The sequence below is a fragment of the Bactrocera oleae genome, chromosome 6 (assembly GCF_042242935.1).
Source record: "Bactrocera oleae isolate idBacOlea1 chromosome 6, idBacOlea1, whole genome shotgun sequence".
NCBI lineage: Eukaryota > Metazoa > Arthropoda > Insecta > Diptera > Tephritidae > Bactrocera > Bactrocera oleae.
This window is the reverse complement of record NC_091540.1, coordinates 23,196,578-23,268,666: the sequence shown is the minus strand read 5'-3', so window position 1 is coordinate 23,268,666 and position 72,089 is coordinate 23,196,578. Positions and strand designations below refer to the sequence as shown.

General features: G+C 35.3%; 2 protein-coding genes across 2 annotated transcripts; one reads left to right on the top strand and one right to left on the bottom strand.

Moving 5' to 3' along the window:
• Window positions 1-37,552: 37,552 nt before the first annotated feature.
• Window positions 37,553-38,250, bottom strand: LOC138857879 (uncharacterized). Its single transcript, XM_070111918.1, has one exon. It carries the CDS (start codon window positions 38,242-38,244, stop codon window positions 37,642-37,644), a length of 603 nt encoding a protein of 200 aa, XP_069968019.1. The 5' UTR covers window positions 38,245-38,250; the 3' UTR covers window positions 37,553-37,641.
• A 17,548-nt stretch (window positions 38,251-55,798) lies between these two features.
• Window positions 55,799-57,676, top strand: LOC138857854 (uncharacterized). Its single transcript, XM_070111796.1, has one exon. The coding sequence runs from the start codon at window positions 56,572-56,574 to the stop codon at window positions 57,187-57,189; it is 618 nt and encodes a 205-aa protein (XP_069967897.1). The 5' UTR covers window positions 55,799-56,571; the 3' UTR covers window positions 57,190-57,676.
• Window positions 57,677-72,089: the final 14,413 nt, after the last annotated feature.

Below are 72,089 nucleotides of genomic sequence, written 5' to 3'. Positions count from 1 at the left end.
GGACTTTGAACCAAAATATATGAACCAGTAATTTTTCCGAAATGCACTGGTTGCATGAACATGGTAAAACGGCAGTAACCTGAAAGTCTAAATTTGGCGCAAATTAGTAAATTGCTGAATTTCAGCAAATGTGTTACCTTTTGGAAGTAAAAAGTACACAACTATTAGCAAAATGGACTTTGAACGAAATTCTATGAACGAGTAATTTTTCCGAAATGCACTGGTTGGATAAACATGGTAAAACGGCAGTAACCTTAAAATCTAAACGTGGCGCAAATTGGTAAATTGATGAATTTCAGCAAATGTGTTACCTTTCGGAAGTAAATTGTACACAACTATCAGCAAAATGGACTTTGAACAAAATTCTATGAACGAGAAATTTATCCGGAATTCACTGGTAGTATGAACATGGTGAAATGGCAGTAACCTTAAAATCTACATTTGGCGCAAATTGGTAAATCGATGAATTTCAGCAAATGTGTTACCCATCGGAAGTAAAATGTACACAACTATCAGCAAAATGGACTTTGAACCAAATTATATGAACGAGTAATTTTTCCGAAATGCACTGGTTGGATGAACATGGTAAAACGGCAGTAACCTTAAAATCTAAATTTGGCGCAAATTGGTAAATTGATGCATTTCAGCAAATTTGTTACTTTTCGGAAGTAAAATGTACACAACTATCAGCAAAATGGACTTTTAACCAAATTATATGAACGAGTAATTTATCCGAAATGCACTGGTTGTATGAACATGTTAAAATGCCAGTAACCTGAAAATCTAAATTTGGCGCAAATTGGTAAATTGCTGAATTTCAGCAAATGTGTTACCTTTCGGAAGTAAAATGTACACAACTATCAGCAAAATGGACTTTGAACCAAATTCTATGAACGAGTAATTTATCCGAAATACACTGGTAGTATGAACATGGTAAAATGCCAGTAACCTGAAAATCTAAATTTGGCGCAAATTGGTAAATTGCTGAATTTCAGCAAATTTGTTACTTTTCGGAAGTAAAATGTACACAACTATCAGCAAAATGGACTTTGAACCAAATTATATGAACGAGTAATTTTTCCGAAATGCACTGGTTGGATGAACATGGTAAAACGGCACTAACCTTAAAATCTAAATTTGGCGCAAATTGGTAAATTGATGCATTTCAGCAAATTTGTTAATTTTCGGAAGTAAACTGTAAACAACTATCAGCAAAATGGACTTTGAACCAAATTCTATGAACGAGAAATTTATCCGAAATGCACTGGTTGGATGAACATGATAAAACGGCACTAACCTTAAAATCTACATTTGGCGCAAATTGGTAAATTGATGCATTTCAGCAAATTTGTTACTTTTCGGAAGTAAAATGTACACAACTATCAGCAAAATGGACTTTTAACCAAATTATATGAACGAGTAATTTATCCGAAATGCACTGGTTGTATGAACATGGTAAAATGCCAGTAACCTGAAAATCTAAATTTGGCGCAAATTGGTAAATTGCTGAATTTCAGCAAATGTGTTACCTTTCGGAAGTAAAATGTACACAACTATTAGCAAAATGGACTTTGAACCAAATTCTATGAACGAGAAATTTATCCGAAATGCACTGGTTGGATGAACATGATAAAACGGCACTAACCTTAAAATCTACATTTGGCGCAAATTGGTAAATTGATGCATTTCAGCAAATTTGTTAATTTTCGGAAGTAAAATGTACACAACTATCAGCAAAATGGACTTTGAACCAAATTATATGAACGAGTAATTTATCCGAAATGCACTGGTTGTATGAACATGGTAAAATGCCAGTAACCTGAAAATCTAAATTTGGCGCAAATTGGTAAATTGCTGAATTTCAGCAAATGTGTTACCTTTCGGAAGTAAACTGTAAACAACTATCAGCAAAATGGACTTTGAACGAAATTCTATGAACGAGTAATTTATCCGAAATGCCCTGGTTGTATGAACATGGTGTAATGGCAGTAACCTTAAAATCTACATTTGGCGCAAATTGGTAAATTGATGAATTTCAGCAAATTTGTTACTTTTCGGAAGTAAAATGTAGACAACTATCAGCAAAATGGACTTTGAACCAAATTCTATGAACGAGAAATTTATCCGAAATGCCCTGGTTGTATGAACATGGTGAAATGGCAGTAACCTTAAAATCTACATTTGGCGCAAATTGGTAAATTGATGAATTTCAGCAAATTTGTTACTTTTCGGTAGTAAAATGTAGACAGCTATCAGCAAAATGGACTTTGAACCAAATTCTATGAACGAGAAATTTATCCGAAATGCCCTGGTTGTATGAACATGGTAAAATGCCAGTAACCTAAAAATCTAAATTTGGCGCAAATTGGTAAATTGCTGAATTTCAGCAAATGTTTTACTTTTTGGAAGTAAAAAGTACACAACTATTAGCAAAATGGACTTTGAACGAAATTCTATGAACGAGTAATTTTTCCGAAATGCACTGGTTGGATGAACATGGTAAAACGGAAGTAACCTTAAAATCTACATTTGGCGCATATTGGTAAATTGATGAATTTCAGCAAATGTGTTACTTTCGGAAGTAAAATGTAGACAACTATAAGCAAAATGGACTTTGAACCAAATTATATGAACGAGTAATTTATCCGAAATGCACTGGTTGTATGAACATGGTAAAATGCCAGTAACCTGAAAATCTAAATTTGGCGCAAATTAGTAAATTGCTGAATTTCAGCAAATGTGTTACCTTTTGGAAGTAAAAAGTACACAACTATCAGCAAAATGGACTTTGAACCAAATTCTATGAACGAGTAATTTTTCCGAAATGCACTGGTTGGATAAACATGGTAAAACGGCAGTAACCTTAAAATCTAAATGTGGCGCAAATTGGTAAATTGATGAATTTCAGCAAATGTGTTACCTTTCGGAAGTAAATTGTACACAACTATCAGCAAAATGGACTTTGAACAAAATTCTATGAACGAGAAATTTATCCGGAATACACTGGTAGTATGAACATGGTGAAATGGCAGTAACCTTAAAATCTACATTTGGCGCAAATTGGTAAATTGATGAATTTCAGCAAATGTGTTACCCATCGGAAGTAAAATGTACACAACTATCAGCAAAATGGACTTTGAACCAAATTATATGAACGAGTAATTTTTCCGAAATGCACTGGTTGGATGAACATGGTAAAACGGCAGTAACCTTAAAATCTAAATTTGGCGCAAATTGGTAAATTGATGCATTTCAGCAAATTTGTTACTTTTCGGAAGTAAAATGTACACAACTATCAGCAAAATGGACTTTTAACCAAATTATATGAACGAGTAATTTATCCGAAATGCACTGGTTGTATGAACATGGTAAAATGCCAGTAACCTGAAAATCTAAATTTGGCGCAAATTGGTAAATTGCTGAATTTCAGCAAATGTGTTACCTTTCGGAAGTAAAATGTACACAACTATCAGCAAAATGGACTTTGAACCAAATTCTATGAACGAGTAATTTATCCGAAATACACTGGTAGTATGAACATGGTAAAATGCCAGTAACCTGAAAATCTAAATTTGGCGCAAATTGGTAAATTGCTGAATTTCAGCAAATTTGTTACTTTTCGGAAGTAAAATGTACACAACTATCAGCAAAATGGACTTTGAACGAAATCCTATGAACGAGAAATTTATCCGAAATGCACTGGTTGTATGAACATGGTAAAACGGCAGTAACCTTAAAATCTACATTTGGCGCAAATTGGTAAATTGATGAATTTCAGCAAATGTGTTACCCATCGGAAGTAAAATGTAGACAACTATCAGCAAAATGGACTCTGAACCAAATTCTATGAACGAGAAATTTATCCGAAATGCCCTGGTTGTATGAACATGGTGAAATGGCAGTAACCTTAAAATCTACATTTGGCGCCAATTGGTAAATTGATGAATTCAGCAAATTTGTTACTTTTCGGAAGTAAAATGTACACAACTATCAGCAAAATGGACTTTGAATGAAATTCTATGAACGGGTAATTTTTCCGAAATGCACTGGTTGGATGAACATGGTAAAACGGCAGTAACCTTAAAATCTACATTTGGCGCAAATTGGTAACTTGATGAATTTCATCAAATTTGTTACCTTTCGGAAGTAAAATGTAGACAACTATAAGCAAAACGGACTTTGAACCAAATTATATGAACGAGTAATTTTTCCGAAATGCACTGGTTGTATGAACATGGTGAAATGGCAGTAACCTTAAAATCTACATTTGGAGCAAATTGGTAAATTGATGAATTTCAGCAAATTTGTTACTTTTCGGAAGTAAAATGTAGACAACTATCAGCAAAATGGACTTTGAACCAAATTCTATGAACGAGAAATTTTTCCGAAATGCCTTGGTTGTATGAACATGGTGAAATGGCAGTAACCTTAAAATCTACATTTGGCGCAAATTGGTAAATTGATGAATTTCAGCAAATTTGTTACTTTTCGGAAGTAAAATGTAGACAACTATCAGCAAAATGGACTTTGAACCAAATTCTATGAACGAGAAATTTTTTCGAAATGCCCTGGTTGTATGAACATGGTAAAATGCCAGTAACCTGAAAATCTAAATTTGGCGCAAATTAGTAAATTGCTGAATTTCAGCAAATGTGTTACCTTTTGGAAGTAAAAAGTACACAACTATTAGCAAAATGGACTTTGAACGAAATTCTATGAACGAGTAATTTTTCCGAAATGCACTGGTTGGATAAACATGGTAAAACGGCAGTAACCTTAAAATCTAAATGTGGCGCAAATTGGTAAATTGATGAATTTCAGCAAATGTGTTACCTTTCGGAAGTAAATTGTACACAACTATCAGCAAAATGGACTTCGAACAAAATTCTATGAACGAGTAATTTTTCCGAAATGCACTGGTTGGATGAACATGGTAAAACGGCAGTAACCTTAAAATCTAAATTTGGCGCAAATTGGTAAATTGCTGAATTTCAGCAAATTTGTTACTTTTCGGAAATAAAATGTACACAACTATCAGCAAAATGGACTTTGAACCAAATTATATGAACGAGTAATTTATCCGAAATGCACTGGTTGTATGAACATGGTAAAATGCCAGTAACCGGAAAATCTAAATTTGGCGCAAATTGGTAAATTGCTGAATTTCAGCAAATGTGTTACCTTTCGGAAGTAAAATGTACACAACTATCAGCAAAATGGACTTTGAACCAAATTCTATGAACGAGTAATTTATCCGAAATACACTGGTAGTATGAACATGGTAAAATGCCAGTAACCTGAAAATCTAAATTTGGCGCAAATTGGTAAATTGCTGAATTTCAGCAAATTTGTTACTTTTCGGAAGTAAAATGTACACAACTATCAGCAAAATGGACTTTGAACCAAATTATATGAACGAGAAATTTATCCGAAATACACTGGTAGTATGAACATGGTGAAACGGCAGTAACCTTAAAATCTAAATTTGGCGCAAATTGGTAAATTGCTGAGTTTCAGCAAATGTGTTACCTTTTGTAAGTAAAAAGTACACAACTATTAGCAAAATGGACTTTGAACGAAATTCTATGAACGAGTAATTTTTCCGAAATGCACTGGTTGGATGAACATGGTAAAACGGCAGTAACCTTAAAATCTACATTTGGCGCAAATTGGTAACTTGATGAATTTCATCAAATTTGTTACTTTTCGGAAGTAAAATGTACACAACTATCAGCAAAATGGACTTTGAACCAAATTATATGAACGAGTAATTTATCCGAAATGCACTCGTTGTATGAACATGGTAAAATGCCAGTAACCTGAAAATCTAAATTTGGCGCAAATTGGTAAATTGCTGAATTTCAGCAAATGTGTTACCTTTCGGAAGTAAAATGTACACACCTATCAGCAAAATGGACTTTGAACCAAATTCTATGAACGAGAAAGTTATCCGAAATACACTGGTAATATGAACATGTTGAAATGGCAGTAACCTTAAAATCTACATTTGGCGCCAATTGGTAAATTGATGAATTCAGCAAATTTGTTACTTTTCGGAAGTAAAATGTACACAACTATCAGCAAAATGGACTTTGAATGAAATTCTATGAACGGGTAATTTTTCCGAAATGCACTGGTTGGATGAACATGGTAAAACGGCAGTAACCTTAAAATCTACATTTGGCGCAAATTGGTAACTTGATGAATTTCATCAAATTTGTTACCTTTCGGAAGTAAAATGTAGACAACTATAAGCAAAACGGACTTTGAACCAAATTATATGAACGAGTAATTTTTCCGAAATGCACTGGTTGTATGAACATGGTGAAATGGCAGTAACCTTAAAATCTACATTTGGAGCAAATTGGTAAATTGATGAATTTCAGCAAATTTGTTACTTTTCGGAAGTAAAATGTAGACAACTATCAGCAAAATGGACTTTGAACCAAATTCTATGAACGAGAAATTTATCCGAAATGCCCTGGTTGTATGAACATGGTGAAATGGCAGTAACCTTAAAATCTACATTTGGCGCAAATTGGTAAATTGATGAATTTCAGCAAATTTGTTACTTTTCGGAAGTAAAATGTAGACAACTATCAGCAAAATGGACTTTGAACCAAATTCTATGAACGAGAAATTTTTTCGAAATGCCCTGGTTGTATGAACATGGTAAAATGCCAGTAACCTGAAAATCTAAATTTGGCGCAAATTAGTAAATTGCTGAATTTCAGCAAATGTGTTACCTTTTGGAAGTAAAAAGTACACAAGTATTAGCAAAATGGACTTTGAACGAAATTCTATGAACAAGTAATTTTTCCGAAATGCACTGGTTGGATAAACATGGTAAAACGGCAGTAACCTTAAAATCTAAATGTGGCGCAAATTGGTAAATTGATGAATTTCAGCAAATGTGTTACCTTTCGGAAGTAAATTGTACACAACTATCAGCAAAATGGACTTCGAACAAAATTCTATGAACGAGTAATTTTTCCGAAATGCACTGGTTGGATGAACATGGTAAAACGGCAGTAACCTTAAAATCTAAATTTGGCGCAAATTGGTAAATTGCTGAATTTCAGCAAATGTGTTACCTTTTGTAAGTAAAAAGTACACAACTATTAGCAAAATGGACTTCGAACAAAATTCTATGAACGAGTAATTTTTCCGAAATGCACTGGTTGGATGAACATGGTGAAACGGCAGTAACCTTAAAATCTAAATTTGGCGCAAATTGGTAAATTGCTGAGTTTCAGCAAATGTGTTACCTTTTGTAAGTAAAAAGTACACAACTATTAGCAAAATGGACTTTGAACGAAATTCTATGAACGAGTAATTTTTCCGAAATGCACTGGTTGGATGAACATGGTAAAACGGCAGTAACCTTAAAATCTACATTCGGCGCAAATTGGTAACTTGATGAATTTCATCAAATTTGTTACTTTTCGGAAGTAAAATGTACACAACTATCAGCAAAATGGACTTTGAACCAAATTATATGAACGAGTAATTTATCCGAAATGCACTCGTTGTATGAACATGGTAAAATGCCAGTAACCTGAAAATCTAAATTTGGCTCAAATTGGTAAATTGCTGAATTTCAGCAAATGTGTTACCTTTCGGAAGTAAAATGTACACACCTATCAGCAAAATGGACTTTGAACCAAATTCTATGAACGAGAAAGTTATCCGAAATACACTGGTAATATGAACATGTTGAAATGGCAGTAACCTTAAAATCTACATTTGGCGCCAATTGGTAAATTGATGAATTCAGCAAATTTGTTACTTTTCGGAAGTAAAATGTACACAACTATCAGCAAAATGGACTTTGAATGAAATTCTATGAACGGGTAATTTTTCCGAAATGCACTGGTTGGATGAACATGGTAAAACGGCAGTAACCTTAAAATCTACATTTGGCGCAAATTGGTAACTTGATGAATTTCATCAAATTTGTTACCTTTCGGAAGTAAAATGTAGACAACTATCAGCAAAATGGACTCTGAACCAAATTCTATGAACGAGAAATTTATCCGAAATGCCCTGGTTGTATGAACATGGTGAAATGGCAGTAACCTTAAAATCTACATTTGGCGCAAATTGGTAAATTGATGAATTTAAGCAAATGTGTTACCCATCGGAAGTAAAATGTACACAACTATCAGCAAAATGGACTTTGAACCAAAATATATGAACCAGTAATTTTTCCGAAATGCACTCGTTGTATGAACATGGTAAAACGGCAGTAACCTTAAAATCTAAATGTGGCGCAAATTGGTAAATTGATGAATTTCAGCAAATGTGTTACCTTTCGGAAGTAAATTGTACACAACTATCAGCAAAATGGACTTCGAACAAAATTCTATGAACGAGTAATTTTTCCGAAATGCACTGGTTGGATGAACATGGTAAAACGGCAGTAACCTTAAAATCTAAATTTGGCGCAAATTGGTAAATTGCTGAATTTCAGCAAATGTGTTACCTTTTGTAAGTAAAAAGTACACAACTATTAGCAAAATGGACTTCGAACAAAATTCTATGAACGAGTAATTTTTCCGAAATGCACTGGTTGGATGAACATGGTGAAACGGCAGTAACCTTAAAATCTAAATTTGGCGCAAATTGGTAAATTGCTGAGTTTCAGCAAATGTGTTACCTTTTGTAAGTAAAAAGTACACAACTATCAGCAAAATGGACTTCGAACAAAATTCTATGAACGAGTAATTTTTCCGAAATGCACTGGTTGGATGAACATGGTAAAACGGCAGTAACCTTAAAATCTAAATTTGGCGCAAATTGGTAAATTGCTGAATTTCAGCAAATGTGTTACCTTTTGTAAGTAAAAAGTACACAACTATTAGCAAAATGGACTTCGAACAAAATTCTATGAACGAGTAATTTTTCCGAAATGCACTGGTTGGATGAACATGGTGAAACGGCAGTAACCTTAAAATCTAAATTTGGCGCAAATTGGTAAATTGCTGAGTTTCAGCAAATGTGTTACCTTTTGTAAGTAAAAAGTACACAACTATTAGCAAAATGGACTTTGAACCAAATTATATGAACGAGTAATTTTTCCGAAATGCACTGGTTGGATGAACATGGTAAAACGGCAGTAACCTTAAAATCTAAATTTGGCGCAAATTGGTAAATTGATGCATTTCAGCAAATTTGTTACTTTTCGGAAGTAAAATGTACACAACTATCAGCAAAATGGACTTTTAACCAAATTATATGAACGAGTAATTTATCCGAAATGCACTGGTTGTATGAACATGGTAAAATGCCAGTAACCTGAAAATCTAAATTTGGCGCAAATTGGTAAATTGCTGAATTTCAGCAAATGTGTTACCTTTCGGAAGTAAAATGTACACACCTATCAGCAAAATGGACTTTGAACCAAATTCTATGAACGAGAAAGTTATCCGAAATACACTGGTAATATGAACATGTTGAAATGGCAGTAACCTTAAAATCTACATTTGGCGCCAATTGGTAAATTGATGAATTCAGCAAATTTGTTACTTTTCGGAAATAAAATGTACACAACTATCAGCAAAATGGACTTTGAACCAAATTATATGAACGAGTAATTTATCCGAAATGCACTGGTTGTATGAACATGGTAAAATGCCAGTAACCGGAAAATCTAAATTTGGCGCAAATTGGTAAATTGCTGAATTTCAGCAAATGTGTTACCTTTCGGAAGTAAAATGTAGACAACTATAAGCAAAACGGACTTTGAACCAAATTATATGAACGAGTAATTTTTCCGAAATGCACTGGTTGTATGAACATGGTAAAATGCCAGTAACCTGAAAATCTAAATTTGGCGCAAATTGGTAAATTGCTGAATTTCAGCAAATGTGTTACCTTTCGGAAGTAAAATGTACACAACTATCAGCAAAATGGACTTTGAACCAAATTCTATGAACGAGAAATTTATCCGAACTGCACTGGTTGTATGAACATGGTAAAACGGCAGTAACCTTAAAATCTACATTTGGCGCAAATTGGTAAATTGATGAATTTAAGCAAATGTGTTACCCATCGGAAGTAAAATGTACACAACTATCAGCAAAATGGACTTTGAACCAAAATATATGAACCAGTAATTTTTCCGAAATGCACTGGTTGCATGAACATGGTAAAACGGCAGTAACCTGAAAGTCTAAATTTGGCGCAAATTAGTAAATTGCTGAATTTCAGCAAATGTGTTACCTTTTGGAAGTAAAAAGTACACAACTATTAGCAAAATGGACTTTGAACGAAATTCTATGAACGAGTAATTTTTCCGAAATGCACTGGTTGGATAAACATGGTAAAACGGCAGTAACCTTAAAATCTAAACGTGGCGCAAATTGGTAAATTGATGAATTTCAGCAAATGTGTTACCTTTCGGAAGTAAATTGTACACAACTATCAGCAAAATGGACTTTGAACAAAATTCTATGAACGAGAAATTTATCCGGAATTCACTGGTAGTATGAACATGGTGAAATGGCAGTAACCTTAAAATCTACATTTGGCGCAAATTGGTAAATCGATGAATTTCAGCAAATGTGTTACCCATCGGAAGTAAAATGTACACAACTATCAGCAAAATGGACTTTGAACCAAATTATATGAACGAGTAATTTTTCCGAAATGCACTGGTTGGATGAACATGGTAAAACGGCAGTAACCTTAAAATCTAAATTTGGCGCAAATTGGTAAATTGATGCATTTCAGCAAATTTGTTACTTTTCGGAAGTAAAATGTACACAACTATCAGCAAAATGGACTTTTAACCAAATTATATGAACGAGTAATTTATCCGAAATGCACTGGTTGTATGAACATGTTAAAATGCCAGTAACCTGAAAATCTAAATTTGGCGCAAATTGGTAAATTGCTGAATTTCAGCAAATGTGTTACCTTTCGGAAGTAAAATGTACACAACTATCAGCAAAATGGACTTTGAACCAAATTCTATGAACGAGTAATTTATCCGAAATACACTGGTAGTATGAACATGGTAAAATGCCAGTAACCTGAAAATCTAAATTTGGCGCAAATTGGTAAATTGCTGAATTTCAGCAAATTTGTTACTTTTCGGAAGTAAAATGTACACAACTATCAGCAAAATGGACTTTGAACCAAATTATATGAACGAGTAATTTTTCCGAAATGCACTGGTTGGATGAACATGGTAAAACGGCACTAACCTTAAAATCTAAATTTGGCGCAAATTGGTAAATTGATGCATTTCAGCAAATTTGTTAATTTTCGGAAGTAAACTGTAAACAACTATCAGCAAAATGGACTTTGAACCAAATTCTATGAACGAGAAATTTATCCGAAATGCACTGGTTGGATGAACATGATAAAACGGCACTAACCTTAAAATCTACATTTGGCGCAAATTGGTAAATTGATGCATTTCAGCAAATTTGTTACTTTTCGGAAGTAAAATGTACACAACTATCAGCAAAATGGACTTTTAACCAAATTATATGAACGAGTAATTTATCCGAAATGCACTGGTTGTATGAACATGGTAAAATGCCAGTAACCTGAAAATCTAAATTTGGCGCAAATTGGTAAATTGCTGAATTTCAGCAAATGTGTTACCTTTCGGAAGTAAAATGTACACAACTATTAGCAAAATGGACTTTGAACCAAATTCTATGAACGAGAAATTTATCCGAAATGCACTGGTTGGATGAACATGATAAAACGGCACTAACCTTAAAATCTACATTTGGCGCAAATTGGTAAATTGATGCATTTCAGCAAATTTGTTAATTTTCGGAAGTAAAATGTACACAACTATCAGCAAAATGGACTTTGAACCAAATTATATGAACGAGTAATTTATCCGAAATGCACTGGTTGTATGAACATGGTAAAATGCCAGTAACCTGAAAATCTAAATTTGGCGCAAATTGGTAAATTGCTGAATTTCAGCAAATGTGTTACCTTTCGGAAGTAAACTGTAAACAACTATCAGCAAAATGGACTTTGAACGAAATTCTATGAACGAGTAATTTATCCGAAATGCCCTGGTTGTATGAACATGGTGTAATGGCAGTAACCTTAAAATCTACATTTGGCGCAAATTGGTAAATTGATGAATTTCAGCAAATTTGTTACTTTTCGGAAGTAAAATGTAGACAACTATCAGCAAAATGGACTTTGAACCAAATTCTATGAACGAGAAATTTATCCGAAATGCCCTGGTTGTATGAACATGGTGAAATGGCAGTAACCTTAAAATCTACATTTGGCGCAAATTGGTAAATTGATGAATTTCAGCAAATTTGTTACTTTTCGGTAGTAAAATGTAGACAGCTATCAGCAAAATGGACTTTGAACCAAATTCTATGAACGAGAAATTTATCCGAAATGCCCTGGTTGTATGAACATGGTAAAATGCCAGTAACCTTAAAATCTAAATTTGGCGCAAATTGGTAAATTGCTGAATTTCAGCAAATGTTTTACTTTTTGGAAGTAAAAAGTACACAACTATTAGCAAAATGGACTTTGAACGAAATTCTATGAACGAGTAATTTTTCCGAAATGCACTGGTTGGATGAACATGGTAAAACGGAAGTAACCTTAAAATCTACATTTGGCGCATATTGGTAAATTGATGAATTTCAGCAAATGTGTTACTTTCGGAAGTAAAATGTAGACAACTATAAGCAAAATGGACTTTGAACCAAATTATATGAACGAGTAATTTATCCGAAATGCACTGGTTGTATGAACATGGTAAAATGCCAGTAACCTGAAAATCTAAATTTGGCGCAAATTGGTAAATTGCTGAATTTCAGCAAATGTGTTACCTTTTGGAAGTAAAAAGTACACAACTATCAGCAAAATGGACTTTGAACCAAATTCTATGAACGAGTAATTTTTCCGAAATGCACTGGTTGGATAAACATGGTAAAACGGCAGTAACCTTAAAATCTAAATGTGGCGCAAATTGGTAAATTGATGAATTTCAGCAAATGTGTTACCTTTCGGAAGTAAATTGTACACAACTATCAGCAAAATGGACTTTGAACAAAATTCTATGAACGAGAAATTTATCCGGAATACACTGGTAGTATGAACATGGTGAAATGGCAGTAACCTTAAAATCTACATTTGGCGCAAATTGGTAAATTGATGAATTTCAGCAAATGTGTTACCCATCGGAAGTAAAATGTACACAACTATCAGCAAAATGGACTTTGAACCAAATTATATGAACGAGTAATTTTTCCGAAATGCACTGGTTGGATGAACATGGTAAAACGGCAGTAACCTTAAAATCTAAATTTGGCGCAAATTGGTAAATTGATGCATTTCAGCAAATTTGTTACTTTTCGGAAGTAAAATGTACACAACTATCAGCAAAATGGACTTTTAACCAAATTATATGAACGAGTAATTTATCCGAAATGCACTGGTTGTATGAACATGGTAAAATGCCAGTAACCTGAAAATCTAAATTTGGCGCAAATTGGTAAATTGCTGAATTTCAGCAAATGTGTTACCTTTCGGAAGTAAAATGTACACAACTATCAGCAAAATGGACTTTGAACCAAATTCTATGAACGAGTAATTTATCCGAAATACACTGGTAGTATGAACATGGTAAAATGCCAGTAACCTGAAAATCTAAATTTGGCGCAAATTGGTAAATTGCTGAATTTCAGCAAATTTGTTACTTTTCGGAAGTAAAATGTACACAACTATCAGCAAAATGGACTTTGAACGAAATCCTATGAACGAGAAATTTATCCGAAATGCACTGGTTGTATGAACATGGTAAAACGGCAGTAACCTTAAAATCTACATTTGGCGCAAATTGGTAAATTGATGAATTTCAGCAAATGTGTTACCCATCGGAAGTAAAATGTAGACAACTATCAGCAAAATGGACTCTGAACCAAATTCTATGAACGAGAAATTTATCCGAAATGCCCTGGTTGTATGAACATGGTGAAATGGCAGTAACCTTAAAATCTACATTTGGCGCCAATTGGTAAATTGATGAATTCAGCAAATTTGTTACTTTTCGGAAGTAAAATGTACACAACTATCAGCAAAATGGACTTTGAATGAAATTCTATGAACGGGTAATTTTTCCGAAATGCACTGGTTGGATGAACATGGTAAAACGGCAGTAACCTTAAAATCTACATTTGGCGCAAATTGGTAACTTGATGAATTTCATCAAATTTGTTACCTTTCGGAAGTAAAATGTAGACAACTATAAGCAAAACGGACTTTGAACCAAATTATATGAACGAGTAATTTTTCCGAAATGCACTGGTTGTATGAACATGGTGAAATGGCAGTAACCTTAAAATCTACATTTGGAGCAAATTGGTAAATTGATGAATTTCAGCAAATTTGTTACTTTTCGGAAGTAAAATGTAGACAACTATCAGCAAAATGGACTTTGAACCAAATTCTATGAACGAGAAATTTTTCCGAAATGCCTTGGTTGTATGAACATGGTGAAATGGCAGTAACCTTAAAATCTACATTTGGCGCAAATTGGTAAATTGATGAATTTCAGCAAATTTGTTACTTTTCGGAAGTAAAATGTAGACAACTATCAGCAAAATGGACTTTGAACCAAATTCTATGAACGAGAAATTTTTTCGAAATGCCCTGGTTGTATGAACATGGTAAAATGCCAGTAACCTGAAAATCTAAATTTGGCGCAAATTAGTAAATTGCTGAATTTCAGCAAATGTGTTACCTTTTGGAAGTAAAAAGTACACAACTATTAGCAAAATGGACTTTGAACGAAATTCTATGAACGAGTAATTTTTCCGAAATGCACTGGTTGGATAAACATGGTAAAACGGCAGTAACCTTAAAATCTAAATGTGGCGCAAATTGGTAAATTGATGAATTTCAGCAAATGTGTTACCTTTCGGAAGTAAATTGTACACAACTATCAGCAAAATGGACTTCGAACAAAATTCTATGAACGAGTAATTTTTCCGAAATGCACTGGTTGGATGAACATGGTAAAACGGCAGTAACCTTAAAATCTAAATTTGGCGCAAATTGGTAAATTGCTGAATTTCAGCAAATTTGTTACTTTTCGGAAATAAAATGTACACAACTATCAGCAAAATGGACTTTGAACCAAATTATATGAACGAGTAATTTATCCGAAATGCACTGGTTGTATGAACATGGTAAAATGCCAGTAACCGGAAAATCTAAATTTGGCGCAAATTGGTAAATTGCTGAATTTCAGCAAATGTGTTACCTTTCGGAAGTAAAATGTACACAACTATCAGCAAAATGGACTTTGAACCAAATTCTATGAACGAGTAATTTATCCGAAATACACTGGTAGTATGAACATGGTAAAATGCCAGTAACCTGAAAATCTAAATTTGGCGCAAATTGGTAAATTGCTGAATTTCAGCAAATTTGTTACTTTTCGGAAGTAAAATGTACACAACTATCAGCAAAATGGACTTTGAACCAAATTATATGAACGAGAAATTTATCCGAAATACACTGGTAGTATGAACATGGTGAAACGGCAGTAACCTTAAAATCTAAATTTGGCGCAAATTGGTAAATTGCTGAGTTTCAGCAAATGTGTTACCTTTTGTAAGTAAAAAGTACACAACTATTAGCAAAATGGACTTTGAACGAAATTCTATGAACGAGTAATTTTTCCGAAATGCACTGGTTGGATGAACATGGTAAAACGGCAGTAACCTTAAAATCTACATTTGGCGCAAATTGGTAACTTGATGAATTTCATCAAATTTGTTACTTTTCGGAAGTAAAATGTACACAACTATCAGCAAAATGGACTTTGAACCAAATTATATGAACGAGTAATTTATCCGAAATGCACTCGTTGTATGAACATGGTAAAATGCCAGTAACCTGAAAATCTAAATTTGGCGCAAATTGGTAAATTGCTGAATTTCAGCAAATGTGTTACCTTTCGGAAGTAAAATGTACACACCTATCAGCAAAATGGACTTTGAACCAAATTCTATGAACGAGAAAGTTATCCGAAATACACTGGTAATATGAACATGTTGAAATGGCAGTAACCTTAAAATCTACATTTGGCGCCAATTGGTAAATTGATGAATTCAGCAAATTTGTTACTTTTCGGAAGTAAAATGTACACAACTATCAGCAAAATGGACTTTGAATGAAATTCTATGAACGGGTAATTTTTCCGAAATGCACTGGTTGGATGAACATGGTAAAACGGCAGTAACCTTAAAATCTACATTTGGCGCAAATTGGTAACTTGATGAATTTCATCAAATTTGTTACCTTTCGGAAGTAAAATGTAGACAACTATAAGCAAAACGGACTTTGAACCAAATTATATGAACGAGTAATTTTTCCGAAATGCACTGGTTGTATGAACATGGTGAAATGGCAGTAACCTTAAAATCTACATTTGGAGCAAATTGGTAAATTGATGAATTTCAGCAAATTTGTTACTTTTCGGAAGTAAAATGTAGACAACTATCAGCAAAATGGACTTTGAACCAAATTCTATGAACGAGAAATTTATCCGAAATGCCCTGGTTGTATGAACATGGTGAAATGGCAGTAACCTTAAAATCTACATTTGGCGCAAATTGGTAAATTGATGAATTTCAGCAAATTTGTTACTTTTCGGAAGTAAAATGTAGACAACTATCAGCAAAATGGACTTTGAACCAAATTCTATGAACGAGAAATTTTTTCGAAATGCCCTGGTTGTATGAACATGGTAAAATGCCAGTAACCTGAAAATCTAAATTTGGCGCAAATTAGTAAATTGCTGAATTTCAGCAAATGTGTTACCTTTTGGAAGTAAAAAGTACACAAGTATTAGCAAAATGGACTTTGAACGAAATTCTATGAACAAGTAATTTTTCCGAAATGCACTGGTTGGATAAACATGGTAAAACGGCAGTAACCTTAAAATCTAAATGTGGCGCAAATTGGTAAATTGATGAATTTCAGCAAATGTGTTACCTTTCGGAAGTAAATTGTACACAACTATCAGCAAAATGGACTTCGAACAAAATTCTATGAACGAGTAATTTTTCCGAAATGCACTGGTTGGATGAACATGGTAAAACGGCAGTAACCTTAAAATCTAAATTTGGCGCAAATTGGTAAATTGCTGAATTTCAGCAAATGTGTTACCTTTTGTAAGTAAAAAGTACACAACTATTAGCAAAATGGACTTCGAACAAAATTCTATGAACGAGTAATTTTTCCGAAATGCACTGGTTGGATGAACATGGTGAAACGGCAGTAACCTTAAAATCTAAATTTGGCGCAAATTGGTAAATTGCTGAGTTTCAGCAAATGTGTTACCTTTTGTAAGTAAAAAGTACACAACTATTAGCAAAATGGACTTTGAACGAAATTCTATGAACGAGTAATTTTTCCGAAATGCACTGGTTGGATGAACATGGTAAAACGGCAGTAACCTTAAAATCTACATTTGGCGCAAATTGGTAACTTGATGAATTTCATCAAATTTGTTACTTTTCGGAAGTAAAATGTACACAACTATCAGCAAAATGGACTTTGAACCAAATTATATGAACGAGTAATTTATCCGAAATGCACTCGTTGTATGAACATGGTAAAATGCCAGTAACCTGAAAATCTAAATTTGGCGCAAATTGGTAAATTGCTGAATTTCAGCAAATGTGTTACCTTTCGGAAGTAAAATGTACACACCTATCAGCAAAATGGACTTTGAACCAAATTCTATGAACGAGAAAGTTATCCGAAATACACTGGTAATATGAACATGTTGAAATGGCAGTAACCTTAAAATCTACATTTGGCGCCAATTGGTAAATTGATGAATTCAGCAAATTTGTTACTTTTCGGAAGTAAAATGTACACAACTATCAGCAAAATGGACTTTGAATGAAATTCTATGAACGGGTAATTTTTCCGAAATGCACTGGTTGGATGAACATGGTAAAACGGCAGTAACCTTAAAATCTACATTTGGCGCAAATTGGTAACTTGATGAATTTCATCAAATTTGTTACCTTTCGGAAGTAAAATGTAGACAACTATCAGCAAAATGGACTCTGAACCAAATTCTATGAACGAGAAATTTATCCGAAATGCCCTGGTTGTATGAACATGGTGAAATGGCAGTAACCTTAAAATCTACATTTGGCGCCAATTGGTAAATTGATGAATTCAGCAAATTTGTTACTTTTCGGAAGTAAAATGTACACAACTATCAGCAAAATGGACTTTGAATGAAATTCTATGAACGGGTAATTTTTCCGAAATGCACTGGTTGGATGAACATGGTAAAACGGCAGTAACCTTAAAATCTACATTTGGCGCAAATTGGTAACTTGATGAATTTCATCAAATTTGTTACCTTTCGGAAGTAAAATGTAGACAACTATAAGCAAAACGGACTTTGAACCAAATTATATGAACGAGTAATTTTTCCGAAATGCACTGGTTGTATGAACATGGTGAAATGGCAGTAACCTTAAAATCTACATTTGGAGCAAATTGGTAAATTGATGAATTTCAGCAAATTTGTTACTTTTCGGAAGTAAAATGTAGACAACTATCAGCAAAATGGACTTTGAACCAAATTCTATGAACGAGAAATTTTTCCGAAATGCCTTGGTTGTATGAACATGGTGAAATGGCAGTAACCTTAAAATCTACATTTGGCGCAAATTGGTAAATTGATGAATTTCAGCAAATTTGTTACTTTTCGGAAGTAAAATGTAGACAACTATCAGCAAAATGGACTTTGAACCAAATTCTATGAACGAGAAATTTTTTCGAAATGCCCTGGTTGTATGAACATGGTAAAATGCCAGTAACCTGAAAATCTAAATTTGGCGCAAATTAGTAAATTGCTGAATTTCAGCAAATGTGTTACCTTTTGGAAGTAAAAAGTACACAACTATTAGCAAAATGGACTTTGAACGAAATTCTATGAACGAGTAATTTTTCCGAAATGCACTGGTTGGATAAACATGGTAAAACGGCAGTAACCTTAAAATCTAAATGTGGCGCAAATTGGTAAATTGATGAATTTCAGCAAATGTGTTACCTTTCGGAAGAAAATTGTACACAACTATCAGCAAAATGGACTTCGAACAAAATTCTATGAACGAGTAATTTTTCCGAAATGCACTGGTTGGATGAACATGGTAAAACGGCAGTAACCTTAAAATCTAAATTTGGCGCAAATTGGTAAATTGCTGAATTTCAGCAAATTTGTTACTTTTCGGAAATAAAATGTACACAACTATCAGCAAAATGGACTTTGAACCAAATTATATGAACGAGTAATTTATCCGAAATGCACTGGTTGTATGAACATGGTAAAATGCCAGTAACCGGAAAATCTAAATTTGGCGCAAATTGGTAAATTGCTGAATTTCAGCAAATGTGTTACCTTTCGAAAGTAAAATGTACACAACTATCAGCAAAATGGACTTTGAACCAAATTCTATGAACGAGTAATTTATCCGAAATACACTGGTAGTATGAACATGGTAAAATGCCAGTAACCTGAAAATCTAAATTTGGCGCAAATTGGTAAATTGCTGAATTTCAGCAAATTTGTTACTTTTCGGAAGTAAAATGTACACAACTATCAGCAAAATGGACTTTGAACCAAATTATATGAACGAGAAATTTATCCGAAATACACTGGTAGTATGAACATGGTGAAACGGCAGTAACCTTAAAATCTAAACTTGGCGCAAATTGGTAAATTGCTGAGTTTCAGCAAATGTGTTACCTTTTGTAAGTAAAAAGTACACAACTATTAGCAAAATGGACTTTGAACGAAATTCTATGAACGAGTAATTTTTCCGAAATGCACTGGTTGGATGAACATGGTAAAACGGCAGTAACCTTAAAATCTACATTTGGCGCAAATTGGTAACTTGATGAATTTCATCAAATTTGTTACTTTTCGGAAGTAAAATGTACACAACTATCAGCAAAATGGACTTTGAACCAAATTATATGAACGAGTAATTTATCCGAAATGCACTCGTTGTATGAACATGGTAAAATGCCAGTAACCTGAAAATCTAAATTTGGCGCAAATTGGTAAATTGCTGAATTTCAGCAAATGTGTTACCTTTCGGAAGTAAAATGTACACACCTATCAGCAAAATGGACTTTGAACCAAATTCTATGAACGAGAAAGTTATCCGAAATACACTGGTAATATGAACATGTTGAAATGGCAGTAACCTTAAAATCTACATTTGGCGCCAATTGGTAAATTGATGAATTCAGCAAATTTGTTACTTTTCGGAAGTAAAATGTACACAACTATCAGCAAAATGGACTTTGAATGAAATTCTATGAACGGGTAATTTTTCCGAAATGCACTGGTTGGATGAACATGGTAAAACGGCAGTAACCTTAAAATCTACATTTGGCGCAAATTGGTAACTTGATGAATTTCATCAAATTTGTTACCTTTCGGAAGTAAAATGTAGACAACTATAAGCAAAACGGACTTTGAACCAAATTATATGAACGAGTAATTTTTCCGAAATGCACTGGTTGTATGAACATGGTGAAATGGCAGTAACCTTAAAATCTACATTTGGAGCAAATTGGTAAATTGATGAATTTCAGCAAATTTGTTACTTTTCGGAAGTAAAATGTAGACAACTATCAGCAAAATGGACTTTGAACCAAATTCTATGAACGAGAAATTTATCCGAAATGCCCTGGTTGTATGAACATGGTGAAATGGCAGTAACCTTAAAATCTACATTTGGCGCAAATTGGTAAATTGATGAATTTCAGCAAATTTGTTACTTTTCGGAAGTAAAATGTAGACAACTATCAGCAAAATGGACTTTGAACCAAATTCTATGAACGAGAAATTTTTTCGAAATGCCCTGGTTGTATGAACATGGTAAAATGCCAGTAACCTGAAAATCTAAATTTGGCGCAAATTAGTAAATTGCTGAATTTCAGCAAATGTGTTACCTTTTGGAAGTAAAAAGTACACAAGTATTAGCAAAATGGACTTTGAACGAAATTCTATGAACAAGTAATTTTTCCGAAATGCACTGGTTGGATAAACATGGTAAAACGGCAGTAACCTTAAAATCTAAATGTGGCGCAAATTGGTAAATTGATGAATTTCAGCAAATGTGTTACCTTTCGGAAGTAAATTGTACACAACTATCAGCAAAATGGACTTCGAACAAAATTCTATGAACGAGTAATTTTTCCGAAATGCACTGGTTGGATGAACATGGTAAAACGGCAGTAACCTTAAAATCTAAATTTGGCGCAAATTGGTAAATTGCTGAATTTCAGCAAATGTGTTACCTTTTGTAAGTAAAAAGTACACAACTATTAGCAAAATGGACTTCGAACAAAATTCTATGAACGAGTAATTTTTCCGAAATGCACTGGTTGGATGAACATGGTGAAACGGCAGTAACCTTAAAATCTAAATTTGGCGCAAATTGGTAAATTGCTGAGTTTCAGCAAATGTGTTACCTTTTGTAAGTAAAAAGTACACAACTATTAGCAAAATGGACTTTGAACGAAATTCTATGAACGAGTAATTTTTCCGAAATGCACTGGTTGGATGAACATGGTAAAACGGCAGTAACCTTAAAATCTACATTTGGCGCAAATTGGTAACTTGATGAATTTCATCAAATTTGTTACTTTTCGGAAGTAAAATGTACACAACTATCAGCAAAATGGACTTTGAACCAAATTATATGAACGAGTAATTTATCCGAAATGCACTCGTTGTATGAACATGGTAAAATGCCAGTAACCTGAAAATCTAAATTTGGCGCAAATTGGTAAATTGCTGAATTTCAGCAAATGTGTTACCTTTCGGAAGTAAAATGTACACACCTATCAGCAAAATGGACTTTGAACCAAATTCTATGAACGAGAAAGTTATCCGAAATACACTGGTAATATGAACATGTTGAAATGGCAGTAACCTTAAAATCTACATTTGGCGCCAATTGGTAAATTGATGAATTCAGCAAATTTGTTACTTTTCGGAAGTAAAATGTACACAACTATCAGCAAAATGGACTTTGAATGAAATTCTATGAACGGGTAATTTTTCCGAAATGCACTGGTTGGATGAACATGGTAAAACGGCAGTAACCTTAAAATCTACATTTGGCGCAAATTGGTAACTTGATGAATTTCATCAAATTTGTTACCTTTCGGAAGTAAAATGTAGACAACTATAAGCAAAACGGACTTTGAACCAAATTATATGAACGAGTAATTTTTCCGAAATGCACTGGTTGTATGAACATGGTGAAATGGCAGTAACCTTAAAATCTACATTTGGAGCAAATTGGTAAATTGATGAATTTCAGCAAATTTGTTACTTTTCGGAAGTAAAATGTAGACAACTATCAGCAAAATGGACTTTGAACCAAATTCTATGAACGAGAAATTTATCCGAAATGCCCTGGTTGTATGAACATGGTGAAATGGCAGTAACCTTAAAATCTACATTTGGCGCAAATTGGTAAATTGATGAATTTCAGCAAATTTGTTACTTTTCGGAAGTAAAATGTAGACAACTATCAGCAAAATGGACTTTGAACCAAATTCTATGAACGAGAAATTTTTTCGAAATGCCCTGGTTGTATGAACATGGTAAAATGCCAGTAACCTGAAAATCTAAATTTGGCGCAAATTAGTAAATTGCTGAATTTCAGCAAATGTGTTACCTTTTGGAAGTAAAAAGTACACAAGTATTAGCAAAATGGACTTTGAACGAAATTCTATGAACGAGTAATTTTTCCGAAATGCACTGGTTGGATAAACATGGTAAAACGGCAGTAACCTTAAAATCTAAATGTGGCGCAAATTGGTAAATTGATGAATTTCAGCAAATGTGTTACCTTTCGGAAGTAAATTGTACACAACTATCAGCAAAATGGACTTCGAACAAAATTCTATGAACGAGTAATTTTTCCAAAATGCACTGGTTGGATGAACATGGTAAAACGGCAGTAACCTTAAAATCTAAATTTGGCGCAAATTGGTAAATTGCTGAATTTCAGCAAATTTGTTACTTTTCGGAAATAAAATGTACACAACTATCAGCAAAATGGACTTTGAACCAAATTATATGAACGAGTAATTTATCCGAAATGCACTGGTTGTATGAACATGGTAAAATGCCAGTAACCGGAAAATCTAAATTTGGCGCAAATTGGTAAATTGCTGAATTTCAGCAAATGTGTTACTTTTCGGAAGTAAAATGTACACACCTATCAGAAAAATGGACTTTGAACCAAATTCTATGAACGAGAAAGTTATCCGAAATACACTGGTAATATGAACATGTTGAAATGGCAGTAACCTTAAAATCTACATTTGGCGCCAATTGGTAAATTGATGAATTCAGCAAATTTGTTACTTTTCGGAAGTAAAATGTACACAACTATCAGCAAAATGGACTTTGAATGAAATTCTATGAACGGGTAATTTTTCCGAAATGCACTGGTTGGATGAACATGGTAAAACGGCAGTAACCTTAAAATCTACATTTGGCGCAAATTGGTAACTTGATGAATTTCATCAAATTTGTTACCTTTCGGAAGTAAAATGTAGACAACTATAAGCAAAACGGACTTTGAACCAAATTATATGAACGAGTAATTTTTCCGAAATGCACTGGTTGTATGAACATGGTAAAATGCCAGTAACCTGAAAATCTAAATTTGGCGCAAATTGGTAAATTGCTGAATTTCAGCAAATGTGTTACCTTTCGGAAGTAAAATGTACACAACTATCAGCAAAATGGACTTTGAACCAAATTCTATGAACGAGAAATTTATCCGAACTGCACTGGTTGTATGAACATGGTAAAACGGCAGTAACCTTAAAATCTACATTTGGCGCAAATTGGTAAATTGATGAATTTAAGCAAATGTGTTACCCATCGGAAGTAAAATGTACACAACTATCAGCAAAATGGACTTTGAACCAAAATATATGAACCAGTAATTTTTCCGAAATGCACTGGTTGCATGAACATGGTAAAACGGCAGTAACCTGAAAGTCTAAATTTGGCGCAAATTATAATTGCTGAATTTCAGCAAATGTGTTACCTTTTGGAAGTAAAAAGTACACAACTATTAGCAAAATGGACTTTGAACGAAATTCTATGAACGAGTAATTTTTCCGAAATGCACTGGTTGGATAAACATGGTAAAACGGCAGTAACCTTAAAATCTAAACGTGGCGCAAATTGGTAAATTGATGAATTTCAGCAAATGTGTTACCTTTCGGAAGTAAATTGTACACAACTATCAGCAAAATGGACTTTGAACAAAATTCTATGAACGAGAAATTTATCCGGAATTCACTGGTAGTATGAACATGGTGAAATGGCAGTAACCTTAAAATCTACATTTGGCGCAAATTGGTAAATCGATGAATTTCAGCAAATGTGTTACCCATCGGAAGTAAAATGTACACAACTATCAGCAAAATGGACTTTGAACCAAATTATATGAACGAGTAATTTTTCCGAAATGCACTGGTTGGATGAACATGGTAAAACGGCAGTAACCTTAAAATCTAAATTTGGCGCAAATTGGTAAATTGATGCATTTCAGCAAATTTGTTACTTTTCGGAAGTAAAATGTACACAACTATCAGCAAAATGGACTTTTAACCAAATTATATGAACGAGTAATTTATCCGAAATGCACTGGTTGTATGAACATGTTAAAATGCCAGTAACCTGAAAATCTAAATTTGGCGCAAATTGGTAAATTGCTGAATTTCAGCAAATGTGTTACCTTTCGGAAGTAAAATGTACACAACTATCAGCAAAATGGACTTTGAACCAAATCCTATGAACGAGTAATTTATCCGAAATACACTGGTAGTATGAACATGGTAAAATGCCAGTAACCTGAAAATCTAAATTTGGCGCAAATTGGTAAATTGCTGAATTTCAGCAAATTTGTTACTTTTCGGAAGTAAAATGTACACAACTATCAGCAAAATGGACTTTGAACCAAATTATATGAACGAGTAATTTTTCCGAAATGCACTGGTTGGATGAACATGGTAAAACGGCACTAACCTTAAAATCTAAATTTGGCGCAAATTGGTAAATTGATGCATTTCAGCAAATTTGTTAATTTTCGGAAGTAAACTGTAAACAACTATCAGCAAAATGGACTTTGAACCAAATTCTATGAACGAGAAATTTATCCGAAATGCACTGGTTGGATGAACATGATAAAACGGCACTAACCTTAAAATCTACATTTGGCGCAAATTGGTAAATTGATGCATTTCAGCAAATTTGTTACTTTTCGGAAGTAAAATGTACACAACTATCAGCAAAATGGACTTTTAACCAAATTATATGAACGAGTAATTTATCCGAAATGCACTGGTTGTATGAACATGGTAAAATGCCAGTAACCTGAAAATCTAAATTTGGCGCAAATTGGTAAATTGCTGAATTTCAGCAAATGTGTTACCTTTCGGAAGTAAAATGTACATTAGCAAAATGGACTTTGAACCAAATTCTATGAACGAGAAATTTATCCGAAATGCACTGGTTGGATGAACATGATAAAACGGCACTAACCTTAAAATCTACATTTGGCGCAAATTGGTAAATTGATGCATTTCAGCAAATTTGTTAATTTTCGGAAGTAAAATGTACACAACTATCAGCAAAATGGACTTTGAACCAAATTATATGAACGAGTAATTTATCCGAAATGCACTGGTTGTATGAACATGGTAAAATGCCAGTAACCTGAAAATCTAAATTTGGCGCAAATTGGTAAATTGCTGAATTTCAGCAAATGTGTTACTTTTCGGAAGTAAACTGTAAACAACTATCAGCAAAATGGACTTTGAACCAAATTCTATGAACGAGTAATTTATCCGAAATGCCCTGGTTGTATGAACATGGTGTAATGGCAGTAACCTTAAAATCTACATTTGGCGCAAATTGGTAAATTGATGAATTTCAGCAAATTTGTTACTTTTCGGAAGTAAAATGTAGACAACTATCAGCAAAATGGACTTTGAACCAAATTCTATGAACGAGAAATTTATCCGAAATGCCCTGGTTGTATGAACATGGTGAAATGGCAGTAACCTTAAAATCTACATTTGGCGCAAATTGGTAAATTGATGAATTTCAGCAAATTTGTTACTTTTCGGTAGTAAAATGTAGACAACTATCAGCAAAATGGACTTTGAACCAAATTCTATGAACGAGAAATTTATCCGAAATGCCCTGGTTGTATGAACATGGTAAAATGCCAGTAACCTTAAAATCTAAATTTGGCGCAAATTGGTAAATTGCTGAATTTCAGCAAATGTTTTACTTTTTGGAAGTAAAAAGTACACAACTATTAGCAAAATGGACTTTGAACGAAATTCTATGAACGAGTAATTTTTCCGAAATGCACTGGTTGGATGAACATGGTAAAACGGAAGTAACCTTAAAATCTACATTTGGCGCATATTGGTAAATTGATGAATTTCAGCAAATGTGTTACTTTCGGAAGTAAAATGTAGACAACTATAAGCAAAATGGACTTTGAACCAAATTATATGAACGAGTAATTTATCCGAAATGCACTGGTTGTATGAACATGGTAAAATGCCAGTAACCTGAAAATCTAAATTTGGCGCAAATTAGTAAATTGCTGAATTTCAGCAAATGTGTTACCTTTTGGAAGTAAAAAGTACACAACTATTAGCAAAATGGACTTTGAACGAAATTCTATGAACGAGTAATTTTTCCGAAATGCACTGGTTGGATAAACATGGTAAAACGGCAGTAACCTTAAAATCTAAATGTGGCGCAAATTGGTAAATTGATGAATTTCAGCAAATGTGTTACCTTTCGGAAGTAAATTGTACACAACTATCAGCAAAATGGACTTTGAACAAAATTCTATGAACGAGAAATTTATCCGGAATACACTGGTAGTATGAACATGGTGAAATGGCAGTAACCTTAAAATCTACATTTGGCGCAAATTGGTAAATTGATGAATTTCAGCAAATGTGTTACCCATCGGAAGTAAAATGTACACAACTATCAGCAAAATGGACTTTGAACCAAATTATATGAACGAGTAATTTTTCCGAAATGCACTGGTTGGATGAACATGGTAAAACGGCAGTAACCTTAAAATCTAAATTTGGCGCAAATTGGTAAATTGATGCATTTCAGCAAATTTGTTACTTTTCGGAAGTAAAATGTACACAACTATCAGCAAAATGGACTTTTAACCAAATTATATGAACGAGTAATTTATCCGAAATGCACTGGTTGTATGAACATGGTAAAATGCCAGTAACCTGAAAATCTAAATTTGGCGCAAATTGGTAAATTGCTGAATTTCAGCAAATGTGTTACCTTTCGGAAGTAAAATGTACACAACTATCAGCAAAATGGACTTTGAACCAAATTCTATGAACGAGTAATTTATCCGAAATACACTGGTAGTATGAACATGGTGAAATGGCAGTAACCTTAAAATCTACATTTGGCGCAAATTGGTAAATTGATGAATTTCAGCAAATGTGTTACCCATCGGAAGTAAAATGTACACAACTATCAGCAAAATGGACTTTGAACCAAATTATATGAACGAGTAATTTTTCCGAAATACACTGGTTGGATGAACATGATAAAACGGCACTAACCTTAAAATCTACATTTGGCGCAAATTGGTAAATTGATGCATTTCAGCAAATTTGTTAATTTTCGGAAGTAAAATGTACACAACTATCAGCAAAATGGACTTTGAACCAAATTATATGAACGAGTAATTTATCCGAAATGCACTGGTTGTATGAACATGGTAAAATGCCAGTAACCTGAAAATCTAAATTTGGCGCAAATTGGTAAATTGCTGAATTTCAGCAAATGTGTTACCTTTCGGAAGTAAACTGTAAACAACTATCAGCAAAATGGACTTTGAACCAAATTCTATGAACGAGTAATTTATCCGAAATGCCCTGGTTGTATGAACATGGTGTAATGGCAGTAACCTTAAAATCTACATTTGGCGCAAATTGGTAAATTGATGAATTTCAGCAAATTTGTTACTTTTCGGAAGTAAAATGTAGACAACTATCAGCAAAATGGACTTTGAACCAAATTCTATGAACGAGAAATTTATCCGAAATGCCCTGGTTGTATGAACATGGTGAAATGGCAGTAACCTTAAAATCTACATTTGGCGCAAATTGGTAAATTGATGAATTTCAGCAAATTTGTTACTTTTCGGTAGTAAAATGTAGACAACTATCAGCAAAATGGACTTTGAACCAAATTCTATGAACGAGAAATTTATCCGAAATGCCCTGGTTGTATGAACATGGTAAAATGCCAGAAACCTTAAAATCTAAATTTGGCGCAAATTGGTAAATTGCTGAATTTCAGCAAATGTTTTACTTTTTGGAAGTAAAAAGTACACAACTATTAGCAAAATGGACTTTGAACGAAATTCTATGAACGAGTAATTTTTCCGAAATGCACTGGTTGGATGAACATGGTAAAACGGAAGTAACCTTAAAATCTACATTTGGCGCATATTGGTAAATTGATGAATTTCAGCAAATGTGTTACTTTCGGAAGTAAAATGTAGACAACTATAAGCAAAATGGACTTTGAACCAAATTATATGAACGAGTAATTTATCCGAAATGCACTGTTTGTATGAACATGGTAAAATGCCAGTAACCTGAAAATCTAAATTTGGCGCAAATTAGTAAATTGCTGAATTTCAGCAAATGTGTTACCTTTTGGAAGTAAAAAGTACACAACTATTAGCAAAATGGACTTTGAACGAAATTCTATGAACGAGTAATTTTTCCGAAATACACTGGTTGGATAAACATGGTAAAACGGCAGTAACCTTAAAATCTAAATGTGGCGCAAATTGGTAAATTGATGAATTTCAGCAAATGTGTTACCTTTCGGAAGTAAATTGTACACAACTATCAGCAAAATGGACTTTGAACAAAATTCTATGAACGAGAAATTTATCCGGAATACACTGGTAGTATGAACATGGTGAAATGGCAGTAACCTTAAAATCTACATTTGGCGCAAATTGGTAAATTGATGAATTTCAGCAAATGTGTTACCCATCGGAAGTAAAATGTACACAACTATCAGCAAAATGGACTTTGAACCAAATTATATGAACGAGTAATTTTTCCGAAATGCACTGGTTGGATGAACATGGTAAAACGGCAGTAACCTTAAAATCTAAATTCGGCGCAAATTGGTAAATTGATGCATTTCAGCAAATTTGTTACTTTTCGGAAGTAAAATGTACACAACTATCAGCAAAATGGACTTTTAACCAAATTATATGAACGAGTAATTTATCCGAAATGCACTGGTTGTATGAACATGGTAAAATGCCAGTAACCTGAAAATCTAAATTTGGCGCAAATTGGTAAATTGCTGAATTTCAGCAAATGTGTTACCTTTCGGAAGTAAAATGTACACAACTATCAGCAAAATGGACTTTGAACCAAATTCTATGAACGAGTAATTTATCCGAAATACACTGGTAGTATGAACATGGTAAAATGCCAGTAACCTGAAAATCTAAATTTGGCGCAAATTGGTAAATTGCTGAATTTCAGCAAATTTGTTACTTTTCGGAAGTAAAATGTACACAACTATCAGCAAAATGGACTTTGAACGAAATCCTATGAACGAGAAATTTATCCGAAATGCACTGGTTGTATGAACATGGTAAAACGGCAGTAACCTTAAAATCTACATTTGGCGCAAATTGGTAAATTGATGAATTTCAGCAAATGTGTTACCCATCGGAAGTAAAATGTACACAACTATTAGCAAAATGGACTTTGAACCAAATTCTATGAACGAGAAATTTATCCGAAATGCACTGGTTGGATGAACATGATAAAACGGCACTAACCTTAAAATCTACATTTGGCGCAAATTGGTAAATTGATGCATTTCAGCAAATTTGTTACTTTTCGGAAGTAAAATGTACACAACTATCAGCAAAATGGACTTTGAACCAAACTTTATGAACGAGTAATTTATCCGAAATGCACTGGTTGTATGAACATGGTAAAACGGCAGTAACCTTAAAATCTAAATTTGGCGCAAATTGATGCATTTCAGCAAATTCGTTACTTTTCGGAGGTAAAATGTACACAACTATCAGCAAAATGGAATTTGAACCAAATTCTATGAACGAGTAATTTTTCCGAAATGCCCTGGTTGTATGAACATGGTGAAATGGCAGTAACCTTAAAATCTAAATTTGGCGCAAATTGGTAAATTGCTGAATTTCAGCAAATGTGTTACCTTTCGGAAGTAAACTGTAAACAACTATCAGCAAAATGGACTTTGAACCAAATTCTATGAACGAGTAATTTATCCGAAATGCACTGGTTGGATGAACATGGTAAAACGGCAGTAACCTTAAAATCTAAATTTGGCGCAAATTGGTAAATTGCTGAATTTCAGCAAATTTGTTAATTTTCGGAAGTAAAATGTACACAACTATCAGCAAAATGGACTTTGAACCAAATTATATGAACGAGTAATTTATCCGAAATGCACTGGTTGTATGAACATGGTAAAACGGCAGTAACCTTAAAATCTAAATTTGGCGCAAATTGATGCATTTCAGCAAATTCGTTACTTTTCGGAGGTAAAATGTACACAACTATCAGCAAAATGGAATTTGAACGAAATTCTATGAACGAGTAATTTTTCCGAAATGCCCTGGTTGTATGAACATGGTGAAATGGCAGTAACCTTAAAATCTACATTTGGCGCAAATTGGTAAATTGCTGAATTTCAGCAAATTTGTTACTTTTCGGAAGTAAAATGTACACAACTATCAGCAAAATGGACTTTGAACGAAATCCTATGAACGAGAAATTTATCCGAAATGCACTGGTTGTATGAACATGGTAAAACGGCAGTAACCTTAAAATCTACATTTGGCGCAAATTGGTAAATTGATGAATTTCAGCAAATGTGTTGCCCATCGGAAGTAAAATGTACCCAACTATTAGCAAAATGGACTTTGAACCAAATTCTATGAACGAGTAATTTATCCGAAATGCACTGGTTGGATGAACATGGTAAAACGGCAGTAACCTTAAAATCTACATTTGGCGCAAATTGGTAACTTGATGCATTTCAGCAAATTTGTTACTTTTCGGAAGTAAAATGTACACAACTATCAGCAAAATGGACTTTGAACCAAATTATATGAACGAGTAATTTATCCGAAATGCACTGGTTGTATGAACATGGTAAAATGCCAGTAACCTGAAAATCTAAATTTGGCGCAAATTGGTAAATTGCTGAATTTCAGCAAAGGTGTTACCTTTCGGAAGTAAACTGTAAACAACTATCAGCAAAATGGACTTTGAACCAAATTCTATGAACGAGTAATTTATCCGAAATGCACTGGTTGGATGAACATGGTAAAACGGCAGTAACCTTAAAATCTAAATTTGGCGCAAATTGATGCATTTCAGCAAATTCGTTACTTTTCGGAGGTAAAATGTACACAACTATCAGCAAAATGGAATTTGAACGAAATTCTATGAACGAGTAATTTTTCCGAAATGCCCTGGTTGTATGAACATGGTGAAATGGCAGTAACCTTAAAATCTACATTTGGCGCAAATTGGTAAATTGATGAATTTCAGCAAATTTGTTACTTTTCGGAAGTAAAATGTAGACAACTATCAGCAAAATGGACTTTGAACCAAATTCTATGAACGAGAAATTTATCCGAAATGCCCTGGTTGTATGAACATGGTGAAATGGCAGTAACCTTAAAATCTACATTTGGCGCAAATTGGTAAATTGATGAATTTCAGCAAATTTGTTACTTTTCGGAAGTAAAATGTAGACAACTATCAGCAAAATGGACTTTGAACCAAATTCTATGAACGAGAAATTTATCCGAAATGCCCTGGTTGTATGAACATGGTAAAATGCCAGTAACCTGAAAACCTAAATTTGGCGCAAATTAGTAAATTGCTGAATTTCAGCAAATGTGTTACCTTTTGGAAGTAAAAAGTACACAACTATTAGCAAAATGGACTTTGAACGAAATTCTATGAACGAGTAATTTTTCCGAAATGCACTGGTTGGATAAACATGGTAAAACGGCAGTAACCTTAAAATCTAAATGTGGCGCAAATTGGTAAATTGATGAATTTCAGCAAATGTGTTACCTTTCGGAAGTAAAATGTACACAACTATCAGCAAAATGGACTTTGAACCAAATTATATGAACGAGTAATTTATCCGAAATGCACTAGTTGTATGAACATGGTAAAATGCCAGTAACCTGAAAATCTAAATTTGGCGCAAATTGGTAAATTGCTGAATTTCAGCAAATTTGTTACTTTTCGGAAGTAAAAAGTACACAACTATCAGCAAAATGGACTTCGAACAAAATTCTATGAACGGGTAATTTTTCCGAAATGCACTGGTTGGATGAACATGGTAAAACGGCAGTAACCTTAAAATCTACTTTTGGCTCAAATTGGTAAATTGATGAATTTCAGCAAATTTGTTACTTTTCGGAAGTAAAATGTACACAACTATCAGCAAAATGGACTTCGAACAAAATTCTATGAACGAGTAATTTTTCCGAAATGCACTGGTTGGATGAACATGGTAAAACGGCAGTAACCTTAAAAGCTAAATTTGTCGCAAATTGGTAAATTGATGCATTTCAGCAAATTTGTTACTTTTCGGAAGTAAAATGTACACAACTATCAGCAAAATGGACTTTGAACCAAATTCTATGAACGAGTAATTTATCCGAAATGCACTGGTTGTATGAACATGGTAAAATGCCAGTAACCTGAAAATCTAAATATGGCGCAAATTGGTAAATTGCTGAATTTCAGCAAATTTGTTACTTTTCGGAAGTAAAAAGTACACAACTATCAGCAAAATGGACTTCGAACAAAATTCTATGAACGGGTAATTTTTCCGAAATGCACTGGTTGGATGAACATGGTAAAACGGCAGTAACCTTAAAATCTACATTTGGCGCAAATTGGTAACTTGATGAATTTCATCAAATTTGTTACCTTTCGGAAGTAAAATGTAGACAACTATAAGCAAAACGGACTTTGAACCAAATTATATGAACGAGTAATTTTTCCGAAATGCACTGGTTGTATGAACATGGTAAAATGCCAGTAACCTGAAAATCTAAATTTGGCGCAAATTGGTAAATTGCTGAATTTCAGCAAATGTGTTACCTTTCGGAAGTAAAATGTACACAACTATCAGCAAAATGGACTTTGAACCAAATTCTATGAACGAGAAATTTATCCGAACTGCACTGGTTGTATGAACATGGTAAAACGGCAGTAACCTTAAAATCTACATTTGGCGCAAATTGGTAAATTGATGAATTTCAGCAAATGTGTTACCCATCGGAAGTAAAATGTACACAACTATCAGCAAAATGGACTTTGAACCAAAATATATGAACCAGTAATTTTTCCGAAATGCACTGGTTGCATGAACATGGTAAAACGGCAGTAACCTTAAAATCTAAATTTTGCGCAAATTGGTAAATTGACGCATTTCAGCAAATTTGTTACTTTTCGGAAGTAAAATGTACACAACTATCAGCAAAATGGACTTTGAACCAAATTATATGAACGAGTAATTTATCCGAAATGCACTGGTTATATGAACATGGTAAAATGCCAGTAACCTGAAAATCTAAATTTGGCGCAAATTGGTAAATTGCTGAATTTCAGCAAATGTGTTACCTTTCGGAAGTAAACTGTAAACAACTATCAGCAAAATGGACTTTGAACCAAATTCTATGAACGAGTAATTTATCCGAATTACACTTGTAGTATGAACATGGTAAAACGGCAGTAACCTTAAAATCTACATTTGGCGCAAATTGGTAAATTGATGAATTTCAGCAAATGTGTTACCCATCGGAAGTAAAATGTACCCAACTATTAGCAAAATGGACTTTGAACCAAATTCTATGAACGAGTAATTTATCCGAAATGCACTGGTTGTATGAACATGGTGAAATGGCAGTAACCTTAAAATCTACATTTGGCGCAAATTGGTAAATTGATGAATTTCAGCAAATTTGTTACTTTTCGGAAGTAAAATGTAGACAACTATCAGCAAAATGGACTTTGAACCAAATTCTATGAACGAGAAATTTATCCGAAATGCCCTGGTTGTATGAACATGGTAAAATGCCAGTAACCTTAAAATCTAAATTTGGCGCAAATTGGTAAATTGCTGAATTTCAGCAAATGATTTACCTTTTGGAAGTAAAAAGTACACAACTATTAGCAAAATGGACTTTGAACGAAATTCTATGAACGAGTAGTTTTTCCGAAATGCACTGGTTGGATGAACATGGTAAAACGGCAGTAACCTTAAAATCTACATTTGGCGCTTATTGGTAAATTGATGAATTTCAGCAAATGTGTTACTTTCGGAAGTAAAATGTAGACAACTATAAGCAAAATGGACTTTGAACCAAATTTTATGAACGAGTAATTTATCCGAAATGCACTGGTTGTATGAACATGGTAAAATGGCAGTAACCTGAAAATCTAAATTTGGCGCAAATTAGTAAATTGCAGAATTTCAGCAAATGTGTTACCTTTTGGAAGTAAAAAGTACACAACTATTAGCAAAATGGACTTTGAACGAAATTCTATGAACGAGTAATTTTTCCGAAATGCACTGGTTGGATAAACATGGTAAAACGGCAGTAACCTTAAAATCTAAATGTGGCGCAAATTGGTAAATTGATGAATTTCAGCAAATGTGTTACCTTTCGGAAGTAAATTGTACACAACTATCAGCAAAATGGACTTTGAACAAAATTCTATGAACGAGAAATTTATCCGGAATACACTGGTAGTATGAACATGGTGAAATGACAGTAACCTTAAAATCTACATTTGGCGCAAATTGGTAAATTGATGAATTTCAGCAAATGTGTTACCCATCGGAAGTAAAATGTACACAACTATCAGCAAAATGGACTTTGAACCAAACTTTATGAACGAGTAATTTATCCGAAATGCACTGGTTGTATGAACATGGTAAAATGCCAGTAACCTGAAAATCTAAATTTGGCGCAAATTGGTAAATTGCTGAATTTCAGCAAATGTGTTACCTTTCGGAAGTAAAATATACACAACTATCAGCAAAATGGACTTTGAACCAAATTCTATGAACGAGTAATTTATCCGAAATACACTGGTAGTATGAACATGGTAAAATGCCAGTAACCTGAAAATCTAAATTTGGCGCAAATTGGTAAATTGCTGAATTTCAGCAAATGTGTTACTTTTCGGAAGTAAAATGTACACAACTATCAGCAAAATGGACTTTGAACCAAATTATATGAACGAGAAATTTATCCGAAATACACTGGTAGTATGAACATGGTGAAACGGCAGTAACCTTAAAATCTAAATTTGGCGCAAATTGGTAAATTGCTGAATTTCAGCAAATGTGTTACCTTTTGTAAATAAAGAGTACACAACTATTAGCAAAATGGACTTTGAACGAAATTCTATGAACGAGTAATTTTTCCGAAATGCACTGGTTGTATGAACATGGTAAAATGCCAGTAACCTGAAAATCTAAATTTGGCGCAAATTGGTAAATTGCTGAATTTCAGCAAATGTGTTACCTTTCGGAAGTAAAATGTACACACCTATCAGCAAAATGGACTTTGAACCAAATTCTATGAACGAGAAATTTATCCGAAATACACTGGTAATATGAACATGTTGAAATGGCAGTAACCTTAAAATCTACATTTGGCGCAAATTGGTAAATTGATGAATTCAGCAAATTTGTTACTTTTCGGAAGTAAAATGTATACAACTATCAGCAAAATGGACTTTGAACGAAATTCTATAAACGAGTAATTTTTCCGAAATGCACTGGTTGGATGAACATGGTAAAACGGCAGTAACCTTAAAATCTACATTTGGCGCAAATTGGTAAATTGATGAATTTCATCAAATTTGTTACCTTTCGGAAGTAAAATGTAGACAACTATAAGCAAAACGGACTTTGAACCGAATTATATGAACGAGTAATTTTTCCGAAATGCACTGGTTGTATGAACATGGTAAAATGCCAGTAACCTGAAAATCTAAATTTGGCGCAAATTGGTAAATTGCTGAATTTCAGCAAATGTGTTACCTTTCGGAAGTAAAATGTACACAACTATCAGCAAAATGGACTTTGAACCAAATTCTATGAACGAGAAATTTATCCGAACTGCACTGGTTGTATGAACATGGTAAAACGGCAGTAACCTTAAAATCTACATTTGGCGCAAATTGGTAAATTGATGAATTTCAGCAAATGTGTTACCCATCGGAAGTAAAATGTACACAACTATCAGCAAAATGGACTTTGAACCAAAATATATGAACCAGTAATTTTTCCGAAATGCACTGGTTGCATGAACATGGTAAAACGGCAGTAACCTTAAAATCTAAATTTTGCGCAAATTGGTAAATTGATGCATTTCAGCAAATTTGTTACTTTTCGGAAGTAAAATGTACACAACTATCAGCAAAATGGACTTTGAACCAAATTATATGAACGAGTAATTTATCCGAAATGCACTGGTTGTATGAACATGGTAAAATGCCAGTAACCTGAAAATCTAAATATGGCGCAAATTGGTAAATTGCTGAATTTCAGCAAATGTGTTACCTTTCGGAAGTAAAATGTAGACAACTATCAGCAAAATGGACTTTGAACCAAATTCTATGAACGAGAAATTTATCCGAAATACACTGGTAGTATGAACATGGTGAAATTGCAGTAACCTTAAAATCTACATTTGGCGCAAATTGGTAAATTGATGCATTTCAGCAAATTTGTTACTTTTCGGAAGTAAAATGTGCACAACTATCGGCAAAATGGACTTTGAACCAAATTCTATGAACAAGTAATTTTTTCGAAATGCACTGGTGTGATGAACATGGTAAAACGGCAATAACCTTAAAATCTACTTTTGGCTCAAATTGGTAAATTGATGAATTTCAGCAAATTTGTTACTTTTCGGAAGTAAAATGTACACAACTATCAGCAAAATGGACTTTGAACCAAATTCTATGAACGAGAAATTTATCCGAAATGCACTGGTTGTATGAACATGGTGAAATGGCAGTAACCTTAAAATCTACATAAATAGTTCGATTACGCACTCACCTTTTTTCACTTGTTGGCACTGTTCCGTAACAAAAAAACCAAACGGACACGGTCACGGCTTATGTCGAAAATATACGGGCGCAAAAAAGGGGGCGGAAAAGTGGCACGTCTTGTTCGCTTGAAATGCTAACGAAAAAGGAAAGATTTTGTCCTCTGTTAGCCCCTTCTTAGTGTTGAGTTGTGTAGTGTTGTGGTGTGATGTGATGGGTATGTGTGAGTGGTCTGAGTGGTGTGATGTCTGTTGTGGATCGTGTTGATGTGGTGTGTTGGCGCGCAGTGGCGTGTATGGAGGGGGGAGGCGTAACTCATCTAGCCATCCCGGCCCCCCTAGGCGAATTCTAGCCTAGCAATCGCTGTAGTTGCTGCAGCGTAGCAACAACACTGCTGAGGCCAGTGGAGCGGCGGTATGTTGGCCTGGGCTGCCGACGCCGCGTTGACGCCTCCTGTCGCCTCGGTCTGGATGGAGGTGGAGCTGCCTGTCTTCGGTTGTGCTCCGGATGGCTGCTCTGCTGCGATCTGCGGCTTGGGGCGAGTTGTCGCCCGACGGCCCGCTTTGGGGTGCGATGCAGCATAGTATGGTGCTGTCTATGGCACAGTTGGCAGAGCGTAACCGACGTACACTCCGGAGTCGTGTGGACCGTAGACAAACAGTTGAGGCAGTGCCCGTGCGCTTGGGCAACCTGCTGACGTTGTAGTGGCTGCATGCTTCGGAAAATGCTGCAGTGTTGCAGCCGGTGTGTGCGTCGACACAGTGGGCATCGGCTGCGTTGCGGCACCGTTGCCGGTGCTGATGAAGGTGTCAGTGGTCGCGCGCCATTACGGGGAGCGGTTGCAGGAACGATTGCCGCTGCGGTTCGTGGTGTTGGAGTTGCCCCAGGGCGTGGCACATTGATGGCGGACCTCACAGCTGGCGTTGGTGTTGCTGCCATATCTACTTCCATATTGATCTGTATGAAGAAGTTGGAATGATTATACATTTGTTGCATGTAAATTTATGGCGAATGTGCCACGGTATGTGTCAGGAATGGATCGTCACTTTGATCGATCATTGCGGTTAGAATGGTTGGTTTATAACAGTTTTGTCATTTGCGGGTTTATTGGTTATTTATACGACTAATTCATTTGCGTCGCGGTAATATCGGCGGATTGGTTGTTATTTGCGATTTTGTCATTAGATACGGTTGGCAGAAAACATAATTTCACGAGCGGTCTTGTCAGCGTTCCGCTTTGAGTACGGAGATCAACTACTCGTATATGACCGTCGGAACCGTAATATAGTTTTTCTATGCGGCCAAGCCGCCATTCTGTGGGGGGTAGACTATCATCGTGTATGATAACACAGTCTCCAAGCTTTGGTGCCTTTTCTGGAGTTTTCCATCGGTACCTTTTATGAAGGTCCTTGATGTACTCTTCCTTCCATCGGCGGCTGAAATCATGATGGAGAATTTTGATTCTTTCCCATCGATTTAATAGGGATAGCGACCCCACGCCTGGCTCAGGTATGGCCAGAATGGGTGCTCCTTTAAGAAAATGCCCTGGAGTTAGGGCTGTGAAGTCGGAGGGATCTTGCGAGAGTGTTGTGAGTGGCCGTGAATTGAGAACGGCTTCAATTCGGGTTAATAAGGTAGTGAATTCTTCATAATTCAATTTATAATTTCCAGCTACTTTTTTGAAGTGGGATTTGAAGCTTTTTACAGCTGATTCCCATAAACCACCCATATGAGGAGCGCTTGGGGGGGTAAACTGCCAATTAATGCCTTGGGGAGCATACTTCTGAACAATTTCAGGTGATACTTGTTTAATAAAATCCACAAACTGTTTTTCAGTGGCTCTTTGAGCTCCAATGAAGGTTTTGCCGTTATCGCTCATTAGTTTTGAGGGGAAGCCGAGCAAATGCCGCGAGAAAAGCCTCCTTAGTCAGATTTGTACATAGCTCGAGGTGCACTGCTTTTGTCGTGAAACAGACAAAGATAGCCACATAGCCTTTCATTATGGTGGGCGACCTTAGCATGGACGCCTTTATTTGAAAAGGCCAAGCAAAATCGACACCTGTGACTGTGAAAGGCAGAGTGAAGTTACAGCGTTCCGGAGGAAGTGCTGCCATAATCTGCGTTCGCAACTTCTGCTTATGCCGAGTGCAGATCTTGCACATGAAAATGCATTTTTTTATTTGGGGCTTAAGTCGGGGAATATAGAACTCTTGGCGGACTATATGTTGCATTAGGCGATGTTCTGCGTGGAGCATAAGTAAGTGGATATAATTGAGGAGTAAAGTGGCAAGTCGAGATTTCTCTGGTATGATTAGAGGATGGCGTTCATTATACGTGAGGCTTGAATTGGCAAGCCGACCATTCGCAGGAAGCAGACCTTTCGTGTCTAGGAATGGGTTAAGAACTAAGAGTGAACTCCTTTTGTCAATGGGTTTTGATTCTCTTAATAGTGTTATATCGCGGCTGAAGTAGCGCGTTTGAGTTGATGCGATTAGAGCGACCTTTGCCTTTTGCAATTCCAGGTGCGTCAATGTATCGCATTGGGGGTACTCTGAGGGAACTCCCTTAACTTTAATTTTAAGTCGCTCTATGAACTTTAACATATAGGCGATTACTCTGAGGGCTCGGGAGAACGATGAAAATCGCTCAAGGATGTCAGTATCCTCCACTACTGTGTGAAAGGAGTCGATCTTTCGACTTTCGGGGGCTATTATATTGCGCATGGGCGATTGTGGCCAAGAATCGGGAGATTCTGTTAACCATCGGGGGCCATTCCACCAGAGGGTGGTGGTGGCGAGATGCAGGGGTTTGCATCCTCTTGTACCTAGATCAGCAGGATTGTCAGCACTGGCTAGATGTCGCCAAGTGGCTGATCCCACTAGGTCAAGTATTTGAGACGTTCGAATAGCAATGTACGTCTTCCATGCATGTGGTGGTTTTTCCAACCAGGCTAGAACAATTTCAGAATCGGACCAGAGACACAATCTATGTTTCTTCATGTTTAAATGGGTCTGCGCCATGGAAGCTAATTTTGCGAGTAGTAGCGCGCCACAGAGCTCAAGTCGAGGTAGACTTAGCGTTTTTAAAGGAGCCACCTTTGCTTTTGCTACTAATAAGTGGCTTGTGGTCGCGGTATCGCTTTGTGTGCGCACATAGATAGTGGCACAGTATACCTTCTCCGAGGCATCACAGAAGCCGTGTATTTCGACTTTGTGTTCGGGGAAATAGTTTACCCATCGAGGGATTTGTATCTGGGAAATGTCTTCCAGATTGTTTGCAAACTGGGACCATTTTTCTAAGCGAAGAGGTTTCACTTGTTCGTCGCAGTCGGTTCCGTCTAGCCATAATTCTTGTATCAAGATTTTCGCTTGTATCATAATTGGCGAAAGCCATCCTGCGGGGTCGAAAAGTTTTGCCACAGAGGATAAAACTTAGCGTTTTGTTATGGCGGATAATGCTGATATTGACTCTGTAGTGTATGAAAACTGGTCAGATATCGCGTTCCATTGGATCCCCAGAGTTTTTGTTGTACTTTCCTTTTCGAATTTAAGGAAATTAGTGTCCAAGAGATTTTCTTTAGGTATGTCCTTTAAGATATTAGGGTGGTTCGCCGTTATCTTTTTTAACGGAAACCCTGCGGTTTTGAGGGCTTGTGTCACTTGTGCTAGTGACTCGTATGCTTGTTGAAGACTGTGACTTCCAGACAGAATATCGTCTACATACGTTTGTGTTTTTAACACCTGGGTTGCCAGAGGAAACTCTGACTTGGTGTTTTCTGCCAATTCGTGCAGTGTTCGAATGGCTAAATATGGGGCACAGTTGACGCCAAAGGTAACTGTTTTCAATTTATAGTCGCGTAGTGGACTATTGGGAGATTTTCGGAAAATAATTCGCTGAAAATCTTGATCGTCTTTATGTACGACTATTTGTCTATACATTTTTTCGACGTCTCCGTTAAATACGTATTTGAATATACGCCAATTTAAAATTAGTAGCATTAAATCTGGTTGGAGCGTGGGTCCCGTAAATAGAATATCATTTAGGGAATTCCCCGAGCTAGTAGATCTTGATGCATTAAAAACAACTCTTACTTTAGTTGTTTTTTTGTCTGGCTTTACTACTGCGTGATGAGGCAAGTAAAATGAGTAATATTTGCCATTTGTGATTTTTTCGCATGGGCTTACTTCCTCCATTTGGTCTAAATGGAGATATTCTTCTAACACGCCATCGTATTCTGGCTTAAGCTCACCTTTTTTAAGTAAGTTTTTTTCCATACTTAAAAACTGCTGTATTGCAGAGGTGCGAGAGTGACCTAGGGCGAGTGTGTTAGGAAATTGTTGTTTTAGTGGTAGTCGTACGACATACCGACCATTATCTGATCTAGTAGTTGTGGCTTTGTAAAAGTCTTCACAATACTGATCTTCAGGGGTTGTGATTGATATGGGAGGGAGTTCTTCTAACTCCCAAAATTTTTTCAATTGTGAATTGAGGTATTCGTTTGAGATTTCCTCAATCTGAGTGGTCATGGTGGTAACTGGTTCCGAAACTAGTCCACTTGGGACCCACCCAAAAATAGTATTTTGTGCCAATAGTGTATTCGAAATTTTCTCAATACCTTCGAGTATTATCTGTGGTATGAAATCGCTGCCTAATAGAAGGTCTATTTGAGCGGGAGTGTTGCAGTTGGGATCTGCTAGCTTTAGGTGTGAAACCTTTTGCCAATGCTTGCTATTTATGTGATAGCTTGGAAGCATATTTGTAAGTTGCGGTAAGACTATAGCTTCTGCTTGTATGTGCTTATCCGCTTGGGGGGAAATTAGGGTAATGGGGCAGATTTTATTAGAGTTTTGAACTACTCTTCCGCCCATTCCTGTAATTTCAAAGTTGGCTTGTTTTGTTGGCAGTTGTAGCCTATTTTGAGCCCTAGACGCTATGAAAGATCGTTGTGATCCTTGGTCTATTAAGGCCCTAAGTTTAAACAGCTCTCCTCGGTGTTCGATGGAGACGACTGCTGTGGGTAGTAGTACCCTACTTTGGTTTTCGCTGTGTAGCGTTTGGGTTTTTAATGCCTTTGAGCAGCATGGTGCTTCTTGGCAATTATCGGGATTTCGCACTTCGGGATTTGCTGTTGCAACTAAACCCGTGGCTCTTTTTGTATTTGCGTTGTTTGGGGGTGAGCTGGAGAATGTGCTGTAATGCAGCATTGAATGATGGCGTTTATGACAATAAACGCAATTAAATTTGCTTTCGCACTCTTTAAGTGTATGTGCATGTGATAGGCAATTTGTACAAAGCCTTTTCGTTTTTATAAAATTGTTTCGATCGAAAATATTCATCTTTTTGAATCTCTCGCAAGATTTGAGCTTATGCCCCCCTGTACATAGTTCGCATGACATTTGCTTGTACTGTTCGGATGTGAACGTTTGATTTCTTAAAAAACTTCTGTTTAAATTGTTGCTGCTACTGGCTTGGGGTCTGTGGAAGCTTCTATTTAGGTCGTGTTGAACGGTTTTCGTACTGACCATTTTTTTATCTACCCTTTCTGCTATTTCGTATTGGGTTATTAAAAAGTCTTTCATCTGTTGCCACGTTGGGCATTTTTTTCGAGATGAGAGCGATTGCTCCCACAAAAGTACCGATTTTTCTGGTAAAGCGGCGGTGCATATATTTACCAGTATTGGGTCCCAGCTGTCTGTGGGAATATTTTGTGTCGATAAAACCGACAAACAATTTGAAACAGTGGATTGAAGTTTGATAAATTCTTCACTAGTTTCCCTTTGAATTTTTGGCAAGTTCATTAATATCGATATTTGTTTATCGACCAATATTCTTTCGTTTTCGAATCTTGATTTAAGAGCTTCCCAAGCCAGATTGAAATTATCGTCATTTAGTGCGAACTGTTTGACTATGACGCCTGCTTGACCTTTTGTTTTGTATCGGAGGTGATACAATTTTTGCGCATTTTTTAATTTTGGGTGGTTTATGTAAACGGCAGTAAACATGTCTCGGAAGGACGGCCATTGTTCATAACCACCATAAAAGATTTCTGTGTCACATGCGGGCACCTTGAGATGGATGCCCGAACTTGCCTCTTGGCATTGTACTTGTGGCAGCTCTACTCGCTGATTTGGAGTAGGCGCAATTGCTTTTATTAGCTTAAGTTGATCGAAAATCATTGCTTTAGTTTCTTCGAATTGGTCTAAGCAGTTTTCGTATTTTGCGTAAGCCGAAGATTTGAAATTTTCCGGTAGATCTGAGTCGTCAGATTCTACAATTGCGTCATATGCAGCTTGGAGACGTGACCAAAAATTGTCAAGATTGTCTTTTTTGATTTCTAATACCGATTCAGAATTGTCTTGAATCGGAGAAGAAGAAAATCGAGTGCAGTATCTTATTAATCTGTCACTCTCAGCAAAGAATTTACTGTATGTTATGTCTTTCCCCCTTTTTTGCTTTGTAGCACCTTGCTTTGAGCGTGTAGCTTCTGCAGGTGTACATGGACTTCTTTCGTCAGAAATCATTTTTGTAACTTTTAGCAACTGAGTTGTTTTAGAATCTTTCGAGTCTGAGCTCATTTAAGAGATGTGCCGAAATAAAATAAAATATTTTCACTGTAAGAAATATTTGTATTTGAAACCTCTTTTAAGAAAATAAGGTTTATTGTTGTTTTTTGAAAATATTAACAAATTAATAACTTTTTTAAACTCGTATGAGTACCTAACTCTTTTATGATAATAAGAGTTTTTATTTAATGAAATGAAGATATTACGCGTATTTCGTGGTTTATCGTTTTTTTTTTTCCTTTAATATTATTTAATTGATTAATATTAAACGCAAATGTTTTTTATTATTACTTTTATTTGTAAGTATTATGTGTCCGTAATTCCTATAGGCAATACCTATAAGCGGATCAGCTGATACATATGTACTTGACGTTATGCGCAATTGAGAGCTCGTCTTAGAGATCAATGCACTTTGTACATATGTACATATGTATTTATGTAATATAATATATTATGTTTAAATATTTTTGCGCAATCCTGCTTGTTTTTGTTGGTCAAAGAACAAGGGGTATTGCGAATATGTGCCAATGTGGACTTAGAATATTATATGTATGTATATATGCAATCCTACTTGTTTTTGTTTAACAAGAACAAGGGGTATTGCGGAATATTTGCCAATGTGGACTTTGAAGCGAAGTATTAACGTATTTTTGTATACCTGAGCGTGTATATATGTACGCAGTGCGAAAGGACTGCGAAAAGGAAAAAATATACCGCAGGTATTCTTGTAAATGTATGTATATCACGTAATATATTTGTGCGGAATATAGTTATTCAAACAAAATTTATGTATATATGTATGTATATAAATTTTTAGTGATATATGTATGTATATATTTATATATGTTGAATATGATATGTATATGTATGTTAAAATTTATTTTGTACGTTTTCGCTTTTGTTGGTTGTTTTTTTTTTTTTTTTGCTTTTGATTTGCCTTTGCTTATTTTACGCAATCCTGCTTATACTTGAATAAGTATAAGGGGTATTGCTGAAAATTGGTGCAAGTAAATACTTGAATTGTTTAGTTTTAGAGATATTTTTGTGTATTTGAACACAACTGTAAGCAGTTAGGCAATCAAAAGTTCGTTGGATATATATTTTTTACCAAACTGTTTTATCTGTAAGCGGTATTTCGGTTTTTACCGGAAAATAAACCGAAATATAGAAACAGTTTGGTAACCGCTCTTTTTTGTTATTGCCTTTATTAAGACGGATTTTTGTAAAAAATAAACCGCAAAGGCATAAATTTAAACATACATATAATTAGTGGATATATACATATACTAAATGGAATCGATACGACTCACTTTGGGTTTTCCGCCAAGGGTTTTGGGGATAATATTTTATATATGTGCCTGTGTGTGTGCCTTTCGTTGGTTTTTCCCACTCCTTTGCTGCTTAGCTGCGGTGGGTGACTTTGGTGAGCTGGTGTGGTTGTTGTTGCTAGCTGGTATGGTTTTTTATTTATTTAGTTCGCGCCCGTTCTGTCTTTTTATGTAAGTATTTTTGTTGTTTTTTGTTGAAACTCGCTCCCGTACTTAATTTGTTAATATTTCGCGCACGTTGTTGGTTTTACTGGTTTTTTTTTTTTTTGTTATGTATATATGTATGTTTGTGTCCCTTCACTTCACCTCACTTCTCTCTTGTGTATATATATATATATGGTATTTTTTTTTGTCACTCTTTTGTTGTCTGTATATATATATATGTTTGTGTCACTGCACTGCACAGCACTATATGTGTTTGTTTCTTTTTTTTTTTTTTTTTTTTTTTTTTTTATATCGTGTGTATAGAAACGTTTACCCACTTTTGTTTTTTTTTTTTTTTTTTTTTTTCTCACAGCACTTTTTTTTGTTTCTCACATTAATTATATAATATTTATTTTTTTTTTTCGAATTTATGATTTTTTTTTTTTTTCACTCCATAGTGCCGCTCACTATGGCTCGAAGGACCAATAAATAGTTCGATTACGCACTCACCTTTTTTCACTTGTTGGCACTGTTCCGTAACAAAAAAACCAAACGGACACGGTCACGGCTGATGTCGAAAATATACGGGCGCAAAAAAGGGGGCGGAAAAGTGGCACGTCTTGTTCGCTTGAAATGCTAACGAAAAAGGAAAGATTTTGTCCTCTGTTAGCCCCTTTTTAGTTTTGAGTTGTGTAGTGTTGTGGTGTGATGTGATGTGTATGTGTGGGTGGTCTGAGTGGTGTGATGTCGGTTGTGGATCGTGTTGATGTGGTGTATTGGCGCGCAGTGGCGTGTATGGAGGGGGGAGGCGTAACTCATCTAGCCACTGAAAATCTAAATTTGGCGCAAATTAGTAAATTGCTGAATTTCAGCAAATGTGTTACCTTTTGGAAGTAAAAAGTACACAACTATTAGCAAAATGGACTTTGAACGAAATTCTATGAACGAGTAATTTTTCCGAAATGCACTGGTTGGATAAACATGGTAAAACGGCAGTAACCTTAAAATCTAAACGTGGCGCAAAATGGTAAATTGATGAATTTCAGCAAATGTGTTACCTTTCGGAAGTAAATTGTACACAACTATCAGCAAAATGGACTTTGAACAAAATTCTATGAACGAGAAATTTATCCGAAATACACTGGTAGTATGAACATGGTGAAATGGCAGTAACCTTAAAATCTACATTTGGCGCAAATTGGTAAATTGATGAATTTCAGCAAATGTGTTACCCATCGGAAGTAAAATGTACACAACTATCAGCAAAATGGACTTTGAACCAAATTATATGAACGAGTAATTTTTCCGAAATGCACTGGTTGGATGAACATGGTAAAACGGCAGTAACCTTAAAATCTAAATTTGGCGCAAATTGGTAAATTGATGCATTTCAGCAAATTTGTTACTTTTCGGAAGTAAAATGTACACAACTATCAGCAAAATGGACTTTGAACGAAATCCTATGAACGAGAAATTTATCCGAAATGCACTGGTTGTATGAACATGGTAAAACGGCAGTAACCTTAAAATCTACATTTGGCGCAAATTGGTAAATTGATGAATTTCAGCAAAGGTGTTACCCATCGGAAGTAAAATGTACACAACTATTAGCAAAATGGACTTTGAACCAAATTCTATGAACGAGTAATTTATCCGAAATGCACTGGTTGGATGAACATGGTAAAACGGCAGTAACCTTAAAATCTACATTTGGCGCAAATTGGTAAATTGATGCATTTCAACAAATTTGTTACCTTTCGTAAGTAAATTGTACACAACTATCAGCAAAATGGACTTTGAACAAAATTCTATGAACGAGAAATTTATCCGAAATACACTGGTAGTATGAACATGGTGAAATGGCAGTAACCTTAAAATCTACATTTGGCGCAAATTGGTAAATTGCTGAATTTCAGCAAATGTGTTACCCATCGGAAGTAAAATGTACACAACTATCAGCAAAATGGACTTTGAACCAAATTATATGAACGAGTAATTTTTCCGACATGCACTGGTTGGATGAACATGGTAAAACGGCAGTAACCTTAAAATCTAAATTTGGCGCAAATTGGTAAATTGATGTATTTCAGCAAATTTGTTACTTTTCGGAAGTAAAATGTACACAACTATCAGCAAAATGGACTTTGAACGAAATTATATGAACGAGTAATTTATCCGAAATGCACTGGTTGTATGAACATGGTAAAATGCCAGTAACCTGAAAATCTAAATTTGGCGCAAATTGGTAAATTGCTGAATTTCAGCAAATGTGTTACCTTTCGGAAGTAAAATGTACACAACTATCAGCAAAATGGACTTTGAACCAAATTCTATGAACGAGTAATTTATCCGAAATACACTGGTAGTATGAACATGGTAAAATGCCAGTAACCTTAAAATCTACTTTTGGCGCAAATTGGTAAATTGCTGAATTTCAGCAAATTTGTTACTTTTCGGAAGTAAAATGTACACAACTATCAGCAAAATGGACTTTGAACAAAATCCTATGAACGAGAAATTTATCCGAAATGCACTGGTTGTATGAACATGGTAAAACGGCAGTAACCTTAAAATCTACATTTGGCGCAAATTGGTAAATTGCTGAATTTCAGCAAATTTGTTACTTTTCGGAAGTAAAATGTACACAACTATTAGCAAAATGGACTTTGAACCAAATTCTATGAACGAGTAATTTATCCGAAATGCACTGGTTGTATGAACATGGTGAAACGGCAGTAACCTTAAAATCTAAATTTGGCGCAAATTGATGCATTTCAGCAAATTCGTTACTTTTCGGAGGTAAAATGTACACAACTATCAGCAAAATGGAATTTGAACGAAATTCTATGAACGAGTAATTTTTCCGAAATGCCCTGGTTGTATGAACATGGTGAAATGGCAGTAACCTTAAAATCTACATTTGGCGCAAATTGGTAAATTGCTGAATTTCAGCAAATTTGTTACTTTTCGGAAGTAAAATGTACACAACTATCAGCAAAATGGACTTTGAACGAAATCCTATAAACGAGAAATTTATCCGAAATGCACTGGTTGTATGAACATGGTAAAACGGCAGTAACCTTAAAATATACATTTGGCGCAAATTGGTAAATTGATGCATTTCAGCAAATTTGTTACTTTTCGGAAGTAAAATGTACACAACTATCAGTGGCTAAATGAGTTAAGCTTCCCGCCCCGAAAAACACAACACACCACTCACAAGACAACACTGGCACACATCCCACACCTGGAAACATCAAAACACCTATACACCACACAACACATACAAATGCATTACACTATTGGAAGCAGCCGCATACACACACACAGTAGGATCTCTACACAACAAAACAGTACAAAAATATCTGTCCGCGAAGCGGAAAAATTCTTTCTCTCAGCGATTGTCGTCGAAAAAACACCGGACTTGTCTTTGGCGCGTAACCGCATTTTCTTCATTTTTTTTTATATTCTTTTAATTACCTCTCCACTGGTATGCGACCAGGGAGTGATTGCGTGAAGATAATCTCGTCATAATTATTAATAAATAAACAGTTTTGTAAACATTTCCAAACCGGAAAAATATACAATTTTTTATTTTACATACGCTGAATTATATAGTGGCAAGTAAGTGGTGAACTTAACATTGGTCCTTCGAGCCATTCCGAATGGCACTATAGTGAAAAAAAAAATTTTAGTAAAAATAAGGGTGGAAAACCTTAAAAAATTGGTGGTGTTAACATTGGTGGTGATTGGTGGTGACAAACAACTAAAATAAAAAATAAAATATATATATGAAAAGTGCTTAAAAGTGATTTACATATGTATATATAAACGGAGAAGCCAACAACAAAGTGTACTGAAAAAAAAAAAAAGAAACAAAAAAAAAAAAAAAGAAAAAAAAAAAGTGCAGTGACCACAACAGCAAAAATATATATATATATATACATATGCTTTGGTGCAAAAAAAAGTGCAGTGACCACAACAACAAAAAATTTATATATATACACATATGCTTTTGGTGCATAATATAACAGTGCAGTGACAAAAAAAAAAAAAAAAAACGGGCGCGGAAAAACAAAATACAATAAAATAAAAACGGGCGCGAATTAAAACCCATATATATGTATATATACATATTAACATATCAAACGGGCGCGAAAGTAATTCAACAAAAACCAAGCAAAAACCCCAAGGAACAACCCAGGAAAGGATTGGATACACCTACAGGCATCCACATACAAGATACACATACAAGATACAGGCTATAGTCCCCAAAATCCCTTGACGGATATTCAAGTGAGTTGTATCGATTCCATTTTGTACCTCATTACTGCAGGGTATATGTATATTTATTACGGTTTACAAAAACGGTTGCCAAACTGTTGAATTTGCGGTATTTCGGGTTTTACCGAAAAAATTCCATACATATAATATACATATATATATTCTATATATATATATATAATATTTATATATATATATAAATAAATATATACACATTTATATATAAATATATACATATTTATTGCCTAGAAAAGCTTACCTTCGTGTATTTAACACAAAATATACCAAATCCCAAACACTATATATGATATATACATATATATGAAATTAAAGTACTCCACTTGCAAAAATATCCGGCAATACCCCTTATGCTTGATCAAGTAATAAGCAGGATTGCCTAAAACAAGTAAGCAAAGGCAAATAAAAAACACAAAAAAAAAACACATATACATATACCCACATAGCAACATATAACGAATAAAAAGAGATATAAGAACAATATTCTCAAAAAACAAAAAAAAATTAAAGAATTTCTTACCTGTATGCCACATCTCTAATTACATACATATTTACATATTTTGCACAATATATACCAAAATTTTTAGCACTTATAATTTTGAGCTCTTGCAAATATGTACATATTATGTATATATGTAATATTATTAACATATTATATTTAACTACAAGAAATAGAAGAGAGAGAAAGGCAAAGAAAATAAAAAATTAAATTTTTAAACATATAAAATATACGTACATTATTTTACTCTTTTACATACGTACATATTTACATTCATATACCGAGAGTGCATATTTACGAATCGTAGTGCACATAGGATAACTTTGTTGCTAATTACGTTTATGCGCTCTTTCGTAACGGAGAAACAACGTCCGCTCGTTTACATATATACTCATAAAAGTACGGGACATATTATTATACCCTACTAGGGTACCACTAAAAGTTAAAGAACTTAAAAAAGCGCATTCGAAAAAAAAAAAAAAACATTTTAAACGGTTCGGTAAAGAAAAAACGAATTCTTAAAAAAAAAAAAAAAATTATTATTTATAATTCTATAAATAAATAAATAACAATAATAAAAAATTGTGAACAATATTATATACATTGCTTCTATACAATTTAATTTATTATATTCCAAAGTCCAATTTGGCACATACTCGGCAATACCCCTTGTTGTTTGGCAAACAAAAACAAGCAGGATTGCGTACAAATACAATTCTATAATATTATTCAATATAATTTTTCTTATTAATATAAAAGAGATTACGCGTTACAATTACGAATTTCGCTTAAATTTAATCAGTTTACACTGAGAGAAATCATTTTATTAATTGAACTTTTTTAAATGAACGCAGATTCTAAAGATTCTAAATCTACACAACTACTAAAAGTACCAAAAATGATTTCGGACGAAAAAAGTCCATGTACACCTGCAGAAGCTACACGCTCAAAGCAAGGTGCTACAAAACAAAAAAGGGGGAAAGACATTACATACAGTAAATTCTTTGCTGAGAGTGACAGATTAATAAGATACTGCACTCGATTTTCTTCTTCTCCGATTCAAGACAATTCTGAATCGGTATTAGAAATCAAAAAAGACAATCTTGACAATTTTTGGTCACGTCTCCAAGCTGCATATGACGCAATTGTAGAATCTGACGACTCAGATCTACCGGAAAATTTCAAATCTTCGGCTTACGCAAAATACGAAAACTGCTTAGACCAATTCGAAGAAACTAAAGCAATGATTTTCGATCAACTTAAGCTAATAAAAGCAATTGCGCCTACTCCAAATCAGCGAGTAGAGCTGCCACAAGTACAATGCCAAGAGGCAAGTTCGGGCATCCATCTCAAGGTGCCCGCATGTGACACAGAAATCTTTCATGGTGGTTATGAACAATGGCCGTCCTTCCGAGACATGTTTACTGCCGTTTACATAAACCACCCAAAATTAAAAAATGCGCAAAAATTGTATCACCTCCGATACAAAACAAAAGGTCAAGCAGGCGTCATAGTCAAACAGTTCGCACTAAATGACGATAATTTCAATCTGGCTTGGGAAGCTCTTAAATCTAGATATGAAAATGAAAGAATATTGGTCGATAAGCAAGTAACGATACTAATGAACTTGCCTAAGATTCAAAAGGAAACAAGTGAAGAGTTTCTAAAACTGCAATCCACTGTTTCTAACTGCTTGTCGGTTCTATCGACACAAAATATTTCCACAGACAGCTGGGACCCAATACTGGTAAATATATGCACCGCCGCTTTACCAGAAAAATCGTTACTTTTGTGGGAGCAATCGCTCTCATCTCGAAAAAAATGCCCAACGTGGCAACAGATGAAAGACTTTTTAATAACCCAATACGAAATCGCAGAAAGGGTAGATAAAAAAATGGTCAGAACGAAAACCGTGCAACACGACCTAAATAGAAGCTTCCACAGACCCATCCGAACAGTACAAACAAACGTCATGCGAACTATGTACAGGGGGGCATAAGCTCAAATCTTGCGAGAGATTCAAAAAATTGAATATTATCGACCGGAACAATTTTGTAAAAACAAAGAGACTTTGTACAAACTGCTTGTCACATGCGCATACACTTAAAGAGTGCGAAAGCAAATTTAATTGCGTTTATTGCCATAAACGACATCATTCTATGCTTCATTATAACAATTTTTCCAGCTCACCCCCAAACAGCGCAAATATGAAAAGAGCCACGGGTTTAGTTGCAACAGCAAATCCCGAAGTGCGAAATCCCGATAATTGCCAAGAAGCACCATGCTGCTCAAAGGCATTAAAAACTCAAACGCTACACAGCGAAAACCAAAGTAGGGTACTACTACCAACAGCAGTCGTCTCCATCGAACACCGAGGAGAACTGTTTAAACTTAGGGCCTTAATAGACCAAGGATCACAACGATCTTTCATAGCGTCTAGGGCTCAAAATAGGCTACAACTGCCAACAAAACAAGCCAACTTTGAAATTACAGGAATGGGCGGAAGAGTAGTTCAAAACTCTAATAAAATCTGCCCCATTACCCTAATTTCCCCCCAAGCGGATAAGCACATACAAGCAGAAGCTATAGTCTTACCGCAACTTACAAATATGCTTCCAAGCTATCACATAAATAGCAAGCATTGGCAAAAGGTTTCACACCTAAAGCTAGCAGATCCCAACTGCAACACTCCCGCTCAAATAGACCTTCTATTAGGAAGCGATCTCATACCACAGATTATACTCGAAGGTATTGAGAAAATTTCAAATACACTTCTGGCACAAAATACTATTTTTGGGTGGATCCTAAGTGGACTAGTTTCGGAACCAGTTACCACCATGACCACTCAGGTTGAGGAAATCTCAAACGAATACCTCAATTCACAATTAAAGAAATTTTGGGAGTTAGAAGAACTCCCCCCCATATCAATCGCAACCCCTGAAGATCAGTATTGTGAAGACTTTTACAAAGCCACAACTACTAGATCAGATAATGGTCGGTATGTCGTACGACTACCACTAAAACAACAATTTCCCAACACAATCGCCTTAGGTCACTCTCGCACCTCTGCTATACAGCAGTTTTTAAGTATGGAAAAAAACTTACTTAAAAAAGGTGAGCTTAAGCCAGAATACGATGGCGTGTTGGAAGAATACCTCCATTTAGACCACATGGAGGAAGTAAGCCCATGCGAAAAAATCGTAAATGGCAAATATTATTCATTTTACTTGCCTCATCACGCAGTAGTAAAGCCAGACAAAAAAACAACTAAAGTAAGAGTTGTCTTTAATGCATCAAGATCCACCAGCTCGGGGAATTCCCTAAATGATATTCTATTTACGGGACCCACGCTCCAACCAGATTTAATGCTTCTAATTTTAAATTGGCGTATATTCAAATACGTATTTAACGGAGACGTCGAAAAAATGTATAGACAAATAGTCGTACATAAAGACGATCAAGATTTTCAGCGAATTATTTTCCGAAAATCTCCCAATAGTCCACTACGCGACTATAAACTTAAAACAGTTACCTTTGGCGTCAACTGTGCTCCATATTTAGCCATTTGAACACTCCACGAACTGGCAGAAAACACAAAGTCAGAATTTCCTCTGGCAACCAAAGTGTTAAAAACACAAACATATGTAGACGATATCTTGTCTGGAAGTCACAGTCTTCCACAAGCATACGAGTCACTCTCACAAGTGGTAAAAGCCCTCAAAACCGCAGGGTTTCCGTTGAAAAAGATAACGGCGAATCACCCTAATATATTAAAAAATATACCGCATGAAAATTTGTTAGATACTAATTTCCTTAAATTCGAAAAGGAAAGTACAACAAAAACCCTGGGGATCCAATGGAATGCGATATCTGACCAGTTTTCATACACGACAGAGTCAATATCTGCATTATCCGCCATAACAAAGCGACAAATTCTATCCTCTGTGGCAAAACTTTTCGACCCCGCAGGATGGCTTTCGCCAATTATGATACAAGCCAAAATCCTAATACAAGAATTATGGTTAGATGGAACCGACTGGGACGAACAAGTAAAACCACTTCGTTTAGAAAAGTGGTCCCAGTTTGCGAGCAATCTAAATGATATCTCACAGATACAAATCCCACGATGGGTAAATTATGCCCCAGAGCACAAAGTCGAACTACACGGCTTCTGTGACGCTTCTGAAAAGGCATATTGCGCAACTATATATGTTCGCACACAAAGCGACACTGCGACCACATGCCACTTACTAGTAGCAAAAGCAAAAGTGCCTCCTTTAAAAACAATAAGTCTACCACGACTTGAATTATGTGGAGCGCTATTACTAGCCAAACTAGTGTCCATCGTACAAACGCATTTAAACATGGCACAATATAAATTATATCTATGGTCCGATTCCGAAATCGTATTAGCATGGTTAGAAAAACCACCACATGCATGGAAGACGTATATTTCGAACCGAACGTCTCAAATACTTGACCTAGTAGGATCAGCCACTTGGCGACATGTAGCCAGTGCTGACAATCCTGCTGATCTAGGGACAAGAGGGTGCAAACCCCTGCACCTTGTCACCACCACCCTCTGGTGGAATGGCCCCCGATGGTTAACAGAATCTCCTGATTCTTGGCCACAATCGCCCATGCGCAATATAATAGCCCCAGAAAGTCGAAAAATCGACTCCTTTCACGCAACATCGCAGGATAATGACATCCTTGAGCGATTTTCCTCGTATCCCCGAGCCCTCAGGGTAATCGCTTACATGCTCAAGTTCATAGAGCGACTCAAAATTAAACTTAAGGGAGTAACTTCATTACACTCCCAATGCGATACAGTGACGCACCTAGACTTACAAAAAGCAAAGGTCGCTCTTATCGCATCTACGCAAGCGCGTTATTTCAGCCGAGAAATATTATTACTAAGAGAATCGAAGCCGATAGATAAAAAGAGCTCACTCTTAGTCTTAAATCCATTCATTGATACGAAAGGAGTACTCCGTGCGAATGGTCGGCTTGCCAATTCCAGCCTGACGTATAACGAACGTCATCCCATAGTTATCCCAGAGAAATCGCAACTTGCCACCTTATACCTTCACTATGTCCACGCGCTTTTGCTACACGCAGAACATCGCCTCATGCAACAAATAGTCCGTCAAGAGTTTTATATTCCAAGACTCAAGCCCAAAATAAAGAAATGCATTTTCATGTGCAAGATCTGCACTATGCATAAGCAGAAGATGCGAACGCAGATTATGGCAGCACTTCCACCGGAACGCTGTAACTTCGCTCTGCCTTTCACCATTACAGGTGTCGACTTTGCTGGGCCTTTTCAGATAAAGGCATCCATGTTAAGGTCTCCCACCCTCATGAAAGGCTATGTGGCTGTCTTTGTCTGTTTTACGACAAAAGCAGTACACCTCGAGCTATGTACGAATCTGACAAAGGAGGCTTTTCTCGCGGCATTTGCTCGCTTCGTCGGACGACGCGGTTTTCCGTCAAAACTCATGAGCGACAATGGCAAGACATTTATAGGAGCTCAAAGAGCCACAGAAAAACAGTTCGTGGACTTTGTTAGGCAAGTCTCACCTGAAATTGTACAAAAATACGCTCACCAAGGTATTAACTGGCAGTTTATCCCTCCAAGCGCTCTTCATATGGGTGGTTTATGGGAATCAGCTGTAAAAAGCTTCAAATCCCACTTTAAAAAAGTAGCTGGAAACTACAAATTTAATTATGAAGAATTTACAACATTATTAATTCGCATTGAAGCCGTTCTCAATTCACGGCCACTAACGGCACTCTCGCAAGATCCCTCAGATCTCACAGCCCTAACTCCAGGGCACTTTCTAAAAGGAGCACCCATTCTGGCCATACCTGAGCCAGGCGTGGAGTCGCTATCCTTACAAAATAGATGGGAAAGAATTAAAATTCTCCATCATGATTTCAGCCGCCGATGGAAGGAGGAGTATATAAAGGACCTTCATAAAAGGTACCGCTGGAAAACTCCCGAAAAGGCGCCAAAGCTTGGAGATTTTGTCTTAATCCATGACGATTGTCTTCCCCCTACAGAATGGCGACTTGGTTGCATAGAGAAGCTGCATCATGGTTCCGACGGTCATATACGAGTAGTTGACCTCCGTACTCGAAACGGAACGCTAACCAGACCGCTCGTTAAACTATGCTTCCTGCCAATCTCAAATAATAGCGAAAACGCATGTAGTAAACCATCCGTTCAATAATACCTACAAGAAAAAAAAAATCGAAATATCCGTCTAAATAAAAAACCGCAAATATAATATGACAAATTACCATCATATACTAATAAAATAATGGGTAGACTAGTACGATCACCAAACCAAATAAAGTTGGTCACATATAGAAATATATCCATACTCTATACCACTGAATCGTATCTAAACACGCCTTTTTCTCCATACAGATAGATATGGATACAGAGATGCATTCCACCCCAACGCCAACAATGCGATCGGCCATCACGGTGCCTCGCCTTGGGATTATGCCAACCGCGGCGCCCCGAACACCAGCCGCAACTGCACCGTCAACCACCGCTCGTACTAGTATTCGAGCCTCCGCAGCCGTTCCGTCTCCACCAGAGGCGCCCCATAGCATCCGATGCCCCCTTTGTTGCCGTTCACACAAGTTGCAGCACTGTGGGCTCTTCAAGGGCATGTCGCCGACACAACGCCAGCAGGTTGCCCAGGCGCATGGGCATTGCAACAATTGTCTGGCGCATACACACACGACGCAGGAATGCGACTCCGGTGCTTTGTGCCAAATGTGTGGCAGGCAGCATCACACGTTGCTTCACCGTACTCCGAGGCGAGAGGTCAATCGGCAGCCTGCCCCACGAATCCGCGGTGCAAACCGACCGCAGCAAACCAATCGTGTGGCACGTCGCCGAAGAACGGCACCCCGATCGGAGTCCCGTCCATGGCGTCAGCACAACGTACCACCGACTAGGCGTAGGTCGCACTATCGTCGCACGTCCGGACTCAGCAACGTTGTGGCAACGTTGCAACAGCTACAGCGACTGCTAGGCTGAACATTCGCCTAGGGGGGCCGGGATGGCTAAATGAGTTAAGCTTCCCGCCCCGAAAAACACAACACACCACTCACAAGACAACACTGGCACACATCCCACACCTGGAAACATCAAAACACCTATACACCACACAACACATACAAATGCATTACACTATTGGAAGCAGCCGCATACACACACACAGTAGGATCTCTACACAACAAAACAGTACAAAAATATCTGTCCGCGAAGCGGAAAAATTCTTTCTCTCAGCGATTGTCGTCGAAAAAACACCGGACTTGTCTTTGGCGCGTAACCGCATTTTCTTCATTTTTTTTTATATTCTTTTAATTACCTCTCCACTGGTATGCGACCAGGGAGTGATTGCGTGAAGATAATCTCGTCATAATTATTAATAAATAAACAGTTTTGTAAACATTTCCAAACCGGAAAAATATACAATTTTTTAATTTACATACGCGGAATTATAAAGTGGCAAGTAAGTGGTGAACTTAACAATCAGCAAAATGGAATTTGAACGAAATTCTATGAACGAGTAATTTTTCCGAAATGCCCTGGTTGTATGAACATGGTGAAATGGCAGTAACCTTAAAATCTACATTTAGCGCAAATTGGTAAATTGCTGAATTTCAGCAAATTTGTTACTTTTCGGAAGTAAAATGTACACAACTATCAGCAAAATGGACTTTGAACGAAATCCTATAAACGAGAAATTTATCCGAAATGCACTGGTTGTATGAACATGGTAAAACGGCAGTAACCTTAAAATATACATTTGGCGCAAATTGGTAAATTGATGAATTTCAGCAAATGTGTTACCCATCGGAAGTAAAATGTACACAACTATTAGCAAAATGGACTTTGAACCAAATTCTATGAACGAGTAATTTATCCGAAATGCACTGGTTGGATGAACATGGTAAAACGGCAGTAACCTTAAAATCTACATTTGGCGCAAATTGGTAAATTGATGCATTTCAGCAAATTTGTTACTTTTCGGAAGTAAAATGTACACAACTATCAGCAAAATGGACTTTGAACCAAATTATATGAACGAGTAATTTATCCGAAATGCACTGGTTGTATGAACATGGTAAAATGCCAGTAACCTGAAAATCTAAATTTGGCGCAAATTGGTAAATTGCTGAATTTCAGCAAATGTGTTACCTTTCGGAAGTAAACTGTAAACAAATTTATCCGAAATGCACTGGTTGGATGAACATGGTAAAACGGCAGTAACCTTAAAATCTAAATTTGGCGCCAATTGATGCATTTCAGCAAATTCGTTACTTTTCGGAGGTAAAATGTACACAACTATCAGCAAAATGGAATTTGAACGAAATTCTATGAACGAGTAATTTTTCCGAAATGCCCTGGTTGTATGAACATGGTGAAATGGCAGTAACCTTAAAATCTACATTTGGCGCAAATTGGTAAATTGATGAATTTCAGCAAATTTGTTACTTTTCGGAAGTAAAATGTAGACAACTATCAGCAAAATGGACTTTGAACCAAATTCTATGAACGAGAAATTTATCCGAAATGCCCTGGTTGTATGAACATGGTGAAATGGCAGTAACCTTAAAATCTACATTTGGCGCAAATTGGTAAATTGCTGAATTTCAGCAAATTTGTTACTTTTCGGAAGTAAAATGTAGACAACTATCAGCAAAATGGACTTTGAACCAAATTCTATGAACGAGAAATTTATCCGAAATGCCCTGGTTGTATGAACATGGTAAAATGCCAGTAACCTTAAAATCTAAATTTGGCGCAAATTGGTAAATTGCTGAATTTCAGCAAGTGATTTACCTTTTGGAAGTAAAAAGTACACAACTATTAGCAAAATGGACTTTGAACGATATTCTATGAACGAGTAATTTTTCCGAAATGCACTGGTTGGATGAACATGGTAAAACGGCAGTAACCTTAAAATCTACATTTGGCGCATATTGGTAAATTGATGAATTTCAGCAACTGTGTTACTTTCGGAAGTAAAATGTAGACAACTATAAGCAAAATGGACTTTGAACCAAATTATATGAACGAGTAATTTATCCGAAATGCACTGGTTGTATGAACATGGTAAAATGGCAGTAACCTGAAAATCTAAATTTGGCGCAAATTAGTAAATTGCTGAATTTCAGCAAATGTGTTACCTTTTGGAAGTAAAAAGTACACAACTATTAGCAAAATGGACTTTGAACCAAATTATATGAACGAGTAATTTATCCGAAATGCACTGGTTGTATGAACATGGTAAAATGCCAGTAACCTGAAAATCTAAATTTGGCGCAAATTGGTAAATTGCTGAATTTCAGCAAATGTGTTACCTTTCGGAAGTAAACTGTAAACAACTATCAGCAAAATGGACTTTGAATCAAATTCTATGAACGAGTAATTTATCCGAAATGCACTGGTTGGATGAACATGGTAAAACGGCAGTAACCTTAAAATCTAAATTTGGCGCAAATTGATGCATTTCAGCAAATTCGTTACTTTTCGGAGGTAAAATGTACACAACTATCAGCAAAATGGAATTTGAACGAAATTCTATGAACGAGTAATTTATCCGAAATGCCCTGGTTGTATGAACATGGTGAAATGGCAGTAACCTTAAAATCTACATTTGGCGCAAATTGATGCATTTCAGCAAATTCGTTACTTTTCGGAAGTAAAATGTACACAACTATCAGCAAAATGGAATTTGAACGAAATTCTATGAACGAGTAATTTTTCCGAAATGCCCTGGTTGTATGAACATGGTAAAACGGCAGTAACCTTAAAATCTACATTTGGCGCAAATTGGTAAATTGCTGAATTTCAGCAAATTTGTTACTTTTCGGAAGTAAAATGTACACAACTATCAGCAAAATGGACTTTGAACGAAATCCTATAAACGAGAAATTTATCCGAAATGCACTGGTTGTATGAACATGGTAAAACGGCAGTAACCTTAAAATATACATTTGGCGCAAATTGGTAAATTGATGAATTTCAGCAAATGTGTTACCCATCGGAAGTAAAATGTACACAACTATTAGCAAAATGGACTTTGAACCAAATTCTATGAACGAGTAATTTATCCGAAATGCACTGGTTGGATGAACATGGTAAAACGGCAGTAACCTTAAAATCTACATTTGGCGCAAATTGGTAAATTGCTGAATTTCAGCAAATTTGTTACTTTTCGGAAGTAAAATGTACACAACTATCAGCAAAATGGACTTTGAACGAAATCCTATAAACGAGAAATTTATCCGAAATGCACTGGTTGTATGAACATGGTAAAACGGCAGTAACCTTAAAATATACATTTGGCGCAAATTGGTAAATTGATGAATTTCAGCAAATGTGTTACCCATCGGAAGTAAAATGTACACAACTATTAGCAAAATGGACTTTGAACCAAATTCTATGAACGAGTAATTTATCCGAAATGCACTGGTTGTATGAACATGGTAAAATGCCAGTAACCTGAAAATCTAAATTTGGCGCAAATTGGTAAATTGCTGAATTTCAGCAAATGTGTTACCTTTCGGAAGTAAACTGTAAACAACTATCAGCAAAATGGACTTTGAACCAAATTATATGAACGAGTAATTTATCCGAAATGCACTGGTTGTATGAACATGGTAAAATGCCAGTAATCTGAAAATCTAAATTTGGCGCAAATTGGTAAATTGCTGAATTTCAGCAAATGTGTTACCTTTCGGAAGTAAACTGTAAACAGCTATCAGCAAAATGGACTTTGAATCAAATTCTATGAACGAGTAATTTATCCGAAATGCACTGGTTGGATGAACATGGTAAAACGGCAGTAACCTTAAAATCTAAATTTGGCGCAAATTGATGCATTTCAGCAAATTCGTTACTTTTCGGAGGTAAAATGTACACAACTATCAGCAAAATGGAATTTGAACGAAATTCTATGAACGAGTAATTTTTCCGAAATGCCCTGGTTGTATGAACATGGTGAAATGGCAGTAACCTTAAAATCTAAATTTGGCGCAAATTGGTAAATTGCTGAATTTCAGCAAATTTGTTACTTTTCGGAAGTAAAATGTACACAACTATCAGCAAAATGGACTTTGAACGAAATCCTATAAACGAGAAATTTATCCGAAATGCACTGGTTGTATGAACATGGTAAAACGGCAGTAACCTTAAAATATACATTTGGCGCAAATTGGTAAATTGATGAATTTCAGCAAATGTGTTACCCATCGGAAGTAAAATGTACACAACTATTAGCAAAATGGACTTTGAACCAAATTCTATGAACGAGTAATTTATCCGAAATGCACTGGTTGGATGAACATGGTAAAACGGCAGTAACCTTAAAATCTAAATTTGGCGCAAATTGATGCATTTCAGCAAATTCGTTACTTTTCGGAGGTAAAATGTACACAACTATCAGCAAAATGGAATTTGAACGAAATTCTATGAACGAGTAATTTTTCCGAAATGCCCTGGTTGTATGAACATGGTGAAATGGCAGTAACCTTAAAATCTACATTTGGCGCAAATTGGTAAATTGTTGAATTTCAGCAAATTTGTTACTTTTCGGAAGTAAAATGTACACAACTATCAGCAAAATGGACTTTGAACGAAATCCTATAAACGAGAAATTTATCCGAAATGCACTGGTTGTATGAACATGGTAAAACGGCAGTAACCTTAAAATATACATTTTTGAATTTCAGCAAATGTGTTACCCATCGGAAGTAAAATGTACACAACTATTAGCAAAATGGACTTTGAACCAAATTCTATGAACGAGTAATTTTTCCGAAATGCCCTGGTTGTATGAACATGGTAAAACGGCAGTAACCTTAAAATCTACATTTGGCGCAAATTGGTAAATTGATGAATTTCAGCAAATTTGTTACTTTTCGGAAGTAAAATGTAGACAACTATCAGTAAAATGGAGTTTGAACCAAATTCTATGAACGAGTAATTTATCCGAAATGCACTGGTTGGATGAACATGGTAAAATGCCAGTAACCTGAAAATCTAAATTTGGCGCAAATTGGTAAATTGCTGAATTTCAGCAAATGTGTTACCCATCGGAAGTAAAATGTACACAACTATTAGCAAAATGGACTTTGCACCAAATTCTATGAACGAGTAATTTATCCGAAATGCACTGGTTGGATGAACATGGTAAAACGGCAGTAACCTTAAAATCTACATTTGGCGCAAATTGGTAAATTGATGCATTTCAGCAAATTTGTTACTTTTCGGAAGTAAAATGTACACAACTATCAGCAAAATGGACTTTGAACCAAATTATATGAACGAGTAATTTATCCGAAATGCACTGGTTGTATGAACATGGTAAAATGCCAGTAACCTGAAAATCTAAATTTGGCGCAAATTGGTAAATTGCTGAATTTCAGCAAATGTGTTACCTTTCGGAAGTAAACTGTAAACAACTATCAGCAAAATGGACTTTGAACCAAATTCTATGAACGAGTAATTTATCCGAAATGCACTGGTTGGATGAACATGGTAAAACGGCAGTAACCTTAAAATCTAAATTTGGCGCCAATTGATGCATTTCAGCAAATTCGTTACTTTTCGGAGGTAAAATGTACACAACTATCAGCAAAATGGATTTTGAACGAAATACTATGAACGAGTAATTTTTCCGAAATGCCCTGGTTGTATGAACATGGTGAAATGGCAGTAACCTTAAAATCTACATTTGGCGCAAATTGGTAAATTGATGAATTTCAGCAAATTTGTTACTTTTCGGAAGTAAAATGTAGACAACTATCAGCAAAATGGACTTTGAACCAAATTCTATGAACGAGAAATTTATCCGAAATGCCCTGGTTGTATGAACATGGTGAAATGGCAGTAACCTTAAAATCTACATTTGGCGCAAATTGGTAAATTGATGAATTTCAGCAAATTTGTTACTTTTCGGAAGTAAAATGTAGACAACTATCAGCAAAATGGACTTTGAACCAAATTCTATGAACGAGAAATTTATCCGAAATGCCCTGGTTGTATGAACATGGTAAAATGCCATAACCTTAAAATATAAATTTGGCGCAAATTGGTAAATTGCTGAATTTCAGCAAGTGATTTACCTTTTGGAAGTAAAAAGTACACAACTATTAGCAAAATGGACTTTGAACGATATTCTATGAACGAGTAATTTTTCCGAAATGCACTGGTTGGATGAACATGGTAAAACGGCAGTAACTTTAAAATCTACATTTGGCGCATATTGGTAAATTGATGAATTTCAGCAAATGTGTTACTTTCGGAGGTAAAATGTAGACAACTATAAGCAAAATGGACTTTGAACCAAATTATATGAACGAGTAATTTATCCGAAATGCACTGGTTGTATGAACATGGTAAAATGGCAGTAACCTGAAAATCTAAATTTGGCGCAAATTAGTAAATTGCTGAATTTCAGCAAATGTGTTACCTTTTGGAAGTAAAAAGTACACAACTATTAGCAAAATGGACTTTGAACGAAATTCTATGAACGAGTAATTTTTCCGAAATGCACTGGTTGGATAAACATGGTAAAACGGCAGTAATCTTAAAATCTAAATGTGGCGCAAATTGGTAAATTGATGAATTTCAGCAAATGCGTTACCTTTCGGAAGTAAATTGTACACAACTATCAGCAAAATGGACTTTGAACAAAATTCTATGAACGAGTAATTTATCCGAAATGCACTGGTTGGATGAACATGGTAAAACGGCAGTAACCTTAAAATCTACATTTGGCGCAATTTGGTAAATTGATGCATTTCAGCAAATTTGTTACCTTTCGGAAGTAAACTGTAAACAACTATCAGCAAAATGGACTTTGAATCAAATTCTATGAACGAGTAATTTATCCGAAATGCACTGGTTGGATGAACATGGTAAAACGGCAGTAACCTTAAAATCTAAATTTGGCGCAAATTGATGCATTTCAGCAAATTCGTTACTTTTCGGAGGTAAAATGTACACAACTATCAGCAAAATGGAATTTGAACGAAATTCTATGAACGAGTAATTTTTCCGAAATGCCCTGGTTGTATGAACATGGTGAAATGGCAGTAACCTTAAAATCTACATTTGGCGCAAATTGGTAAATTGCTGAATTTCAGCAAATTTGTTACTTTTCGGAAGTAAAATGTACACAACTATCAGCAAAATGGACTTTGAACGAAATCCTATAAACGAGAAATTTATCCGAAATGCACTGGTTGTATGAACATGGTAAAACGGCAGTAACCTTAAAATATACATTTGGCGCAAATTGGTAAATTGATGAATTTCAGCAAATGTGTTACCCATCGGAAGTCAAATGTACACAACTATTAGCAAAATAGACTTTGAACCAAATTCTATGAACGAGTAATTTATCCGAAATGCACTGGTTGGATGAACATGGTAAAACGGCAGTAACCTTAAAATCTACATTCGGCGCAAATTGGTAAATTGATGCATTTCAGCAAATTTGTTACTTTTCGGAAGTAAAATGTACACAACTATCAGAAAAATGGACTTTGAACCAAATTATATGAACGAGTAATTTATCCGAAATGCACTGGTTGTATGAACATGGTAAACTGCCAGTAACCTGAAAATCTAAATTTGGCGCAAATTGGTAAATTGCTGAATTTCAGCAAATGTGTTACCTTTCGGAAGTAAACTGTAAACAACTATCAGCAAAATGGACTTTGAACCAAATTCTATGAACGAGTAATTTATCCGAAATGCACTGGTTGGATGAACATGGTAAAACGGCAGTAACTTTAAAATCTAAATTTGGCGCCAATTGATGCATTTCAGCAAATTCGTTACTTTTCGGAGGTAAAATGTACACAACTATCAGCAAAATGGAATTTGAACGAAATTCTATGAACGAGTAATTTTTCCGAAATGCCCTGGTTGTATGAACATGGTGAAATGGCAGTAACCTTAAAATCTACATTTGGCGCAAATTGGTAAATTGATGAATTTCAGCAAATTTGTTACTTTTCGGAAGTAAAATGTAGACAACTATCAGCAAAATGGACTTTGAACCAAATTCTATAAACGAGAAATTTATCCGAAATGCCCTGGTTGTATGAACATGGTGAAATGGCAGTAACCTTAAAATCTACATTTGGCGCAAATTGGTAAATTGATGAATTTCAGCAAATTTGTTACTTTTCGGAAGTAAAATGTAGACAACTATCAGCAAAATGGACTTTGAACCAAATTCTATGAACGAGAAATTTATCCGAAATGCCCTGGTTGTATGAACATGGTAAAATGCCAGTAACCTTAAAATCTAAATTTGGCGCAAATTGGTAAATTGCTGAATTTCAGCAAATGATTTACCTTTTGGAAGTAAAAAGTACACAACTATTAGCAAAATGGACTTTGAACGAAATTCTATGAATGAGTAATTTTTCCGAAATGCACTGGTTGGATGAACATGGTAAAACGGCAGTAACCTTAAAATCTACATTTGGCGCATATTGGTAAATTGATGAATTTCAGCAAATGTGTTACTTTCGGAAGTAAAATGTAGACAACTATAAGCAAAATGGACTTTCAACCAAATTATATGAACGAGTAATTTATCCGAAATGCACTGGTTGTATGAACATGGTAAAATGGCAGTAACCTGAAAATCTAAATTTGGCGCAAATTAGTAAATTGCTGAATTTCAGCAAATGTGTTACCTTTTGGAAGTAAAAAGTACACAACTATTAGCAAAATGGACTTTGAACGAAATTCTATAAACGAGTAATTTTTCCGAAATGCACTGGTTGGATAAACATGGTAAAACGGCAGTAACCTTAAAATATACATTTGGCGCAAATTGGTAAATTGATGAATTTCAGCAAATGTGTTACCCATCGGAAGTAAAATGTACACAACTATTAGCAAAATGGACTTTGAACCAAATTCTATGAACGAGTAATTTATCCGAAATGCACTGGTTGGATGAACATGGTAAAACGGCAGTAACCTTAAAATCTACATTTGGCGCAAATTGGTAAATTGATGCATTTCAGCAAATTTGTTACTTTTCGGAAGTAAAATGTACACAACTATCAGCAAAATGGCCTTTGAACCAAATTATATGAACGAGTAATTTATCCGAAATGCACTGGTTGTATGAACATGGTAAAATGCCAGTAACCTGAAAATCTAAATTTGGCGCAAATTGGTAAATTGCTGAATTTCAGCAAATGTGTTACCTTTCGGAAGTAAACTGTAAACAACTATCAGCAAAATGGACTTTGAACCAAATTCTATGAACGAGTAATTTATCCGAAATGCACTGGTTGGATGAACATGGTAAAACGGCAGTAACCTTAAAATCTAAATTTGGCGCCAATTGATGCATTTCAGCAAATTCGTTACTTTTCGGAGGTAAAATGTACACAACTATCAGCAAAATGGAATTTGAACGAAATTCTATGAACGAGTAGTTTTTCCGAAATGCCCTGGTTGTATGAACATGTAGAAATGGCAGTAACCTTAAAATCTACATTTGGCGCAAATTGGTAAATTGATGAATTTCAGCAAATTTGTTACTTTTCGGAAGTAAAATGTAGACAACTATCAGCAAAATGGACTTTTAACCAAATTCTATGAACGAGAAATTTATCCGAAATGCCCTGGTTGTATGAACATGGTGAAATTTCAGTAACTTTAAAATCTACATTTGGCGCAAATTGGTAAATTGATGAATTTCAGCAAATTTGTTACTTTTCGGAAGTAAAATGTAGACAACTATCAGCAAAATGGACTTTGAACCAAATTCTATGAACGAGAAATTTATCCGAAATGCCCTGGTTGTATGAACATGGTAAAATGCCAGTAACCTTAAAATCTAAATTTGGCGCAAATTGGAAAATTGCTGAATTTCAGCAAGTGATTTACCTTTTGGAAGTAAAAAGTACACAACTATTAGCAAAATGGACTTTGAACGATATTCTATGAACGAGTAATTTTTCCGAAATGCACTGGTTGGATGAACATGGTAAAACGGCAGTAACCTTAAAATCTACATTTGGCGCATATTGGTAAATTGATGAATTTCAGCAAATGTGTTACTTTCGGAAGTAAAATGTAGACAACTATCAGCAAAATGGACTTTCAACCAAATTCTATGAACGAGAAATTTATCCGAAATGCCCTGGTTGTATGAACATGGTAAAATGCCAGTAACCTTAAAATATAAATTTGGCGCAAATTGGTAAATTGCTGAATTTCAGCAAGTGATTTACCTTTTGGAAGTAAAAAGTACACAACTATTAGCAAAATGGACTTTGAACGATATTCTATGAACGAGTAATTTTTCCGAAATGCACTGGTTGGATGAACATGGTAAAACGGCAGTAACCTTGAAATCTACATTTGGCGCAAATTGGTAAATTGATGCATTTCAGCAAATTTGTTACTTTTCGGAAGTAAAATGTACACAACTATCAGAAAAATGGACTTTGAACCAAATTATACGAACGAGTAATTTATCCGAAATGCACTGGTTGTATGAACATGGTAAAATGCCAGTAACCTGAAAATCTAAATTTGGCGCAAATTGGTAAATTGCTGAATTTCAGCAAATGTGTTACCTTTCGGAAGTAAACTGTAAACAACTATCAGCAAAATGGACTTTGAACCAAATTCTATGAACGAGTAATTTTTCCGAAATGCACTGGTTGGATAAACATGGTAAAACGGCAGTAATCTTAAAATCTAAATGTGGCGCAAATTGGTAAATTGATGAATTTCAGCAAATGTGTTACCTTTTGGAAGTAAAAAGTACACAACTATTAGCAAAATGGACTTTGAACGAAATTCTATGAACGAGTAATTTTTCCGAAATGCACTGGTTGGATAAACATGGTAAAACGGCAGTAATCTTAAAATCTAAATGTGGCGCAAATTGGTAAATTGATGAATTTCAGCAAATGCGTTACCTTTCGGAAGTAAATTGTACACAACTATCAGCAAAATGGACTTTGAACCAAATTATACGAACGAGTAATTTATCCGAAATGCACTGGTTGTATGAACATGGTAAAATGCCAGTAACCTGAAAATCTAAATTTGGCGCAAATTAGTAAATTGCTGAATTTCAGCAAATGTGTTACCTTTTGGAAGTAAAAAGTACACAACTATTAGCAAAATGGACTTTGAACGAAATTCTATGAACGAGTAATTTTTCCGAAATGCACTGGTTGGATAAACATGGTAAAACGGCAGTAATCTTAAAATCTAAATGTGGCGCAAATTGGTAAATTGATGAATTTCAGCAAATGCGTTACCTTTCGGAAGTAAATTGTACACAACTATCAGCAAAATGGACTTTGAACCAAATTATACGAACGAGTAATTTATCCGAAATGCACTGGTTGTATGAACATGGTAAAATGCCAGTAACCTGAAAATCTAAATTTGGCGCAAATTAGTAAATTGCTGAATTTCAGCAAATGTGTTACCTTTTGGAAGTAAATTGTACACAACTATCAGCAAAATGGACTTTGAACCAAATTCTATGAACGAGTAATTTTTCCGAAATGCACTGGTTGGATAAACATGGTAAAACGGCAGTAATCTTAAAATCTAAATGTGGCGCAAATTGGTAAATTGCTGAATTTCAGCAAATGTGTTACCTTTCGGAAGTAAACTGTAAACAACTATCAGCAAAATGGACTTTGAACGAAATTCTATGAACGAGTAATTTTTCCGAAATGCACTGGTTGGATAAACATGGTAAAACGGCAGTAATCTTAAAATCTAAATGTGGCGCAAATTGGTAAATTGATGCATTTCAGCAAATTTGTTACTTTTCGGAAGTAAAATGTACACAACTATCAGAAAAATGGACTTTGAACCAAATTATACGAACGAGTAATTTATCCGAAATGCACTGGTTGTATGAACATGGTAAAATGCCAGTAACCTGAAAATCTAAATTTGGCGCAAATTGGTAAATTGCTGAATTTCAGCAAATGTGTTACCTTTCGGAAGTAAACTGTAAACAACTATCAGAAAAATGGACTTTGAACCAAATTATACGAACGAGTAATTTATCCGAAATGCACTGGTTGTATGAACATGGTAAAATGCCAGTAACCTGAAAATCTAAATTTGGCGCAAATTGGTAAATTGATGAATTTCAGCAAATGTGTTACTTTCGGAGGTAAAATGTAGACAACTATAAGCAAAATGGACTTTGAACCAAATTATATGAACGAGTAATTTATCCGAAATGCAATGGTTGTATGAACATGGTAAAATGGCAGTAACCTGAAAATCTAAATTTGGCGCAAATTAGTAAATTGCTGAATTTCAGCAAATGTGTTACCTTTTGGAAGTAAAAAGTACACAACTATTAGCAAAATGGACTTTGAACGAAATTCTATGAACGAGTAATTTTTCCGAAATGCACTGGTTGGATAAACATGGTAAAACGGCAGTAATCTTAAAATCTAAATGTGGCGCAAATTGGTAAATTGATGAATTTCAGCAAATGCGTTACCTTTCGGAAGTAAATTGTACACAACTATCAGCAAAATGGACTTTGAACAAAATTCTATGAACGAGTAATTTATCCGAAATGCACTGGTTGGATGAACATGGTAAAACGGCAGTAACCTTAAAATCTACATTTGGCGCAATTTGGTAAATTGATGCATTTCAGCAAATTTGTTACCTTTCGGAAGTAAACTGTAAACAACTATCAGCAAAATGGACTTTGAATCAAATTCTATGAACGAGTAATTTATCCGAAATGCACTGGTTGGATGAACATGGTAAAACGGCAGTAACCTTAAAATCTAAATTTGGCGCAAATTGATGCATTTCAGCAAATTCGTTACTTTTCGGAGGTAAAATGTACACAACTATCAGCAAAATGGAATTTGAACGAAATTCTATGAACGAGTAATTTTTCCGAAATGCCCTGGTTGTATGAACATGGTGAAATGGCAGTAACCTTAAAATCTACATTTGGCGCAAATTGGTAAATTGCTGAATTTCAGCAAATTTGTTACTTTTCGGAAGTAAAATGTACACAACTATCAGCAAAATGGACTTTGAACGAAATCCTATAAACGAGAAATTTATCCGAAATGCACTGGTTGTATGAACATGGTAAAACGGCAGTAACCTTAAAATATACATTTGGCGCAAATTGGTAAATTGATGAATTTCAGCAAATGTGTTACCCATCGGAAGTCAAATGTACACAACTATTAGCAAAATAGACTTTGAACCAAATTCTATGAACGAGTAATTTATCCGAAATGCACTGGTTGGATGAACATGGTAAAACGGCAGTAACCTTAAAATCTACATTCGGCGCAAATTGGTAAATTGATGCATTTCAGCAAATTTGTTACTTTTCGGAAGTAAAATGTACACAACTATCAGAAAAATGGACTTTGAACCAAATTATATGAACGAGTAATTTATCCGAAATGCACTGGTTGTATGAACATGGTAAACTGCCAGTAACCTGAAAATCTAAATTTGGCGCAAATTGGTAAATTGCTGAATTTCAGCAAATGTGTTACCTTTCGGAAGTAAACTGTAAACAACTATCAGCAAAATGGACTTTGAACCAAATTCTATGAACGAGTAATTTATCCGAAATGCACTGGTTGGATGAACATGGTAAAACGGCAGTAACTTTAAAATCTAAATTTGGCGCCAATTGATGCATTTCAGCAAATTCGTTACTTTTCGGAGGTAAAATGTACACAACTATCAGCAAAATGGAATTTGAACGAAATTCTATGAACGAGTAATTTTTCCGAAATGCCCTGGTTGTATGAACATGGTGAAATGGCAGTAACCTTAAAATCTACATTTGGCGCAAATTGGTAAATTGATGAATTTCAGCAAATTTGTTACTTTTCGGAAGTAAAATGTAGACAACTATCAGCAAAATGGACTTTGAACCAAATTCTATAAACGAGAAATTTATCCGAAATGCCCTGGTTGTATGAACATGGTGAAATGGCAGTAACCTTAAAATCTACATTTGGCGCAAATTGGTAAATTGATGAATTTCAGCAAATTTGTTACTTTTCGGAAGTAAAATGTAGACAACTATCAGCAAAATGGACTTTGAACCAAATTCTATGAACGAGAAATTTATCCGAAATGCCCTGGTTGTATGAACATGGTAAAATGCCAGTAACCTTAAAATCTAAATTTGGCGCAAATTGGTAAATTGCTGAATTTCAGCAAATGATTTACCTTTTGGAAGTAAAAAGTACACAACTATTAGCAAAATGGACTTTGAACGAAATTCTATGAATGAGTAATTTTTCCGAAATGCACTGGTTGGATGAACATGGTAAAACGGCAGTAACCTTAAAATCTACATTTGGCGCATATTGGTAAATTGATGAATTTCAGCAAATGTGTTACTTTCGGAAGTAAAATGTAGACAACTATAAGCAAAATGGACTTTCAACCAAATTATATGAACGAGTAATTTATCCGAAATGCACTGGTTGTATGAACATGGTAAAATGGCAGTAACCTGAAAATCTAAATTTGGCGCAAATTGGTAAATTGATGCATTTCAGCAAATTTGTTACTTTTCGGAAGTAAAATGTACACAACTATCAGCAAAATGGCCTTTGAACCAAATTATATGAACGAGTAATTTATCCGAAATGCACTGGTTGTATGAACATGGTAAAATGCCAGTAACCTGAAAATCTAAATTTGGCGCAAATTGGTAAATTGCTGAATTTCAGCAAATGTGTTACCTTTCGGAAGTAAACTGTAAACAACTATCAGCAAAATGGACTTTGAACCAAATTCTATGAACGAGTAATTTATCCGAAATGCACTGGTTGGATGAACATGGTAAAACGGCAGTAACCTTAAAATCTAAATTTGGCGCCAATTGA

What these genes read in the sequence shown, in the direction of transcription:
- LOC138857879 (XM_070111918.1), bottom strand. Translation starts at nt 38,244, where the DNA reads ATGGAAGTAGATATGGCAGCAACACCAACGCCAGCTGTGAGGTCCGCC.
- LOC138857854 (XM_070111796.1), top strand. Translation starts at nt 56,572, where the DNA reads ATGGATACAGAGATGCATTCCACCCCAACGCCAACAATGCGATCGGCC.